Genomic DNA, 69377 nt, shown 5'->3' on the forward strand with positions numbered 1-69377 from the left:
CTCCAAACTGGGTCAAAGCCGCAGAGTTAATGTTGGTTCGCATGGCTGTTCTTGTTTAATGTTGTTGAGAATGTGCGTTGTACACCAGCTTTGTCAAACAACACCCCCCCCCCCCCCCCCCCTTATTAATTTGTCTGAGCATTTCTTTGCCTGCGTATTTGTTCCTGGTAATAAACAACACTTCTCCTCGGCGCAGATCTAAACACGCATGGGGATATTCACTAGATTTCAAATCAACGGAACTTTTTTTTGCTATTATTTTTCCTTTGATGAGAACATGTATATTGTACAAAATATATATATATGACAAATAAATTATACATGGTGTGAGAAGCAGGGATGTGGTGGAGTATAACAACAAAGAGGAATGTTACACTCGCGCTGCAGTTTCTGTTCCATGACATGCTTTTGTGGACAGCTAATAAACGACCAGAGTTTAAACTGTACGAAGGTTTTGCTTTATTTATAAACTTACCAAGAATTAAGCTTGTGGAGCAAAATTAGGGACAATATACAGCAGCACAGAAATAACGGATACAAACAAACAAAGCAGTCTCAGTTTGGAATAATGTTATTCTTTTACAAGGACACTGCAGCATCCCCTGAATAAAAATGTGACACATCTGACCTCAGGCAAGCAGCAGGGGTTTCACCGATGCTTTTACCTCCAGCGAGATAATGACTCAAGGTACTATAAGTCATGAGCGCTTCCTCACAAAGCCAGCGGTCAGACTGATGAAGAAATACAAGGTCATCAAAGGTCTGGACGAGAATTTGGCTGCAATTCCTTTTTTTCTGTCTCCACAGGAATACATTGCTCCAACGAGGCAACTGGCCATGAAATAATTATACCATTGTTCAATAATTATTATTTATTTATGTATATGACTAGATTAGGTTTACAGGTAAGACATTTAAAAGTATCTTTTGATTGTCTTTACACCACAAATGTCTAATTTGGGCCAATTAAATAGGTATTTAAAGAGTGAAATTACTTATTTAATCTTTCTGTTTAACAAATAGGAAGAATTTGCTGTGCTTGCTTCAGAATAAGCTTTTTTTTAAACAAATACATTTAAATAAATGTTTGGGCTCAATTCCGTAAATGGCCTCTAGGTGGCAGTAACCACCAGAGCAGCTGCATGGAAGCCTGACTGTCCCGGCAAAGAAGAAGAAGAACATGTTTCCTTTGCAGGCAAACCCCAAAGTTGGTCATTATCACACTATATCGTCTTCTTGACTAAAGTTAACATGTTAAATGTCTTAGCAGGTCGGATAAGTAAACACCAACCCGTAATAAACGGTGGCTGCTGAATGTAACTAGTAAAACGTCTGTTACTGACTACGCCTGCGCACTCCGCACTGGATATCGAGCCGCCCTTCCTCCCCGCCAACTTGCACCGCAGGGTCGCGCGGACGTCAACTCACAACAACCCCGAGTTCATTTGCTTATCTAATTGAATATTTTCCGACATAACATGGAGAGCCCATATCGAGCCGAAAACGGTAAGCTATTGATTATGTTTACATGTATCACCCATCGCGAGTTATCGGGTTTTCTTTGGGATTGTGTGCGCCCGATTCTGAACATGGCGTACGCCGCTGTGAGATGGCGGTAGCTTTGTGCTACGTTACAGCGCTAGCTAGTTGATGTGTGCGGTAGATATAGGAAGGAGCTTCACGTTAGCTAACCTAGAGTTTAGCTAGCTGGTTAATTAATCCATGCTGGATTTCTATCATGACATAATTGTTTTAAACGTAACCGGTAGTTGCATAAGTGGGGGTTAGTTAGCAACTGGAAACTAGCAGTGTAACGTTAACGGCTGACAGATGCTGCATTCGTGGGCTTAAACTAAAGATGTTTAGCTAACGCTAGCTACTGGCTAAAAACAAAACTAAAAGACAGCTAGTTAACGACTTCTGCAGGGTTATTTTCACTTAAAATGACTTTGTTATTGTGGTCCTGTGTGGTGTGTCGTAATTACGACACATTTGCCAGTTCGTGAAGGCAACTACGGGCAGCTTGGAGGATAAACATTTTATAGATGTTTGAAAATATGATGGAAAATTCCAGTTTTAAGACATAATTTCAGTTGCTATTGAGATTGGGGGTCGACTTCCATACCTACATCTGTCTCTCTTTTGTATTTACTACAAAATAATGAACATACATTCAACCTGGGGTCATTAAGGAGCACAGAACCACTTGTTGGTTTTTGGTGTATAATTAAGCTACCATACAATCAGCTGTGTGTACTGTACTTGAGATGGGTTGAAGCTAACAATTCATATAATTATAGATGAAGGAATATTAATTTGTTTTATGAATCGTTTGCAATATGTATAACAGCCCTAATACCAAAATATGTTATCATAAAAGACTAAGAAAACCATCTTTTATTCACATTTGTTAATCTGCCTGGGGCCCCCCAGTGGGTTAATCTGGTTATGAAAGCTGTAAAATAAGTGATGTGTCTTTTATTGACAGTAATTTCACATATTTTCTTTCTGTCAGATTAAAAAGCTACAAGAAAAGCTGTTTTATTTTGATGGAGGCATGTTTTATGGCACCTATGTTGTGACATGTATGTGTTTTTTGACAGCTAATATTAACCTATCTTATATATACATATACTGCGTTATACCGCTTTAAGATTAGTATATTGTTTAATGTTGTATTCTGCAAACTGGAGGTATTTTCTAAAGAAAGGTTTGATGAATAAACTCTGTGATGTAATGACAATAAATATGCTTATCTAATGTTGTTATTGATAATTTAAAAAATAACTTTATTTATTTGTGTGTGATTCATTCATAAGTTCATGTAAAATACTTTCTGTACAAAGAGCAATTGCAGTAATGAAATATATTAGATTTCTTTAATAAAATGCTGATTATTTTCCAGATTCCCCTCTACTGCTGCCGTCCCTTCGCCTCTTCATACCTCCTCTGCGCCTGGTGTCCGCCGCCATGTGGCAGGTCGTCCAGAGGGGAAGCGTGCAGGACTATGGGATGGTGGAGGAGTTCATCAGCACCATTTCAGACATTGTACCTGATCTTTTAAACCCTGATCAGAAAGCTCAACTCCTCCTGGGACTCAGAGCGCGGGTAAGACGGCAGGATGTTATTGTTGAGTGTTGAGCAGAAAGATGTGATGCTGTAAGGAAACAACAGCAGTTTGGTTTCTCTTTTGCAGATGTTTATCTTTCAAAACAAGTTGTTGTGACGGGAACATCCACAGCATCTAAACCATAAAACACTGCAGCTGATGAAGGGTTTTAATATTTATTTTGACAGAACATATCACCTGCAAGCCGCTGCAGCTCTCGCCTGGAAGAGTTATTAAAGATGTAGATGTTCCAGTGCTGAGTCACATTTCCATGTGGATTTGTTGCAGGTGGTTCTTGAGTTGTGTCGGGCCGAGCAGATAAGAGACACGGAAACCATCGAGATGCACCTGGAGAGGATCAAGTCCCTCGTATCCACCTGGGCAGCGCAGGTCAGCCTCTTTAAATGTGATGTGTTTCCATCATATTGTCTTTTATCTTAAACTGCGTGCGTGTTTCTGTTGCAGCCATGTTTCGCTGAGGTCGAGTTTCCAGAATCCAACTTCGCAGATCAAATTGAATTGCTGTTGAAAGACGGCGAAGAGAAGGAGAAGTTCTTCCAGGTTTGTGGATTGTGTCTTTGGATCTCTAATGGATTCTTCATATTACTGCAGCAGAATATATGATTCATTATTTCTTGTAGGATGTTTATCCTACGGATTTCGGGCCTGATTACGACAGCGCCCTGCAGGTGCTGATGCTGGACTTCCTGTCTCGGCTGGAGAAGCTTCTTCCGGTACCAGACATTCAGCAGGTAACGTCACATAAATCACCTTATGACTCCAGAACTTGCAGAATGTAATGACACAGTATCTCTTCAAGCGGAGGAGCAGTGCAGTAATGCTCAGAATATCCCGTCAACATGGTAACGACTGTCCTGTCCCTTCTCTACAGACTGCGTCCCTGCTCAGTGCGGTCCCAGTCTGCCCTGGAGGAGTGTGTGCACTCAGTTCCTGACCCGCAGCACCTGAAAACTGTGCTGCTGTACCACACGACACTGGGACATTACGATTTGTGTGGTGAGTCCCGGCTGCGCTGCATGTACCGTGTTATAACATCCTTGTTACACGATCAGTTATTAGGATGTCCTATATGTAGAAGCCTCTCTGTGTGTGTGCATGGCAGGGAGATGTAAGATGTGTGTACATGTATTTTTGTTCATAGCTGCTCTTATCCTTCCCACAGATGAAACTCAGACCATACCTTCTTCCTTTGGGAATTGCATCCTCTCTTCTTTGTCCCTCCCTCAGCTGGAGAAGGTTGTGATTGATGCCGACCAAATTACATTTACAGCCTCCGTCGGAGCAGCTGCAGGGCTGTGTGACGGTCCAGGTGGAGGGGGAAACTGTCACCCTGTTGGACTACATACAGATCGAACAGCCGTCGGGTTTGGTCGAGCCTGAAGACGAAGAAGAAGAAGAACATGAAGTGAATGAGGAGGAAACGGATGAGGATGTGAGTGACGCTCTGAAGCCAGCAGCTTTCCGACCACTAAAACAAAGCAAAAGGCTCCAAGTGAAGAGAAAAGCTAAAAAAGACAAAGACTCCACGTCGGCTAAGAGGCAACGAAAGAAGTACCCCAATAATAAGACGTGTCCCGTGTGCAATAAGATCTTCCTGCGGGCCGCAGCCATGAGACGCCACCAGGAGACTCACTCTGCCAACCGGGAATTCAAGTACAAGTGCGCCAACTGTGACAAACGTTTCCGGGACCATTACGACATGAACCGGCACAACATGCGCGTTCACGAAAAGGACGAGCTCGGGCACGCCGCTAAAGAGGAGGACGCGGGAGATCCCAGCACTTCTGAGATGTCGGAAAACAAAAACTGCGCTCTGTGTGGGAAGTACTTTGGCCGTCGAGTAGACATGGAGCGCCACATGAGGTCCCACTCGGAGGACCGCCCGTTTAACTGCTGCTTCTGTGAGAAGAAGTTTAAGAATCCGTACGTGTTGAAGAGGCACCAGCAGGAGATCTGTAAGAGCAGAGAAGTGAAAAGGCCGAAGAAGAGGGAGGTGCAGCGCTCCGTTCCACAGCCCCCGTCGGAGGCGTCGACGGAGGGGAAGGTCTGTCCCATCTGCAGCAGGATCTTACCGTGCACTGCGGACATCGCAAAGCACCTGCGGTCTCACACGGAAGAGCGTCCTTTCATCTGCATCGCCTGTGAGAAGGGCTTCAAGTACAAGGACACGTTGAAGAAGCATCAGATTATTCACGGGCACGAGGGGACCAGAGAGGAGCAGAGCAAGACGGTGGAACAGATTTTGGCCGAAGCCGATATCGGTAACCTTGAGAAGAAAGAGAAACATCTGGACGTGCCTGCAGACGCCTCTGAGGAGTCTGCGTCTGCGCCTGTGCAGAAAGTCAAGAAGAAAGCCCCTAAAGTGTGCCCCGTCTGCTCTCGGGCGTTCGACAGCGTCAAAACTCTGAACCGGCACATACAGTGTCACACCGAGGACCGTCCTTATCATTGCGTCCACTGCAAGAAGCGTTTCAAACACATGCACGGACTCAAAAGGCACCAGATTTATGCCATTTGTCATAAGAAAATCACCAGATTCTCGTGGAAGAAAGAGCAGAGAGCGGGGCCCAGCCAAAGCGACGTCACCAGCGGCGAGCAGCAACAGGGCACGCCTCTGAAAATACCCGTCTGGTGCTCGAACTGCGGCAAACACTTTGAGTACCCGTCGGCTCTGAAGGAGCACCAAGAGAATGTTTGCAAAGTGGAAATGAGTGAAATCATGAAATGTGACGACTGCGGGAAAGAGTTCAAGAGCATGACGATGCTCAAAGTGCACCAGAGGATTCACGACCCGCTCTACTGCAAAGAGTGCGGGAAGATACTCGCCAACGAGCCCGCCTTTGAGAGGCACAAGCTCATGCACCGGCCGATGCAGTGCACCATGTGCGAGAAGACGTTCACTCTGCTGAGGCGCTTGAGGGAACACTACGAGAAGCAGCACGAGTTCACCGGCCCGTATCCTTGTGCCCAATGTGACAAAACCTTCATCCAGCTCTCCTACCTCGCCATCCACCAGAGGATCCACAAAGGGGAGTTCCCGTACATCTGCAGCATGTGCCCGGAGAAGTTCCGGTCCTCCAACTGCCTGACGGTGCACCTGAGGAAACACACCGGGGAGAAACCCTTCCTGTGCTGGCAGTGTGGGAAGTGTTACCGCTCGGCGTCGGAGCTCACCGTGCACATGGGAACCCACTCCGAGGAGAGACCCTGGGTCTGCACGCAGTGCGACATGGCTTACCGCACCAAGCTGCAGCTCACCAACCACGTCGAACAAATCCACATCGGCGTCAGGTATCCCTGCAACAGCTGCGGGAAGCAGTTCATGAAGGAGACGTCCCTGAAGAGACACGAGCTCATCCACACGGGCGAGAGGCCGCACCAGTGCACCGTGTGCGGGAAGACCTTCCTGACCGCCAACGAGCTCAGGCTCCATAACCGCTATCACACCGGGGAGCGCCCGTACAAGTGCGAAGTGTGCGGGAAAGCCTTCATTCAGTCGGGCTATCTGAAGTCGCACATGCGCATCCACACCGGAGAGAAGCCATTTAAATGTGACATATGTGATAAAGGCTTCCGGTTGTCCTACCACATGAAGAAACACAGACGGACTCACGCCGGGAAGCCAAAGAGCTACATATGTGAGGACTGCGGGTTGGCGTTCCTCCATAAAAAGTCCCTCTGGGAACACTCGCTCAGCCACGAGGTGAAGGTGGAACCTTCGTTCGCTGATGAAGTGAGAATAGACTTCCAGTAGAAACGTTGTCAGCTGACACGTTCGGAGCTCGTCACCAAAAACTCTTCGTTCTCAGTTTCATCTTTTGTTGTGTGATTTTTTTTTTGACCAACGTGTAAGTTTGATCTTTTCCTTCGTGCTTGTGTTGATTCACATGTTTTATAAAGCGCTCTGATGATCTGTGAGGATTGCTTTTAGCTTTACAAATACAGTTTATTATTATTATTATTATTATTATTATTATGTAAATATTTAAAGCCAACAAATAGTTTGTGCTTACAGGCTTTTAGAAATAAAGTTTATCTTGATTGTATTCTTGCTCCCTTCGTTTTTATGTCTTGAGTGTTTGAAATCAATATTATATTATTATTATTATTATTAAAACTATACGTGCAAAATAACTCTGATTAAATGATGCTCTACTTTTAATATATTCACGCTGTTTCATATCATATAGAATCTTACAATTAAATATTAAAGATCCTCCAAATATGTTTCATAGAATGCTTTTGAGTAATTCAACACGAGACAAAACGTCTGCTTTTAGCTCATAAGAAGAACTTGCAAATACTTTTAATTTCAAAAGTATGAGCACAAAAGGTCTCCCGCAGTCAAGTGAATTCTGAGTGTGTCGGAGGCTTTGACTTTTCTAAAGCCACTTTACAAAGTTCTGGATCCTGCTCGTACCTAAACGTGTTGCTTCGACTACGGTGCGCAGAGGAAAACGTTCCTCTCTGCAGATAAACGTGCAAACAGCATCGACACCTATAGTGTCAAACTTTAAATGTACCCTTTTTATTGTAAAGTGTTTCCAAAGTAACACAAAGCATGTTTGAGTGGAGAACATGTGCGGCTCGGTGCAGTGCCGCTGTTGAACCAGCAGAGGGCGCTGTCGGAGTGAGAATGAGCAGCAGGCTCACAGCTGTCAGGTCGCCTCCTGCTGCCACAGCTTGTGTTGGAGGCTCTTGACTCTGCAAGCTTCCTTATACATAAATAACACCGTGTTTATCCTTCATCAGCGGCCATATCTCAAGTACAGCAAGCACAAAGACATCTGTTTACACTGGGATCTGCGGGGGAAGCGTGTTTTGTTTATGCAGCGTTTTGCTTTATTCAATATAAATTTCCCAACGATTGTTTATACAGGCTCAGTGACTGCAAATCAATATTTATCCTCTGCTCTTCCTCACAGTCCGTGTCACCTGACTGTTTACTCAGCCTGAGTGACAGTTTAAACCGCAGCAGCAGCAGCAGCAGCGTCTCTGCCCAATTCTACAGAAACTGCTCCCATCTCTCCAAGAAATCAAAGGCCGACTGAGTCAGAGCCTCTCCAGAGTGTTGGGAGCAGATCACTGTTTAACCCGAAGCATATTGATTTATATGGGGCTGTAATTGCTTCAGTGTGTCCTGGATTATTCCCCCGTAATTGAGGCCTGGCAGAGGTCTCTTCCTAGACATAGCCTCCTCGGTGCCAGGTGGTGGGCAAGAGCAGAGAGGAGCACCGCACCCACTCCCCAGCCAGCCGGAGAGAGCCGGGAGCAGTGGCCCTTTCCCCCCCCCCCCACCACCAAAAACCACTCCTCGTCGTGGGATAAGTAACCGCACAAACAGTACACTTCCCTGCATGCTTTGGGGTATCTCGCTCAGGCCCACGTCCAGCTGTAATTGCAGTATGAAGCAGCACAGTGACGGGACAGACTGACACTAAACTGAACGTGTGCATCATTTTAATATATATATCTTTGGCTCTCGTCTGTGGTTTGTGTCTCCAGGATTAGTTGTGTTTACTGAAACCGCATATTAAGGCTATAATTACTGTACATGCTATTGTTCCACTATTGGGTTTGTGTTTTTGTTGGTGACTCAGTGGAACATTCCCTAATTTTGTAATAGACGGAATGTTTGCACGCTCCGACAGGTCTCGAGATAACCGTGGTGTCAAAGTAACAAACGTAAACACCCCACGAAGAAGTCCCCTTGTGTCTCTTCAGCGTGTGCCATACGTTGCAACTGCAGTGTATGTACAAGATGATCAAATATAACTTTCATTTTCACCTCTTCAAGCCTTTAAACTCCTTCAAATGAAACAATCTGAGAAGCAGAACTCCAAAAGCCTTAACTAATAACACGGGGTCGGGACTCGCGAGCAGACGTAATTGTTTTAAGAGCTTCACAAGCTAAAAAGGTTGCTCATAGTGAAGAACCCACAGAGACTTATCGTCCAATTATGCAACCAAAAGCATAATTAGCGTCTTTTAGCTCATTGTTTTGGTTTTATGACTCCTTTACGATAAGGTTCAGTCCGTGGACTCTCATCAACATTGTTTCCAGCTGCAGCAGTTGTTGCAGCAAAGAGCACGCTCAGATAAGCCCTGTGAGCTCTGAAGAACACGGTGGGGCTTGAAAATATTGTTATCACGAGTTGGTGGAGACCAAAACCGAGCTGAAAGAAGTGGCCAGAAGCACGACTCCAAGTTAAGTTAGCTACATGAGTAAAGATATTACTTTATAAAGTTCTTCAGCCACCCAAGTGGCCAAAACATTTCTATTTGTGCAGCTTTAAAAACTCCAAGTGCTGGTTAAACCTGCAGTAACAGATGTCTGCCACTAGGGGGCAGCGGACCAAGCTGAGAACACAACACTGACAATATCTCCTTATAAGTTGTTGAACTTGTCACAGCTTGTCGCAACACTATGAATCATGTATGCGTCCACCAGGTGAATGTGAACTGTCGTGGTCTCCACCCGCTCCATCAGCTACGACCCTTGTTGCATGTTCAAGACGCAATCCCATTGGCTGAATATCCTGGTGACAGACACGCGGTCAATAACAAGCAGTAACGTTGAGCATGTGGCTCTGTTGTTCTCATCAGCAGTCCTGCCACTCTTCCAGCATGTTCAGCGATCACAAACAGTTAAACTGTCCCGGAGATATTTTTTGAAAAAGTAGGTTTTGATCATCAACAGGCACCACGGAATTTCCTGTCCTTTTTGCCAAAATACTGTGACCCCTGCGAGTTACTACGGAAACATAGCGTATCAAAACAAGCGCCCCATTTCTTGCTTTTGCTCCATGACGCACCTTTATTTCTTCCATATGAACAGTGTATGGCACAGAACGGGGCTTTGATAACAACATGAATGCATGGACAACAGTGCCACACCACACCCTGTTTAACCACCGGGCTCGGGGGGGGGAGTTGATTTACTTTCATCGACTGATAAAAGAGGAACTGTAGCACAGAGAACCCTCTGAACTGGAAAAGCCCTCAGACTAATCAAGAGAATGGAGAAGGATTGCTGTTCTAATCAAGAGCGTGTACATGCGCTTGCATGTGTGTCCTCATGTGAACCTGTGTGTGTGCCCAGACATATCCTCAGCCTCACACATTCCCTTCCATCTCGGGTACCAGCCCTGCAGTCCCCACACACAGCCCTCTATCCTCCCTCGACGCCGCCGTGTTCACGCCGGTTTATCTCCTTCCCCCCCCCCCCCCTCTCTAATTCTTCCCCCATCCTCTCACTTTCACTCTGCACCGCTGTCTGTATCTGTGTGTCTCTCTGACTCGGACATTTGTTTGGCAGGAGAGAGCAGGCGTGATGCTGTTAACACTGCAAAAAGTGTCTTTGTGCAAGTATTGCTTTTTGTTAACATATAAACGTCTTCCAAATGTGGGGCAATAACTCTCAATGTGTCAGCATAACTCTTTATCAGGCATGGCCCCCGCCTGCTATCAGCACGATTACCCCAAATCCAAGTAAACTTCCTTTTAAAAAGTGGGAATACATACATACTAAGTGAGTGAAAGTATCCCGGTGGCATCGTTTCTAAACACCTCCCCAGGAGAGAAAGGGATTCTTTAAAACTCACTTCTAATCAAAACGTCTTTAAAGATGCACTTTTTTTTTTGTGCAGTGAACACTTTCTCCTTCCTACACCAGAAGGGAGTGAAAACAAGCCTTTCCCTGGTCAATGAGTTCACTGGGGCGGACGTCTCCTTAGACAAGGCTGCAGGGGGGGGGGGTGAGGAGGAGGAGGGGGGGGTTCAAAAGTCTTGCAACCGAAGAGAAAAGAGAGTCTGAGTGAGGGAGGGAGAGAGAAACCTGGCACCAGGACCGCTCAGAGTACTGGGTATTAGAGACGGCGAACAAGGGAAGGTCAGCCCCCCCTCCCCCTTCTTCTTCTTCTTCTTCTTCTTCTTCTTCTTCTTCTTCTTCCTACTACATTCCTACTAGATGTACAGCACAAGCCCATCATCAATACTGCCAGACCACGGTGATAACAGGAAAGTCTTCACACGCTTCATCGTGTTTGTTTTAATGTCCGTCAGTGAAAGATGAGAACGTCACGTCTAAGATCAGCTACTGACAGAGCGGCTTACGGGCATCATTGACCGACTACGTCCCTGATCTGATGCTAACAAGGTCATCCGCTGGTCTGAAAGCAGCTTTGTCCCTCTAATCAGAGGAGCATCATCATCATATTCCACGTTGTATCAGCAGCTCTTGGCAGTGACGCAATCCATCAGGGGAGGCAAGCAGAGACGCTGCTCGGTGTAGATCTCCAGCGGCGTCCTGAGAGGAAGACGAGGAGCTTTAATGCAGATTTGTTATTTAATGCACCGACCGTCTGCAAGCGTGCACTTTGCATGAATATTAAGATGTAACGCAGGGCTGCAGCGGCTGATTAATCACAACGTTATTCACTCGATTAAACGTTAAGTCTACAATAATAACTGTAAAATGAGAAAATAGCACAACGTCCCAGTCCACAGTCCAGAAACCCAAATACATATATATATATATATATATATATATATATATATATATATATATATATATATATATATATATATATATATATATATATATATATATATATATATATATATATATTACATTTAATGTCAGAGACGATGAAGAAAACAGGTTCGAATCCATTTTTGGTAAAGAAAAGCTTGAGTGATTAATCTGTTTATAGAAATGGCGGCAGGTTAGAGTAAGAATCCATCTTAAAATAAACCGCCGATCAAAACTCTCCAGTGTTTCACACAAAGATTTGGCAAATCGTATTTGAAAATAAAAACTAAACGATCTTCTACCAGAATCGTATAAGATGTGTGAAGATATCACGTTTCACATTCGACGGTTTCATGATCGCACCACAAAAAAGCAAGTTTGACAGAACCTCATGTTGTGACCCCTTAAAGAGCCCCGACCCTCATGTTGGAAACCACTCTTTTGGTTAAGTGTTGATAGAGCAGCCTCAGGACTATGAGTGTAAGTCAGCGTCATGTGGGGACACATTTGATCGCTGGTGTTTTGACCCACTTTACCCCAACAACCCGAACTGTTGCGTGCCTTTAGCCTCGGCCCCCCCTTTGGATCCGACCCTGCTCGCGATGTACTTACACACACTGGCCGAGCATGTCCTGTTTTATGATTGGGTCACAGCACTGATCTCATGTTTAGTGCTTGGATCAGTGTTGATATGCTGTCCCTGCCGAAAACAAGTCTCTTTAAGCCCTGGCTTCGTGTGAAGGGGGGGCGGGGGGGGGGGGGGGCCTTACTTGTGGCTCCCGCACAACGGGGACCATCAGGTGTTTGTCAGCCCGGTAGTAAAGCATCCGGCTCTGTAGTTGGCTGAAATATGAAAACAATGTCTTCTTCGGGATATATTCCCGTGTTTCTTTTGTGTTTTTGTTTTCCCACACCTTCCTCCACGTCGGTCACTCAGTTCAGAAAAGCATCACATCTGATTTGCAGATCAGAAACCAGAGCAATGACTTTATTTCTGAGACAAAGTGCAAAAACAAAAGCAGCAGATCCGGCACAGAAGCACACAAGTGTATCTCTGGTTTAATGAAACAAATATTATTATATTATACAATGAGTTTCACTCCAAAGCCCCATGTGTTGAGCTTCTTTTATTGTTTTTTATTATGTATTCAAGTTAGTAGTAAAAGTGCTTTTCACGACTTATTTTAGCGTTAAACAAATTAGACTTTGGATAAAAAGGCTGCTGAGTTACGCAGTGCCAAATTACGCACAGCAACCAGCAGTCATATGAAAAGCTCCAAGTTGCCTTTAACTTCTCCTTCATGAGCTTTCAGCGCATAGAATAGTGTGTGTGTGAGTGTGAGCTGCTGCTGGTGGGGCAGCACCGCTTTTTCTATCTTGATCTGAACTACTAACCAAGTCTTAGAGAGATCAAAATTCAATCCCGTTCTGAGAAAAAAAAAAAAAAAAAGAGAAATGACGTTATTTGAATATGTGCCCAAAATCCTTAATGAATAACTTAGGACGAGTAGGAGGCAAATGCTGCCCCAGCTGTTTCCTGTTGAAAATGTCTGTGTAATGTAGATAAATGTGAGGGATTTTCTCTAAATCCGTCTCCTGTTCGCTAAATCTCACTTCTCCAAAACGAGCCTGCGCAATGGAACAAAGTCGGAATATTGAGATGTGACATTGCCTGCATCTCATCCTCTTTCTCACCGTTTTTAATGACTTCAAACAAGTTCATTTTCGCCGGGCTTTGTCTTGCGGAGACCCGTGGGGATGTCTAGCGCTCTTTCCTTTCAGTGGCATTTATGTGATGTCTTCAAGGTAACTTACCTGCTTTCCTTTCACACTATATATATATATATATATATATATATATATATATATATATATATATTCACCTTCACTTGCTCACTATTTGCACAGAGCATCCTTAGTTGGATACTTTGATGATTTAACTGCTTTTTAAATGCATGACAAATGTGGATTTATTCTGATTTTCATCATTTGTATTCAGTTAGAGAGAAACTGTCCTGCATGTTTGATGATGTTTTATTCCAACAATGGATTGTCCACCTTGTGCTTTAATTGACTTTTTGCTGTTGGATATTTGACATGAATCGTGCATGACTTTCACTGATCGGATGAATGGGCTTTCATCCTCAGAGCTTCTGTGCGTGCTGCGCTCGTTTTCACCAGAAAGTCCTTCTGCAGCAGCAGCTCTGCAACTTTCAAAGTAATTACTGCTGAGTCTGCATTATTAAGTGCTAAATATCTAACCTTAGGCTGCGGGGTTGAGAGAGAGGAGAGCTTAACATGAAATACTTAAGGGCGTCCGGGTCGTGCAGTTGGGGTTGTGATGCAGATGGATGTATGTCCTATGTTTATTCTTTTTATTATGTATATTTGGCCCACTCAGCTTCCTCGGCTGGGTTTGGCGGGAGAGCCGTTTTCCATCTCACAGTTTGGATCGGAAAGATCCCTGGCGCTTTTTGCATCTCTTATTCTGCTTTTTTAATTTTGAAGCACTTTTAGTTTAGTTCTGTGCGTAATAATGCGCTGACAGCTGTTATTCTTTTGCACAGGGGAACATGCTGCCTCATTACCAAGGGGGGATTAATGATAGATTTGAAAGGTTCCTTGATTAATATGGATTGTTATTAACTTATGGTGACATGTACAGGGGCAGAGTAGCGAGATGATAAGGAGAAACGTGTGTTTTCAATTTGGACGCGCTCTGCTCGGTTGCGCTCCGGAGCATCGGAGCTGCTCAGCCAAGTGGAAGTTTGGATTTAATACATTTTCCTCCTCATCTCCAAACCCCTGTAAAGTTACCATCTGTGGCCATGGCCACTTTTATTTCTTCTTTTTCTAGCCTGGAAGTTAGGGAAACGAGCCTTCAGCTCACTGGGTTCAATCTTACAGTGGGAAAATGTTTAGTGTTGCCACCACTGATGTGTCATTGAGCAAGGAACTGAGCCACCAACTGTCACAGCAGATTTGCTCAGTGGCCAGCGTTGTAATTTGAGAGCAGTGACTTTAAAAGCGTGACTTCCCTTGCTTACATTAAATACAATTCTCTCTGATGATGCTCTGTGTTTAACAGCAGTGGAAATGTTAAAGCTCTCCCTCTCTCCCTGTGCTGCAGAGTGCGATGTGCTGTATCTCCTGTAGCCACACCCTCTCACTACTGCTGTGCGTCCTCACCCTGACGCCGACGCCAACAGGGGCGGGCCCAGAGACCCTGTGCGGGGCGGAGCTGGTCGACACGCTGCAGTTTGTGTGTGGAGAGAGAGGCTTTTATTTCAGTAAGTGCACCTTTTTATTTATTCATAAAGGTTGGCTGTATCTGTCCCAGAGCTCTCCACCTCCAGCGAGCTCATAAATAAAAAAGCAGCCAGTTTGACATCTTGTCTTGACTTTCCTGCATTAATGTTCCATTTCTTCCTCTTCCACTGTTACATCTTCTTTTTAAGTTCACATTCACCCCTGCACATTTGTTGCAATGCTCCACTCTCATTGATGGACAGATTTTGAACAAGATAAACATAAATGAAATATGGAATAATGATTATTAACTATGTAATTAGTGACAAATCACAGTTTTGCAGATGGGCAAAGAGCTTTAAATGGAGTCCGTAAGAAAGAGGAGGGGTAGAAACTAAATGTTGCAACAAAGTTTTTTCTTTTTTCCACCAGAGAAGGGAAAGCGACCCAAAGAAAACCCTCCACCAACAATCCAGGATTTAAATCTCAGATTTTTCCATTAAGGTTACAACCCAGCCCAGAACAGCACAGGATATATAGAGCTATCGAGGTTAGGTGCAATGTTCCACCGGCTGCCAGTCTTTCTCAGGACATGTATCCTGATCCCTCTGTCAGAGACGAGCAGTGTGACTGTACACTAGTGGTATCGCTGGCTCAAACACAACAGGCTGAGGTTTATAACCTCATTATTCACATTTCTTTGGCTGACCTCCACCAATTAAGCCAATTTGCATTAAACATCCTGGAGGAGCATTGTATCTCCGCAAAATTCATTTTTCAAATTTCTACAATAATTGATTGTCATTGTGACTCCCGTGCAGCTTTGACATAACAATCCATTATTAATGGTTTGGTTCGGTCCCAAAGTTAAGAAAGATTTTCCACATGTGGTAGACTTTGTCAGCTGCCAATTTCAAAAAGAAAAGAAGAAGAAGATATACGATTTCTGTGGGAAATCAGCAGCATCTATAGTGTTCTGTTTTCCAGTAATTGATTGCTTTCGCCTAAACCTGAACCTGGAGTGGTTTGAGGATACACCTTCTCAAGAACTTGGTGACTGATGGAAGATTAGGGGCCAGGAGGGGGCCAGTGTTTGAATCCCAGCCTCTGTTCAGAATATGAATAATGTATTAGTGGCCCCATGTAACCTATAATAATGCAACTCACAACAAAAGTATATATCTACATTTTATTGGTAAGATAATAACAAAATAATCTACAGCCATGCTAGCAGCTCTGTGAGACTGCACTGAAGTGGTGCTTTCAGCTATATGCTAACGAGAGCATGCTAACATGCAACGTCATTGGTTTTGCAGGTAATAAGTCATCGACCAAAGTATTGGACAAACTTTGAAATGTGGACCTGATGAGGGCGCTATAGGGAAATTGAAGCGATCTCTAAAGACACATTTTGTGTACATCCATCACACACAACCTCATGGTAGTGCCAGAGAAAAAGTCATGAGGATTCGTTCTCTGGGGACAATGAATGTAAGAACTAAATGTTATCCATCTATAAGTTATTATCCGCTGTATCTATACCCACTCTGGGCTTGATGACGTGGTGTACCGCCCGTTTTGTTGGAAACTCCACGTGCCTGCATGTGGTGTTCTTGGCCATCTTAATGTGACTGAACCGCCTGTTCACTTCACTCCGTGACCACCATTCCTGGTGTTTCTCAAGCTGCCTTCCCATGATAGGAAATGTTCTCTGCGCTCACCACGAGGTAGGGCGCAGAGCCTTGCGGTGAAGGCAGCTAGTTAGTTTCTATGGTTACCTCCCCTGCTTGCCTGTGCCACTTCATACAGCTGTTATCTCATTGGTTGCGCTTTGAAAGGTCAGCAGCAATCAAGGTCAAAGTTAAAATAAGTAGAACTTTGAGCGCAGCGCTCGGTGGCAATTTCGAGCCAATAAAAGCAAAGAATTCTCTCGGTAGGAAAACATCGGCACAGCCAGCGCAGAGCGACCGCGGATCATGTGAAAGCAGCTTAACAGCAAATGTTTGCTGGTGTTTGAAGCAACAAATAGCACCTGCAAAGATGTTGGGGTATTTGAGCTGCCCTACTGTACCCCAACACTTCACTTCTTTGATGCTTCGGAAAATCCCAAATGACGTTTTCTCCTTGGGCTGAAGCTTTTTCTCCCACTTAAACCAAACCAGTGACATGTGGTGCTGAGTAGACTGTTTTGCTGTTGATATCATACTTGCTACAGTCATCAGCACCTGCTCATGGTACCAAGAGTACTTCTATGAACGAGACAACTGAAGATGTGCTCCAACATGGTGGTCTTAAAGCACATGTGATGGCTCTGCTTTGCCTCAGGAGGATGACTGGGCAGGAAAGCCCAGTGAAGCATCCCAGAGCTTTGACCATCCAACTCTATCGGCAGACAAGAACCTTGGACGATTTTACAAAAACCCGGATTAAGTTCAGTGACGTTTCTTCCAATGCCAACGGTTTTAAAGTTCTTGCTATTGCAGTCTGTGACAGTCCACATATTTTGTAGAATGTGCTACACGAGGATCCACCACCCCAACCTCCATGCCTACATAAATAGTCCACTACTTTGTGCATTAGCTCTGCAAATTGGCATTGGATGTACAGTCAATTGTTGCCTAATATAGATGTAATTCCTCGGTATACTGGGCTGGACTAACAGACCTCTCTGGTCCGTTGCTTGCATGCTCCCATCTTGTCCATGCACAGCCCAGTATGGCGAAGAATTAGCTTCATATTGGATGATTTGTGGCACACGATTAATGTCCAAGGTCGACTGTTAGTACTAATGAAAAAAGTAGTGCTTCCTTTTTGTAGCTAGACGGAAAGTAAAGATGTGGGATTGTGAATTTGGCGTGTTAGCGGTTTTTGTGTCAAGTCACACTCAAACCCTAACCCCACCCCTAACCTTTAAAACGGTGGCATAGACCGTTAAACGTAATCCGAAGTTTTTTGCAGAATCATCCAATATCAATGTTCTGTCTGGAGGTCGTGTCACCATGCACCTTGCTGCTGCTCCCCACCACCCCACTGCCACATTCCTCCACCCCTGCATGCAGCTTTTCCAGGACCAGTCAACATCGTTCTCTGCATCGGGCCCTTTGTACGATGTTTGCCAGAGAGTTTGTTGGAGAGCCACCAAGCTGCTGCAAAGCTGCGAGTCTTGTTCGTCCAGATGCTGCTGGCAACACCCACATGCTGTGAAGTGGTCATGACAGCCCGCTCGATTGCCAGTTTTCTGCCAGTTAAGACTTTTTGGTCTTTGGATTCCCTCTGCTGCAGCACTTCACTTGCATGTATGACCATGTTCTCTTCATTTAAACTGAGGGACAGTGGAAGATCATGGACTATGTGATCAAAGAGAGCTTTTCAGTAAATCATGCATCATAATTAGCATCTATGTGATGCAAAAATGTAAATCTTTAACACCAACAACACTTAGCATTCTCTTCTTGGTGATTGCAATTACATTTTGGTCAATCTTTTTCTTGCTCACTGGTAAATCCCATGTTAATTATTCATGTCTCAGTTTGAAGGTTTGTAAAATGGTCCCAAGAAGTGTCTGCAGCTGTAGCTTAAAGCTGATGAAAGGTTCAAAACTTTGACAAGGTATGAGAGTGTCCAGAGATTGGATGATGTGAGAATGTGACAACGTGTTGGCTACTGATAGCAGAGTTTCATTACAGCTTTGTAAATGTTTCTCACAGGCTATAGAAGTAGAGCACTACTGTCCATATTCATCTCATGAGAAAGTTTTGAACGGAGGCCAATGTAACTCATGAATCCTCATGCAGGATAGACTTCTTAAACAGGAACAGACCTTTTTGTGGTACTGGGAATGTATTTGTCTTTCCCGCATTACCTTACACTGTGCAGTCACTGAACTGCAAAACGTCCATCTATCAATGCCACATTTTCCTGTGTTGAAAAAGAGGTGTATTTCACGAACACTCCATCCTTTTTCTGAAAAGACGATGAGGTTTGAGCAGCAGGGTGCTGTGCCTTGGAAAATATGCTGCTCCCTGTCTTCCTCTGTTTCTCTCGCTCTCTCATATTCTCTCTGTCATTCCTCTCTTTCATTCGCCACATGTACCAGTGGCTGTTTGCGTAAAAATATCTGGACAATCCATTTGGGTTCTGTCGTCTATGGGACCAGCAGCGTAACAGCTATGCCAAAGGAGGCGTACTCCTTTCCCTGAACTCTTCCCCTCCGGTCTGGCCATGTTGAACTTGGCAGCCGTCTGATTGATAATGTGTCCAGAGACAGTGTTGCAACGACAGTGGGCTTTCTGTGCTGAGAGGGATTTTGCCAATCCACTTTACGCATGTTACCAGTAAAGTAGCACACTTGCATTTTAAGACTACAGGTTTCCTACCCTGACAGAAATGCTAAATACTAGTTGGTGGAAATTCTTTTTCTTTTTTTTTCGGTAATGAAACAAACTGCGGTCTATGAAACCACAACCGTAGTCAGTTTTTCCAATTATTAGCCTGACCTAGAAATCCTCAGTTGTCTTTGTAATGCTTTAGCAGGCAGGACCTTGGGGTGATTTCACTGCGATGTTCATTCCATGAATCAGATCTGTTATGGGAGTTTTTTGGCTAAAGTGTGAGTGCTAAGTGGCTCCCAGTCCTAACTCACTTCATATTTTATCAGTTCATGCTAAAATATTCACATTTATTCTAGAGTGAACATGAGATATATAGTCTTACTGTTGATTTCTGTGAAATGAATGATGCGCAAACTCTCTTGAATTACGACAAAATGGAATGATCCATCATTTTGGGCCAAGAGCTAATTATTGGGACAGCCAAATATAAAACGTGGTAAAACAATTTTAGGTGTTTTGGCTTGTACGAATGGCATGTGAGTTGAAGGTGGAAAAGAGAGGGGAAATTGCTTTTAGCAGACATTGATGAGACTTCCTCTTCAGTGTTTGTCCCTGTCCATTTTACTCAAAGCCACTGGAGCTGGAGAGAGGTAGAATGTGCAAACAGCACGTCACATGCATGCACGCACACATGCACACACTCAAACACACACATTGCTAGGCCTTGTGCCTCAGCAGCAGGGGATTATGTGGATTACAGGATGATCAGGACACCCCCTCCCTCCTTCCCTAGTTTTACACTGGACCTGAACACACAGCGGAAGGCTGTGAGATCTGAAGAAAGACCGCCTGTGTCCTCTTTATCACTTAGAAAAGGTGTCGTTTTCCCATTAAGACCTGAACTAAAACTCTCCGACCCTTCTGTGAATTACTGTTTGGCGGAACAAAGAGGCATCTCATGAAAAGCACAGGCAGGCGTCCTCCAGATTTAGATCTGTACATTAGCTGAAGTTGAGACACGAGGGATTTGAGGACAATCTGGGACCGTACTTTACCTTACCTTTGAAACTCTTCATCAAGCCAAACACATAATGTAGGACCTCTACTAAGAAAAACGAAGATATATCTAGTTGCATCAGAGCAGAGATCACCTAGGTTCTGACATTCTTTCTTCTCTACTTTAGGTAATCTCATAAATTGTCTTTTCTTTCATATTCCCGTTGTAAACCAACCAAATCCTTCACACTATTGATCCAACAGCCTTATACCTAAACCACAGAATGGGTCGTCTACTGATGACTCTCAAAACGTCAGATATGACCGATCCATTTAACGTTGTGAAGCGGTCGCACGGTGGCAGTTTTAATTAAACATGTGATCGTTCTATTAAACTATTGTATTAGGTAACAAAACTACATCGGTTAGGTTAAGGAAAAGATCATGGTTCACATACGACGCTTTTTATAATCCGACACCCAGGCGGCAACCTCCGGGTCTGAAAGGTGAAGCTAATGCGACCAACGACCAAAATGCCAAACTCAATGCTTCAAAACCGTAGTGCACAAACCAATGAGTTACATCATGACGACTACGTCCACTTCTTATATACGTCCACTTCTCTATGACCACACCTGACTCCGCCTTTGCACCCTTCTTAATTACTATAGCTACTAGAGGTTATCGTCTAACAACACAAGTCGTAATATGCTGCTTGCACAGACGACCTATAAATGGGGGCAACCCTGTCTAACTACCCTTGATTCTAACATTTAATAAGTTAAAGAAGAAATGTGTTAACCCTGTCCAATATCTTAATTAAAGAAATTAGCCCTGGGATCTTTTCTTTTTTATGTAATTCAATCATTTCTAAATGAAAATAAATTGATTTTCATCTCTATTGATAATGCCGTGAATGACATTTAATTCCAGTGCCTTTTGGATTAGATTCTGGTGATGCAGTAATGTGAGGAACACTCATTCCATAAACTCTTTGTGGTACCAGTGATAAAGAGGTAGTTTCCAGTACTTTAGCAGCTCTTATAGTCCCTGCCCAGCCGTAAACTGCTTGGAACTTTGCAGGAAGAGCAGTGCACAGGCTCCAAGAATCCACTGGTTTTTATTGACCATGACCAAGCTGTAAAACTCAGATGCTTCCTGTGCCACTCTGGAATGGGGGAATCCAGCCATCTCTCCAGTGCCGCTCCTTAGAGGAATGAACACTATGTGTGCTGAGGCTGTCAAACACAAAACCAAAAGACGTTAGATGGAGCAGTGCAGTGGCATCAGATGAAACACTTAGTCAACACTAAATTTGACAGTTGGTGCTACTGCATAGTTCTCTGTTAAGAAGGATACTGGCACTCCACTTCAAAGGAATACTCGTAACAGTATAAAGCACTTGAAAGGTGGTTCTGAATCATTTGTAGCCTGCTTATTTGTGGAGGACGACGGCTGTAGTCAGCTTGGATTAACAGGAAAATATATCCCAAACTGTTACTCTTTTTTATTTGTTAGTGTTATGTCATTATGACCTGCCAGCTACGCAACTGAAACAAACATAATGAAAACTATGCCAGAACACATAAAAATACCCATTAAAACTTCTAAAACCACTTCAGGAGCATCAGGACATGTTCAGAAAGCACCCTAATTCTTTTATTTGAGAGTTCCAGCTGCAAAAATGCAACATCGTCCAGCAATTTTGAAAAACCTGGCTCAACTTTTGCCACAATACAATATGACATCATCCGCAAAGGTGCGGAATTGATCAGTCAAATATAGGCATGCATGTCGAGAATTATTGTCACTATGATAACTCTCAGTAGTAAAATCCCTTGTCATTGTTCCTTGGGTGTATTTCATCCTCTCACCAATATTCAAAGCAACTTAGCATTGCATTTCTATAACAACGTTGGAATCTTTATTCCACGTATGTTATTTCTGGTGGAGCTTCATAACTTAGAAGATATACCGAAGTAGTTAATCTAACCATGTTGCAGAGAAACTATAGCCTAAGTGTACAAATATATTGCACAGATACAGAGGGGAGAAGTGGATTATGCTGCAGGAGATCTTTGAGGGGTTTCTATGGATGTCTTGACTTGTTGATAGCTTTTCGATGGCGTATTCCTTTTTAAATGAATTTCCTCTATTTGGGCCACTATAGCCATTGATTCTTTACATATTGCTGTTAATGTGCAGAACGTGCACAGCATGTTTGCCATGTTCCCCCTTGGAACATAATAAGGACAGAAACTAACTGCACTCGGCCTCGTCATGATGGCTTAAACGCTGACACACGCTTTCTAATTTGACCTGAAACCCTCCCTCATCAGCGTGCGTGATTGCTCATCCAGAGACCATTTCAAACAGCATGGGGCTGCGAAGGCGGGAAGCACTGGCAGAAAATGTTTCTTACCCCTATGTGTTTAACAACAGTCACAAAGAACAACCCTTTGTTTATGAGGGATTACAGCCGCTATCCATGGAATTGAAGCATTTAAAACCTTCCAAAGCTTTTAGACCTCATTATTATATGCGTGATTTTCCCAAACCTGCCCCAGCTGATTATCCTACATGTTACAACCGGTGCCAGCTGACTTTTCTCTCCCTTCCAGCTGCTTGTGCAGCAGGGTTGCAAGCTATTTCCAGAATAATAGCGGATGTTAATTTGTAAGGCTTTATTGGAAGGGAATGAAAAACATGCCAGGCAACAAGGCACGGTCCCTCTTTTGGCTTTCAGCAGCCATTATATAATCACCAGCTAGGGCTCAATGTCATATTCTCTCTTTCTTGACATCAGGTGTTAATATAGTAGCCGAGGCTGGTCCTACTGAAACACACTACAGGGAAAGCAAAAAAGAAAAGAAAGGTTTACAAAAAATAGTGGAATACCTGGCTATAAAAGGTGTAACTGAAATTAATAAAAGTGCATAAAGTTAAATTAAGATCTAAATATTTCATTTAATATATCCCTTTTGGCAGTTAGAGATCCCCGTGAATCTGTTTCTTCTGTTCCCTAAATAATGCAGGTGCACAGTGTATTTTTAGCATCATTCTACCTGCAACATGAAAGCCTCCCTATTGCCCACCCTCCTCCCTTTTCTACCTCTCATTCACACCTTCATTATCTTCCAGTCTGCTTTGTGTCTGGGGGTCCGAGGCGAGAGATGCTTCTGTTTCTGAATGAAAGCTGCTCTCTGTCCAGAACAACATTGTCAGGACAAGGCAGACAGAGAGCAGGAGTTAATGCACTTTGTCAGCACTGGCAGGCTTCTGAGCCAAGAGCTATTAACTCTGAGAGGGAAAGGCATTTCCTCCTTGTAAATGCCATATTAAATTATTATTATTTTATTTGGTAACAGAGAAAAGCCCATCAGGGCTATACTGCTCAAGGTGAGCAGGGAATTGTTAATGGAGAGTCTGCGTTTTTCTAAAGGCCACCAACAGAGGGTGGGTTTTGGGAGGTTAAGGGAGTTGAAAAAGGAAGTGAGTATTGACGTCATGGTAACTTGATGTGGTCACTGAGTCAACAAGAGTATCACACCTTTAAATAATGTTTTACCCATTTTTTCAGCGGTAATATAGACAATACAATTTCCACCCCACGGCTAACTGGCCTTGTAGACTCGGACGTTCAGCACCCATGCTCTACCAGAAAGACTCCAGGGTGCTCAGGCTTCTGCCAAATGAAACTGTGAATGAACAGTGGGGCATAGCCAATAGGGGTGCGGCCTCAAAGCCCGCCTGGCTGTTTCTGCAGGTTGATCAGGCCCAGAGGGCTTGTGGTTTGGCCTCACTGGACGGGCCTCTGTGTAAAAGATACCGGGGCCAAAATGGCTGAGCGTGATTTTCTCAACGTTTGGGTGACTGCGGCCCCCTTTTTACAGGGAAGCAGCTGCCAAAAAGCGTCCATAGTGTGCAATGTGATACACTGTAAACTACACGCGGAAGAAATCCATGTCATTAAGGCTGTTCATGTATCAGAGGAATCAGACCATGACCTGGACATTATCACTGCTTTATTACAAGCATAGAGTCTGGCCACTAGCCACAATTAGTTTGATTACATTTGCTAACACATATAAAGCATTGTTGAAGGAAAGAAAAACTGATTTATGTAGGTTTAATTGACCCATTCCCTCTTTAGTTACTGTTGCTATGTCTGTCAAACTTTCTGTTGTCACACTGTACATATGCAGCTTGCAATCATTAGATTTACCACTCCAAATTCTGAGTACCTTTTCCAAACAATGAGTTCTTGACTTCAGAAAGAGGAAGACTTTATTTCTAGCTGTCGGCTGAAATGACAACTGCCAGGAAATAGATTTGATCAGCTGTAGCTTAGCTCGCTAATGCTGTCTCCAGCTGACTTACTTTACATGCATAATATCATGCTAGAAAAAGCAGCGGCGTTCTTAGGAGAAGATCCGTCTATTTCATTCTAACAAAAACCTGTTTAGCTGCTTAGCTTAGCACGTTGTGCTTGTATTTATGGGTTAGGGGTCAGCAGTAATGACCGGTACCATGCCATTGTCCCAATGGCCCATCTTACCCTAACCCTAGCCAATCTCTCTCCTCATGCCTAAACCAAACGAACCCAACCAACAAAGGCAACGAGCAGTGCGTTGGTTGCCTTGGCCATTAGGAAATACAATATGAATTGTCATTTTTGCATAATAATTATAGCAATGTTCATTTCAGGGATGTATTTTTGGAGTAATGGACTGTTGGACAAATGGGCTATCGTTTGAAACGGGACATTTGAACAATGGGTAGTCCCTTGTAAAGACCAGCTATGTTGTTGCGAAAACGAACTTGTAACAAACGACTGTAACTCCTCCTGCTGTTCCTCTCAAACAGGTAAACCAACAGGCTATGGGCCCAATGCACGGCGGTCACGTGGCATCGTGGACGAGTGCTGCTTCCAAAGCTGTGAGCTGCGGCGCCTGGAGATGTACTGTGCACCTGCCAAGACTAGCAAGGCTGCTCGCTCTGTGCGTGCACAGCGCCACACAGACTTGCCAAGAGCACCTAAGGTTAGTACTGCAGGGCACAAAGTGGACAAGGGCACAGAGCGTAGGACAGCACAGCAGCCAGACAAGACAAAAAACAAGAAGGTGAGCACAGCACCAAACAGATACACTCTAAAGAGTTAGATGAGGAGATTGATGCCACTCTCATGTTGAATTAATTTTTTTCGACAATATACAAAAACGTAATCTAGCCGATGACATAAAAAATAATATATATATACACAGCCTAACCAGGTATGAATTTACAGACATGGGAATCAGTTCGCCTAGCTCTACCCACAGGTGCCAAGAAATTGTCTTGCACAAGTTGCACAATCCTCCATTAACAACTGACTTTGTTGCCTTTGAACAGAGCCAGGCTAGCCAAAGCTTACAAATTAATAGTAAGTAAAAAACGGCAGCCACTTTCTGATATAGCCTACCAAGGCCAGCTGTTTCTCCCCGTTCCCAGTCTTTATGCTAAGCTAAGTAGCTAGCTGACGGCTGTAGTTACATATTCAGCATACAGACATGGGAGTGGTCTCAAACTTCTCATCTAAGTAAGTTACTTACTTACTTTTAAGACGTCAATAAGTTCAAGTTTGCTCACAACTTACTGTATAGCAAGACAAATGAATTAATCCAACCTAAGTGGCTTCCTTTTCCTCCCACAGAGACCTTTACCTGGACATAGTCATTCATCCTTCAAGGTACGCATGCCAGTGGACACATTGTTTCATGTTATTGTTATTTTTCATTCATTTAGTCATTTAAACCTCTACAAACCATACAACCAGCACTGATATTCCCAAGAATGTCCAAAGCAGAGCAACCTTTACTTTGAAATGAAGTGATTACTTTAAACAATCTCTGTTTTGAAATCTTTATCTCTTGGCCAAAGTAAGAAAGCGTGAGGTCTAAATGCAGACTTTGTTTCATCCTTGAGTTGCCAACCTACAGGAGAGTGTGATCCTTTTAAGATTCGACCGTGTGCTTTTTACCCTTCTCTCAAAAAAGAAAACCATTAGCAAGAGAAGAAACTAAGTGGTTTTTGTGGTAGACCCAGTGGCACTCCCGCTCCCCAGGCAGAATCTCCACTCTGCTACTGTACATTATGTGCTGAAATTCTGGCGTCTCACCATAAACAGACTGACACATGCAAGGTCTGGAGATGAAGCATATCACGCTCAGTGTATCTCTGTGTGCAGTGCATCTGTTCATTCATTTGTTGATTGTGGTGCTCTGCAAGCTTGAAGTCCCCTCACTGTTTGTTAGTTTGTTTCCATCTTTCAAAAGAAGATACAAAAACAAATGCTCATTGCTCCCGACTTTAGAAGAGTAACTACTTCTGTGACCAAGTTTTATTTCCACTTTATCCTGTATCTGCGGTGTCTCTGTCTCTAAAATGTGTTTCTCTTTCGTTCTAGGAGGTGCATCAGAAAAACTCAAGTCGAGGCAACACGGGGGGCAGAAATTACAGAATGTAGGGAAGGAGCGAATGGACAAATGCCCAGCGACTTGGGAAGAGAGAAGGGAGTGGCCTTACCTGGTACCCCTGTGGAATGGTTCACTGTAAAACAAAACAAAGAGGATGCTATCAAAGGTCCGAAAAGCTCTTCAAAATGATTGAAACCTGAGAGCTAAGTGGTGTTTAAGGGTTTGATGAGGAATCTTGTGATTATTTTATACACTGCACCATTCCATATCGGGAGGAATTCTTTGTTAATGCAATGTAACAGACTAGTTTAGCTGCTGAGACCCGAACAAGAGCTTATTATACCTCCATGTGTGGGCTGCAGCATCCCCTGGCTCCAGAAAAGGTTTGAACGGATCCAGGCTTCAGCCCATCAGAGAGCGGCGGTCTGTGTTTGAGAATAAGTTGCCCGTCCGGTCATAACGGTTACTATCCCAGTTCAAATCTGATTCATTTTGTTTTTATTCACCATGCATTACTGAGGATATTTGTTATGAGTTAAAAAAAAAAGAGGTTTGCTTTAAAGGACAAAGACCAGATAGTTCATCAGAATTTAAATATTGTTGTAGTTATTTTACCTTGAGCCCAAGTCAAATCCCCACTTCTCATCGACTGGCAGCTTCTTCTGTCTAAGTGGAGTCCCTTGAAGATTTGAATCCAATCCAAATCCCTCGAAAGCCTTAGGAAGTTCTGAATATCTGAGGATTGAGTTTACAATACAAACACTTCTGTACCAACAAATCAAGCACCATTAGAGGGGATCTTTGGGGAAAGTGGGAAGTACAAAAACAAGATTGTGCCTGTTTTAAAAGTCTTTGGCCAGTCAGTGCATGGTGCTCGTTTGGTTTCAGAAATCGGTTATTCACTGGATTCAGAGTGCGTTTGGCACAAGTCAGTGGAATGAGTCAAATTGGGTCAATCAGGCAGGAAATGTTTTTCGTGGCCGAATCAAATTTTTTGTCAACAATCCAGTCACCGAGTGGAGGCCTGTGTTCGAGGTTAAGCGCAAGTCATGAAAGTTTAGTCACGGTAAGTCAACAAGCGCTCTAAGAAAAGTAAGATCTTTTTCCTGTTCTCTTAAAGAACTAACACTATGTTCCCAAATCTGTCAACACCCAAGTTTAAAGCAAAAAGAAGGAGAGGCTCAAACAATAGCCACATAGATGTGAAGTTTAACGATCAATCGATCTCAGTTATATTTTGTTAGTTGTTTAGGGAGGCGGAGAACTTTGCTACTTCAGTTGTCGCTTGGACTGCATTACGTGCCATCATGGCGAGAGAACAACAAAACTCCACAGCATCTGTTGCAAAGTCCACCGGAGAAACAAGCAGATTAAACGATTTGGTAAATATTGCAAATCAAAATGTCTTCCTGGAGATATAAGATACGGCACACATATAACAAACCCACATACAAAAAGCACCCACAGTGTAAATGAGAGTTGTGTAACTGTGAGCAAGGGTCAAGCACACACACACACACACACACACACACACACACACAAACACACACGTACACACACGTTTCATGAATAGCCAGTTCTGAGAAGTCCTTGCATGAGGACTGACAGTCACAGCTGTTTGTTCAAGCCTCCATGCAGGTTTACAGTCATTTTATTGCACAAACCGCCCAAAACATCTCATCTCTGCCTCTGCCTCCTCTGCCTGTGTATAATCAAACAGTACTCCCATTTATGTTATACCTATGCATTACTATCATTCATTGTACATGATGGTTTCATATAACAAAACTGTATTAAGAATCCTATCCACTGTATAATGGTGCTATTTTGTAGTTTGTTACTTGCAAGAGATGGCTAAGACAGACAGATGGCAGGGCTTACATTGGAGGTCTTCCCTTTTGCACAGCCTTGTGGCCACCATTTTAATAGTGTTTTTATTTGTAAGCTGTTTCAATAAGGTAGTAGTGTAAGCGAGTAAATGTATCTGTGTGAAATCTGTGAATGCATGGAGATTAAAAAAAATAGAAAATACCATGTTGTGGTCCCTAGAAGGCAAAATGCTATTTTTTCTACTGTTTTTGAATTATTTTCTCAACATAGATCCCTTATGCCAAATAACTTGACAAAAGTACTGTGAACTGTCATTCTTCCAATTGTATTGAGATTGTTAAAAGTCATGGTGTGCTTGTGTCTGTCCTGAGATGTATGTGTACATGCACCTCATTGGAAGCCAAGGTATTGATTATTAAAAACACTTAACGCGACTTCTGCTGAATAGCAGCCACTCTGGCTACAAGTGGTAATTACAGGATAACGGTATGTTAAATTTGCCTCCATTTCCCAAGATTCTCGTGAGTCAGACACCATTATGTTTATCTGTGACACGCAAACCAGTATAGTAACAAGAGCACAAGTAGAGAAGAGTCATAAGATCGGCAAATGTATTCATTAATATCGCGCAGCGTCTCGCTTAAAGGAATGGTTTGAAATTTTGTGAAACTTTATGTCGGGAGTTAAATGAAAAAACAATACCATTATCGTATCCTTTCCGTTAAATACAAGGACTTTGACCAGCAGCCGATTAGCTAAGCACACACACACACAGTGGAAACAGGAGGCGTCACCTAGCTTGGCTTTGTCAAGGTTAAGACGATAGACCCTATAAAACCACGATTTTTTACACCTTAGTTTTTCTTCTTCTACCAATTAAACAAACATGATGTTTATGTTGACGTTTTGGAGGTTCTGGTTGGAAAGCTAGCCAAGTAAGCCTCCCTGTTTCCAGTCTTTATGCTAAGCTACGCGTGGCTAAGCGGCTCTGGCTGTAGATAGAGTGCTGCAGGAATGAGTCCTAAAACCCCGAAATGAGTTAGCATTTGTTGCACTTCCGGTTCCCTCGCCTCGAAGTCAAAGGGTGTTTTAAATGGGTTTTTAGTCTTTTTAGAGATTTTCACGTTTTGTTGTACAACATAAAATGCGTCAGTAAATACCCCACGTGTGGATTTTGAAGCTTTAATGTGTCTTAAAGAAACAGAAGGCTAAAAGAGACTACAGATGTCGTCAGGGACATTCAACCTCCTCACATCTAACTCCGGTTCGCCTTTAGCTTTAGTGCTGCTGGAGTCATGCAACTGTGCTGGAGCTCCTTACGTTAGAGACATGTGTGACGATTATCTTGTTGAACGAAACGTGTTAGCATCATAAACATTTGTTTTCCACAGAGCTTATTTTCTGCAATAATACAAAATCCAATGGAAATATCCCATTTGGCTTTTTGTTGAAGGAACCAGCGTGATGCTAACTTCTAGGTTGGCCTACAAAAACACGTCATCCCTTCGGCACTCTATTTAGCCGACGGATATGAGAGCGTCATCCATATTCTCATCTAACTCTGAACAACAATGCAAATAAGTGTATTTCTCAAAGTTTTGAACTTTTGCTTTACGTTAGCTAACGTTAGCCGCCTGCGCAAGCTAATGGTCACACCAGACCAAATAAGGCTGTAGTGACAAACCCCCTGAGTGTTGAGCATTTTGACGCTTATGAATTCAACTTTTCATCTGTTTCATAGTCTCACTTTAAGAATAAGCCAGGAGTTTAATTTATTTCTATCAAAACATTTGTGTGTGAAAGAAATGTGTTGTTATCTGTAACGATCAACATAAGAATTTACACACGTACTTTGGTGTCTATTCCTTACAAATTGTATTCTCAGTCCATCTGGTGGCTGAAATTAAAAAGAGGAATTTAGAGCAATTCTGGTCCCTCCCAGATTTTCAGATATACAGTACAAACCAAAGACTTTTTTTAATGAGAACAAAGCCTCACTCTGCATTATTATGCCATGAACCAGATCATTAAATATCAATTGACCCCATCCTTGTCTGAAGTGCACTACAGGTACGATACACTCTTCACACACTGTCTCTGGTACCTGAAATACAGCTTATAATGTAATAGATCCTCCTGTGTATCTGCTATATTAAAACTACCAACGTCAAATGATGTGACCATGACTCAAACATTTTTTGTGTGAAATAATAATCAATAAAGCCTAAAATGTGGGAATGAGAGATTCCCCACTCTGTGAGGTGTTTCATGAGAAAATGTAATTTCCTGAAGCTCACTGTCCAAGAAACTGTTTGATTACAGCGCTGTTATTTATGGTGCTCAATTGCCTTCTGTAGAAAAGAAATACTGACAAATTGTTCACCATTCCTGCTGAATAAACCACTTGTCAACATCACAGAAAGGCCTGGAGAGTTTTCTTTCATGACGCATACAATACAATTACATTTATTAAGAAGAAATAATCACATTGACATGCCTCGTCAAGAGAGGTGACCGAGACATCAGCGGTCACTCTGGTGGAGATGGGAGACAACCATCCCTGCAGCACTCCACTGATCTGGGCTTCATGGCAGACTGGCCTGTCCTCAGTGAAAGACAACATGGAGTTTGCAAAGTGCCTAGCTTGTTGCGTCATACCCAAGAAACTCGAGGCTGTAGTCCCTGCCAAAGGTGCTTCTAATACTAGATACTAATAGCACTAATGTCAATGTGACATTTCAGTGTTTCCTTTTTATTAAATGTGCAAAATCTAATCCTGTCTTTGGTTGCCATTATGGGGTGTAGAGTTTAGTAGCGGTTGAATACTTCCTGAATGCACTGTACACTCTTAAAACCTCATCCTGTACAGCAGTGATGCCCAACCTACGGCCTGCGGGCCAGGTTTAGCTCACGATAGCAGCCAGGTGGCCTGCCGATCATTTTTCTAATGCACAATGAAAGTAAATAGATTCACAACAGGAATTATTTCTGTACTTTGAGTGTAGATATCATACCAGAGTGGCTAGAAAAGTATTAACATAAACTAATAGAGCTTTTTTAAAGTGCGAGGGGAGGTTTTGAATGTTAACTGGCCCCTGACCTCTAATTTTGCAAAGGTTGCACGCAGAAGCACGTTGAATATCCACGCTATAAAGACATATGATGCACCATCACACTGGTCTGTGCAGCCTTCAGGAGGAACCCAAAGCAGAGGTTTGTCTCTCTTAAGCATGTGCAAATCTTTTAAGGCATTTTGGCCATATGAAGCTGTAACTCAAGCTGAAGCTTTGTGTATCGTGCACTATGGAACCGAGTGTGTGCTGAATGACAAAGTGATACTTCCTAAGAGGTGGCGGGGTCTGCCAAAGCAAACACAGCGGGGCGTGGTGCTCCCTGAGGCCAGAGCTGCATGTTCAGCTCTTTGGAGGATGCTCGCAGTGACAGCGCCGAGCTCTAACTCACTCTCTGTCAGCGTTTCTTTTTAAAACGGATATACAGTATGTGGGACAACAATCAAACCCTGATAAATTGTCTCTCTGGCCGATGCACAGCAGACGGCGGAGATAAAAAATGTGGAGCAGCAGCAGGGAGGTCGGCGAGGTCCCGGTCATCCTGGATGTTATTTCATCCGTCTCTATGTCTAATACAGAATCAATTATCTCACCCTAATGGTCCAATTGCAGGCTGCAAGCTTGCAAGATTTAGAGTTCAAATAAATCTGAGAGAAATTGTGTGCAGAGAGGCCTGGGCAGTGGCGAGTAACCAAGCCATCGCAAATGAGCCAAAAGTCAGTACGGATGTACAGTATCATCCAGTGGTAATTATAATAAAGTAGAAATGCCAGGACGTCTTAAAAATGCTCTGTTTATCTTCTTATATGTACTAATTTTGGATTACACGGTGACTCAAGGAGTGCAACGCAATTCTTTTTTAATAACCTCAAGAACCAGGATGGAAAAAACAATCCGTTTCCCATTGATCTGCGTGTACTCAGGATCCAGTGCATCTAAGGACACAGATTTTGGATGGAGCCCTGAAACACTATCTCTCCACACTCTTCAACTCCTCATCTTAAGCACACAATTGTCTTTTGAATGACCTTGTGGTCTGTTTTACTACACTGACCAATTTTACTACTTATTCTACTGGTTGTTTTACAGGAAAAGTGGTCGGAAGGCTTCATCAGTCTTCAACCATTCATTCTTTCCCCCAAAAGAACACACAGGATTTCACTTTGCTGCGTTTAACTGTTGCTCCGTCTGCTGTCAACTCAGCATTCTTTGTCTCTTGTCCCAAATATTCTCCAATTCAGAGGCGAGCATTCATTGTTGGCTCGTGATGAGTTGATCACGACAAATTTACAAGTAGCCTTGTGTCACATTTTATTGTTACCGCGAACCAAGGTCAGATGTAAAAGGAAACAGAGACACAGGAGGCCAACAAGTGCACCGTGAGCCTCGCGCTACAACAGGAATGTTAAGAGCTAGATTAATGCTTGTGTAAAAAAAAAAGAAAGAAAAAAGGGTCTAAAACATTGGAGGAGATTCTCCCTCTTTCTCAATTTCAGTCGACAGTGGAAATTCACTGAGGCTTGATTATAGCAGGAGAGAGTGTTGGCTCAGCTGTGTGCTTTAAGAACCCATGATGTCAGAGCCTTATTTTCCTTGGAGAGTCTCTCATCAGCTGCATTGTTCCAGGAAACCATGGTCTGTTCTCTGGGCAACAAAAAAAAAAACCTACCCAAAATGTGGTCCGTCCGTCCCCCCCCCCCCTCCCTCGTTTGCACCCCCATCTCTGCTGAATGCAGCACGCCGGCCTCTGGCACAACTCTTCAGCACAAACACACAGATATCAAACATCACGCATGGAGCATCCGATTCCCCCGAACTGTTTGTTTTTTCTCTCCTTTATATTTTCTATTAGAAGACGAGTGTCTGTGATGAAAGGCAGCGTGTTAATACAGGACGAGAAAATGTTATGTCGGCCCCCGGAGGATTATAAAACAATGCTGCTACTGATGTCATAGGGCTCAGACTTCTCAGGCCTCTTTATGCAAAACAAAAGCTGTAGGTGGTGTGAGGGAAATACAGCAAGTGACAGGTGATGCAAGCAGCTGACAGGGACTCCAGTTCAAAGTTTGCACGATAGCAATTACAACCGCATACAAACAAGACCAAATATGAACCAGCGACAGCACAGTCAGTAGTTGAATAAACTTTACTGGCATCGGTTGAAGGTTTGAAGAGCTGTGTTGTGGAAACATAAAGACTTAGTAAATAATGTTCATGGATACCCACCGAATCACATCTGGTCCTCATATGACGATTTGACTCTTGGCTTTTTTTGCTAATGTTCTTTGTTAGAGAATTATGGTAATGATTTCTTAGAAATGCAGACCAGGGAAAAATCCCAGTTACCAGATAAAGACCTTCACTACGCCTCAGAGTTCATCGAATCTTCTCAGTAAGGGCCAAGGAAGAAGATGGAGCCCAGAAGCTTCGGATCAGGAGGCGTTTGATGCGTCTCCTGTCCATATCGGTACGTTAATGCAGCTTACATCAGGAGAAATATGGGAAAAGGGAAGGGGAGATTATCAGGGAGAGAGAGAAAGGTTACAACAACAGAGCATGAAGCTCACAAGTTCAGTTGTGCTTCTGCTGGAACGGCCGTGCCCCTGTGGACAAGTTCAGTCCTTCAGTAGAAGTCCTCGCCCTCCAACAATAATACTTACAAAATAAAGGCTGACCGCTCCAAGTAAAATCACTTCAGCTGAGTTCAATAGCTATTATTCATGCCCCGGCTCTCCATCCCCTGCGCTACGGCTCCTGTGATGTTAATAAGGTAAGCCTTTTGAGCCGAGAAGAGCTATGTCAACATGAAGGCCCTTTGGTTTTTGCTTGCCTCCGCCTTTTTATCGTCAGCTGATGACGGTGTGGGAGCTTGTCGATCAAACGCTCCCATGGCTTGATTACAGAGCTGAAGCATATCAAGTTCTTCTTTAAATGAATAGTTAGACATTTGGGGAAATACGTTTATTTGCTTTTTTGTCGAGAGTTAGATGAGAAGATTGATACGACTCTCATATGTTAACTAAATATGAGGCTACATCCATCTGCCTGTTACTTTAGCATCTCAAAGCTCAACTATTAACACAATATATCTTGTTTGTTTAAGAATCTACAGCATGTTAATGCCTCTGTGAGGCTACACGCATACCACATTTCCACTGCATGGTACAGCACGGCTCTACTTAACTTCACTCTTTTTTTGTTTTTCCATTTGCACAAGTTGTACCTGGTTCTTTTTTTTGGAATCACTTGCTTCGAGTTAAACACTGCAGATAAATGATCGATCGGAGAGTATCGTCACGATTGCGTCACTTGACTTCCTGCACAAACTTGTGATTTTTAATTAACTCGACCCAGATTTTAAAAAGAATCCCACAAAACTAAGCCAGACACACAATGAACAAAGTGCGTACGTTCCTCTGTTTTGTTGCCGTTGCAAGGAATTAGAGAGTGTCCTGTTGAAGATGTCTTGGCAGTTGAACACAGAGAGCCCCGCCCACACTGAGGGGGCTACTGTCCCCAGTGGGAAACAAACTAGAGAAAAAGGACCTGGTACCAAAAGTCGAGTAGAGCCGAACCATGTGTGGAAATACAGCATTAGGCATTGCTTTGAGCTAAATGCTAACATCAGAATGCTAACATAGCCACATTGACAAAGCTAGCAGGTGTAATGTTAGCATGTTAGCATGCTAACTCTAAGTGCATCAATCATTTTCTGGATAAGTCTGTCGTCGTTAGTCCCACTAACAGCTACAGTTTGGAGGTTTTCGTACATGTAACGGAGCTTTGTGAAGGTTCATCATCGGATCCTTCTCAGCCGTGTGCGTCCACTGATGCCATTCAGAGGAAATGACTCACTTTAACCACTCAAAGAGTGAGTGAGGGTCTTTCATGCGGCGCAGTCTCTGTCCTCTCACCTGCTGGGTACATTTCGGCATGTGGATTTTAAAGAAGAAGATTGATAATTAGCTCCTGGTCTTTGACCTCCCGTGAGCCTTCTTGATGCCGCTCTGTGATGTTTTGTAAATGACAACCTCTTCATGTTTCACCTCTTTATCCATTTGAATTCAACACATCTCTAAACAGACAAAATAGAGCCATTCACCTTGTTCTTTATGAAGGAACACCTATCATTGGATTTATATGACCTTTAAACTTCCTGTGACCTTCAGCTCTTACGATAGATGACCCTTTCTTACGTTGAACAGTGAATGTGCGCTCCCTGAATATATAAGACGTGCGAGAGCCCAGCAACGACACTCGTCAGGTGAACTAAACCTTGTAGATACCATGATCTCCGTCTACTCTGTGCTCTATACTCTGGTGCTCTTCTCAGAGCTGAGCAGCCACTTGGTCACTGTAGCCATGCCTGCGACTAAAGTAGAAGACGGCGTAATGGAGCAAGATGGCCTGTTCCTGGGGGACGAGCTCATGACTGAGCCCGCCGTGGTTCCCCCCGCGTACAGACGACACCTCGTGCTGAACACCAACGTGAGGGATGAAGATGGGAGTCCTAAGATCATCATCGTCTCAGTAAGTGTCACATCACATTTTTTGCTGATGCTTAAAGGGAAACTATTCATGTTTCTTCCCCTTTAATATCTCCAAACCAATCGTGACGTTAGGTTCTGTTCCTTCGTCTCCATGTGTCAGCATGTTCTCTGTCATTATTTTGCAGCCTGAAATCTACCTTTTCAACTTAATCCTTTCTCCCGCTTCACTCGTCAATTCTTTCTGAGGTGGATGAAGAAGTTTCTTCAACTGCTGTGAGCAATTGTCAGTGGAATTTAGCCGATACAAACTAAACTAAAGGGTTGTGAGGAGTAAATCTATTATACTGAAATAAAGAAGTGACCTCTTTATTCTTGCAAGAATGGAACAACAAGCGATATAAAAGATTATACAGACTCCCTAGTGGGTGTCTATGTTTACAGACAATCGGCCGTGTAACTACGCACGTCCAGCTGATACAAGAGATACAAGAAGGTCAAGGTGACACGACCACAGTGTACTCTGGTCTCCATCTCTGCAATTAGGACAAATCCTAGATGAGCATATATAAAATGAGACAGTATGAGACGAGATTAGAATTACAGTATCTTTTGTTATTTAGGTAAACCAACCCTCTCAACATCAAACTATTTGGACTACTCCTTTAATGTATCCCAAATAAAAGTACTGTGTCTGGCTCGTCTCAGTTTGCACCATAACTATTTATCGTATTTCTTTCCATAAACAACCGCAGCAGTTCAACAACAACAAAGAGCACATTATATCCTGCGACTGAACATTTGACCCCTTTTCGATTGGTCACCGTCCTCGCGTCTACTGTTAAGTCAATATTTCATGCACATCTATAAAAAACTTTTACGGCAGTGCTGGAAAACTAGGGAAAGCTGAGAAGGGTCAAATGATCACAATCCTATAAAGATTCATTGGAATCACAGTGGGAAGAATGATGATATATCTGCGCTCCCTCAAATGTTTGGCTGCGATGTGTAAAGAGTTTATCTGGCGGTTGCGTCTCCTGTGTGTCGTGAACATGGTGGTTATCTCTGCGGTAATGGGGAACAGGCAGCCATGTTGGAGAGAACAAAGCCATCTGGGTGATATAACAGGCCACTGTGAGATAATAAAAAACAGGGAAACACATTTCTTCCATTTGGGGTTCCTGTGGCTTGGATCAGCTGGTGAAGGCAGATCCAACACCTGTGCTGACTGTAAGTGAAACGATAATCTGTAAAAGCTGTTGCAAACTGGCAGCGACTGTAACGACCCAGAGTTCAGATCCTCGCCGTACGGAAACGTGTGTGGTCCGATGGTGTCACATGTACTTACAGATCAATACTGTGTTTCAGGACATGGGGCTGAAAGGACACAGCAGTCGTGGGATGAACCCAGCCGTCGCCCGGAGCCTTCCTCTGCTCACAGACCAGAGCTTGAGCCACGCTGCCGCTGAGCACAGTTTGACAATTGACCGCAGAAACACTGACCTCGACAGTATGTACAAGGAAACCCATGATTCTGTATTAATGTTAAAGATCTGTAACCCAACCAGAGTAAGGATTTATAAGTTATACTCCCTAACATCGGCTATGTCCACCTGCCTCGAATTAAGGAATTTACCAGAGATGCATGCACATTTTGGTGATTGAGCAGTTCTAATGCAAGTTTTCTTCATGCTTCCCCTCCAGTGCTGCGGTGTATGATAGGACGAGTGTACCGACCCTGCTGGGAAGTATAAATGTTTCCCTGGAGCTGCCGTCCTGCACTCAATGTGCTGTAAAGAATTTCTTCCTTATATATGTGCGTGTGTTACTCAGAAATGCATTTCCTTGTAGAAAATAAGAGCTCAAACATGTAAAACAAAATAAAAAGTTTATTAAAAGTGAAAAGTCTGCATCTTATTTACAGATTTGAGTTCTCTGTGGAACTTTACACGTTACATAAACTGTACAACTGGTAATTAAATACATTTCAAGTAGGACTTGTCTTGATAAAAGAAAGTGAACTGCTATCAAACTGATCTATTCGCAGAGCAGACGCACGCATTCTCCACACGGTGTGGAAACAATGAATCACTTAATAAAGCAACAGAAAATGTATCTGCCATCATTTTTCAAACAAAAAAAAGCCAAAGAATTTTGACTAAACAATTCAAATTAAATTAAAAAAAGATGTCACCTCTCACAATTGATACCACTCTCGTGTGTACGCCACACATGACGCTACAGCCATCAGCCAAGTCGCTGACTTTAAGACTGAAACCAGGGGAAACAGTTATCCAGGAAACAAAAACACCCACACCAGAATGTCTAACGCTAACCCACACATTATATCTTGTTGATTAGATACCAAAATATGTATGCTAAATGCTACGTTTAAACTATGCTAGTTTAGCGTAGACACTGGAATTGAAACAGTTTTCCTGGCTTTGTCCAAATTAGGTTTTAAGAACCAGCCGACTCGCTCCTCTAAACTTTGACTGATTAACTTGTTGTATCTTTTATCCAAGGACTCTGCTTTAAACAGATTAACAGAGACTGAAATCATTATTAGTTGCAACATTCACACGATTTGTCAGTGAAAGAACAGACTGCATCATGAAACAGATGATCGTTAGACTCTGAAGAAGCTGGTTAGCTTCCCCTGTCCAGCGATCAGCTTCTTCTTGCTCGAGGCCTTGCTGACATTCTTGCCGGGCATTTTGACACTAGTGAACGGTTTCTTCTCTGGAGGCTCGTTCTCTGAACCTCCACGTTGGTCAGAATCCACCTGCTTCCTCTTGTTGCCCTTTCCCCGCGCCTGAGTGCCAGTCTTCTTTCTATCGCCCGGGCCTGCAACTCTGTTTTGGCCATTTCCACTTCTTGGCCCGAGAGCAGCCCCCTGCTGCACACCGCTCTGCTCCTTATTCGGGCATTCAGATGTAGACTTGGCTGGAAAGATTGAAACAAAGCAAAAGCAAGTGTGACAACCTAGTAGAGGAAAAAAAAAAAAAAAAAAAAGGGAGAAATGTTGTGACGAAACTGCTGACGTTCGCTGCTATTGGAGGCAAGCTGTGTGTTTATTCTATGAAGCTGAAATTGAACATTTGTCATGTAACCTAATGGAGCCGAGCCTGAATTCCCACAGAACAAAAGACAGAAGGGGAAATGGGCAAAAGGTCTGTGTGAGTGTGCTTTTTGCTTTTTACTACAGTTGTGGGTGTGAGCAGGTTTTATAGAATGGGGATTCGTTTAATGGCTAATGGTAAGTACCAGTCCCAGGGCTGGGGCTGTGGAGGGTTCAGGGCTGGAGCTGAGAAGGTGTGCCTGGGCCTCAGTCCAGCTCTGTGCGTCAGAGGAAACAGAAATCTATCCCAGCAGAAAGAGAACGCTGCACCGCTTGTGTTGACATTTTAAGCTTTTCTCAGCATGCAAGTAGAGCACAAAATGTAACCGAAAGGAATTTAAAATTTGAATTTATACCTTTGGTGAGCACCACGTCAGAGCTGCACTCCTCATCCACAGTGGGGAGGGTTTGGGGTTTGGGAGCTGGGTGCACACAGGTAGGGACCTGGCTGCTGCTGGGGAACTCCAGCACGCGGTTGAGAGGCAGCTCTTCATTGTATGTGCACGCAAACTGGGATCGGATGACTCCGTCTTTGGGCTGGAATAAACAGAATAAAACCAGTTTTTCCATCTGATATGAAATGGTGACATGGTTGATGGTCAAAGACTCAAAGCAGCTGGCCTTGGTTTCCTTAATTTCCGGCTTTAACTGAGGTGTTAAAACAGCCTTATTCACACTGAAATTTCAAGTATAATCGACCAAATTTCATGGAAAGATATTTTATATTCTCGACGAAAAGTCAGGGGATCACCAAAGTCCTCCGGCGTCATCCACAAGGAACCGTGCACATCTGTACCAAAGCTCAGAGAAACCAGTCTCAGTACAAACTAAAAGGATTGTTGATCAGCAGTAGTGACCAAGACTCCTGCCCTTCTCAAGAAAAGATGGAGGAAATGTCACCAGACTTTTGACTTCCTTGCAAAACGAGCGAGGCTTTATAAATGGTCTCTTTTGCTGTGATGAGCCGACCTATATAAAGTCTTTATTCTGTTTACAGGCTTACATAAAACTGCCCTTAGAGCTGCAACGATTATCGGCAATTATTCTGTTAATCAATTCAACATTAAAGTCATTTTAATGCAGAAATGGCTGTTTTTAGCCTCAACTATGGAGATTTCCTGCTTTTCTGTTTTGCATCATATTAAACTGAATGTCTTTGGGTTTTGGACTCACAAAGCCAGACATCACCATGGACTTCGAGGAACTGGGATGGAAATCTTTCACCATTTTATAGACTACACGATTAATTGATTGATCTAGAACATATTGTGCAGATTTAAATCGGTAATGAAAATAATTGTTAGTTGCCTTAGAACAGATAAAAGGTTGATGATTCATACATTACCCTGACCTTACACCACTTTATAACAGGAACAACTGTTTCTACAACCTGAGCACAGCACCTCATTAAAAAGCCTTTTGGGACAGACTAGTTAGTTATAAGAAAGTGAATGATACTGAAGACTACAATCCTGGCCCCGGGGCACACAGATCCACAGCTTTTCAACCACTGTTTGATCTACGCCTGCTTGGGATTATCACAATCCAAGGATTTCACCCTTCAGGCCGGTGGGCCACAGTAGAGAGGGAAAATGTGAGGGAAAATACAGCGAGCAAAGCTGGGTGGGTCTGTAAAGCACAAAGGGATCAAAGCCTTTGTGCTTTTCAAAAGAACTTCTTAAAAGAGCACCTAAAAACAACAGCAACCCTGAGAACAAGGCACACTTCAATAACTGGAGCTAAAAATGCATGTTGCTCTGGTTGCATGCTAATAAAACAGATCTGAAACACCCCAGAAACAATAGGAGGGGATGGAAGAGTGAACACGGCCAAACTATGACTGACGGATAACGTCTAATCCAATTACAACAGGTGGGAGCGCGACGTGGCACCGTGTGGTCAGACTGCCCTCATTCCTTGGAAGATGGATGTCCTGAAATAACCGCCGCACACCGCCTGACCCGAGCTGCAGACACCTGACCAACACATTCCTGATCGTACTTCCAAAAGCAGGTGCAAGCAATTTCTGCAGCTTTGTGTCTTGACACGTAGGTAATAGAAGTGAGAACAGGTGCACCATTAATATTATCCCCATCAGAGACCGATACGATCGCTCTGAAACCAAACGCAGATACTTTACACATACATCATTACTGACGTCACAGAGGAGCAATAATAAATAGTTTAAAACTTATATCTGTGTTCGGATCCTCTGTGGCACAGAAACAACGATTTGGAAACGTCCCAAAAGCAGAAACTAAATCTGTCCATCTCCGTGTGTGCCAGTTGACGTCAGTGCATGATGAAACTGCTGGAGAAGTCTGGGATAAAGTCATTCAGCAGACAACAGGAAACAATAACCTTTCAAGTTTCCCTTGCTAGTCGAATTACGCGACTGATATGGCATCTTCAAAGTGAAATTGATGCAGAAAGCTTCCGCTCACCGAGTTCAGGAAGCGGTGAGCTGCCCAGGGACCATTACAGCGCACTCAAACAGGAAGGCAGCCAGATTGTGGGGAGCTAAAATGACATCTGCTAGCGCAATCAAATAAAGGAGCCATTTCACAAAATGTGTTTAGCATACATGTTCAAAAAGAGTTCACACAGTGGAGCGGCTTCATGTCAAAAGACCAGTCCTTAAAATCTCAAGCTGGTCTTGTCAGTGTTTCTTTGGGTGACTCAGCAATTGTGGAGTGTAAACAGTGGTGGGATAAGAAAGGTTGCAATACTTACAAGTCCTGCGTTCAAGGTTTTACTCAAGTAAAAGCATCATCAGCAAAATGCATGAAGGTGATTGGCTGTTCAAACATATATTGATATAAATCCCTGAAGAGCACTCGACTGATTTAGCATCGTTCCTTTACAACATTGTGGGACTCGCAAGAGAACGAAAGAAATGATGCATCATTCTTCCTGGTCAAAACCCGGTGCCTACATTACCCACAAAGCAATGCAACCGCTGACACTTTCATGCTCGGACATTCAGGTGTTTTCTGCTAGCATTGGCTGACGCATCCTGGAGCTGCTCGCCTGCACCGGGCTGCAGAGCTCTCACTTCTCTCTAACTCAAAACATCTTCAGCTCCAACCTACGCAGACTCAAGTGACATCACTTGCAGCTCCTTCTATGCAACTTTTTCCACATAGGCAGAACTGTAAACAGACTTTGATGTGTAAAATTAGTTCCCCTTTAAAATAATAGTGACCAAGATAAATACTGACTCGTCAATGCTCTCTGGTAGAAGAAATATGCAATTATCTCAACCCACTGTATGCATAACATGGAAATACTCGAGTAGTAGTACCTTAACACGCTACTTCGGTAAATGTACCAAGTTACTTTCCAGCGCTCAGTGTATGTTATGATAACTGATGAAATAAATTGCTTTACAGACATTAAATTGCAACAAAAGCGCTCAGACAGTGAAGTCAGTACACTCAGATTCTCTCACACTGACCCCAGAACATCAAGGCACACAGACAGAACAGCTGAGCTCACAGGAAGGAAGAAGGAGATATTGATATCAGACATACAATGTGTTATATGGAGCGCTGTAAGCAAATGGAGCTGAGCCTGAATGGGATAACTTATCATCATCATCAGGACTGGTTAATGGTTTGAATCCCCCACGAATAAGTCGTTTTATGGCACAAATTTAAACAGCACCCTCAAACCAACACCAAGAGCTGAAACACAGCTGTGCAAACGGGAACGGTGGAAGTCAGTTAAGATGTGAGCTTCAGCTAAGCAAATAAATAATATAATACCAGGGAGAAATTACAGGATGTAAAGACATTATTTTCAATGTTTGTACATCTGATTCAATTTGTAGTAACTGATGGTTTGGATTTGGGGCTGTTGGATGAAGGGGCCCACGTTACCTTGGGTTTGAGCAGGTCTAGCCGGCTCTGGACGCGGTTCTTTAGAGGTTCTGGAGAGCATCCAGTGGACACTTCAGGGGATCTGAGGGGCCATGATGAGAGGCAAAGACGAGAGGTTCGTGAATTAGAGAAGCAACAACTCTGTTAGTGCAGCGTTAATCATATCAGCAATCTAATGTCACGCACCTCCGACATAACGTAGGTTCCCCCCGACCGCAGCCAGTGGCTGTTCGTATTATTATTTTTACTTCAGATGTTTGAGCAGAGAAATTGTTCCAGTGTGGTGTGGGAGGGTTTTCCTTTGTACAGTCTCATGTTGGTCTAATTGCTGTTTCAGGGGCTTTCCCACTCACTAACTCCTGCCGTAGTAAAAACAGTCAAATCCAATTCACAGCTCCGACTTAAAGTCAAATAATAACTTTTACTTTATCAGTATTGCACTTTACTGCGGAGAACCCATCACAATCTATGGTGCGTTGTGTACAGATATACAGAAATACAATAACACGTGCAGGACGGGGCTCTCAGTGCAGAGCAGATCTTTGCCAGATGCGTCTCCCTCCCAAACAAAGAAGTGTTTTTGTCCCTCCGGGCTCCCTTACAGTCAAGATGGCAGATAAAATAAGATCTCATATCATGTCCAACTTTAAGGGATCACAACATATCAGGTGTGAGCCCACACTTTTCTTTGGATGTGAGTTTGAGCCAGTGGAACGGACAGAATACGGCCTGCAGCAGACCAGGTACGGCGTGCTACTGAAGCCAATAAAACACGCTGAATCACCGCAACCACGAGAGGTCCTTGAGCGTACAGTGATCAGGCTGATGGGTCCGGAAATAACTAGATCCCTTAGAACACATGCTCCCATTCATAAATACAAAGTGCAATCACAGTTTATACAGCGTGTTTGTGCCGACCTGAACAAGTTGAGGATGCAGGTCCCCTCTGCTCCACTGAGGACGGGCTGGTCCTCAGACAGCAGGTCTGCCTTGTTCCTACACGGGGGAGTTAGAGCTTCTTCGTCCAGCAGAGCCATCAGCACCTTCACAGTGTCCCGACCTCCGTACGCAGTGCAGTGATTGACTACGTACGCCTTTGGCTGGAGACGAAGAACAACACAACTACAATCAGTGCACATGTTGGAGATGATGAAGAGGGTTTCTGTGTGAACGTATGGACTTCGCAAAAGCCAAAAGTGTAGCTGGAGAGCAGAGGTTATACATTACCCTGGCGGGGCTTATCCCTGTCCCACTCCCATTAGCAATCAGTTTCTGGATCTGGTGGAGCTGGCAGATCCTCTCCTTCAGCTCCTTCGTGGTCTCGTCAGCTGCTGCATACATCGCATCTCCGCTGCTGCGTCCCTTAACCAGCACTGCCCTGACGGCAGCCACCAGCCTGGCTCCACAGACACTGAGGATCAGACACAACGACAGTCACAGCGATATCTGCTGGGAGAGCGGCATCGTGCTGCAGGTAGAGGAAGAGCAAACCTGCCTTTGCTTTGGAAAGCAATGGACTCTTTCTTTAGCAGAACACACATACAGCTTTTCATCTGGATAGAATTAATAGTGTTCAAGAGTTCAGCCAATATTTGCCAACACGAATAGCTTTCTCCTAAAACTGAAACCCCAGAAAGGCCAGGCCTCAGTCTGAATGTCTTCAAAAGATAAACTGCAGCCTCACTTCCAATTAATTGGAGGCTGACTTTAAGGGCTCGGAGTAATTGTTTCGGTCGAGCTGTTTTTCACTGTGCCTCAGCTTTGCCAATGTTAACAGTTATGAAGCAGAACATTTTCTCCAAATCCCTGTTAAAGTCACCCTGGGCACGGTAACTGGGCTCTGCGATGGAGTTTCGCCCATGCTCGCACACAGCCTGCGCTGCGTGTCCAAAAATCATAGCAACATATCACTCCTGTGCGTTTCTTACAGGCCAGTGCTCTAAAGCATGCTCGAAGAGATCGCAGTAAGGTGTAGAGGCGGTGGTCCGACCCTGACCCAGTGAGCGAGCGGGGCTCAGTAACAGAATCATTTGGGAAAACAGATGTTCGGTGAACAAGGGGCCCTGAACTCTCCATAGAAGGTGTTTGTGTGAGGAAATACAGTACTCCACTGAGAGCGTAGAGGCACTGCCTGTTGAAAGACACATGTTGGCCGAGTTCATCAGTGCCTCATCAGCCTTCATGAACTGAAAACCCTCAGAAGAGCAGCGAGAGTCGAATCCACTACTACACAAACACAATGTGTTGTTCTGGCGCGGCCGAGTGGAGCCAACGTCGCTACTGGGACCGCTACAAAGGGTGCGTTCAACAGCTCGACCCCTCACATGATTGAGCGGCTAAATCATTTCAGATAACCTCTTTTGTTGTGGTGCCAAATGCTTTGACATCCAAAATAATCTCAAATGATATGGAGAATGATGTGTGAAGCTCGAGGCTTGATGATAACTCCTCAAAGAAAGATCTCCAAACAGGGAACAAGTTCTTGAACAAAGACGGGCTTTGATGTGGCAAAAAATGAACATGCTTTAGCAATCCAAGGGTTATCATGAGAAGCTTAGTCGGGAGTCATTAGAGGGATTTGAAGGAAATAACAAGGAGCTGGACAGGTGGATTTTATGATCACAGGTGGGATTCCACTGCACAAGCGTCTGCCAGCCTGTACATATTCCTCCCAGCAGTAGCAGCTGGGACCCCCATTCATGAGAATTGGCCACACCAGAGAGGAAACTTAACCTGAATTTGAGTCGCAGGAAGAAGTGAAGCAATTCAAAGAAAATTCCACTCCGACATAAATCACGAGTTTTAGTGTATTTGACCTCCGTCGCTGCCAGATACCAAAGCATGCTCAACTTTTCTTGGAATCTCTGTATTCCCCTAATCAGCTCAGGATGACTTCTCTGGCAATGGAATGTGTATATTAGAGTATTAGGCTATTAAATACAGCAATTTGTAACAATGCATTCATTAAAATATTAATATTTCAATCTGAATTTCTTAATAATTAGATTTTGATTTGATAAAAACTACAGTGCCCAGCTGTTTGAGGAGGATTCTCTTTTTCTTTTATTTTTTTAAATTACATTCAAAGAGGAAACCATTTCAGATTATGAACCCCAACATTGCCCTTTGCTTGGCTACTTGTTCAGTGTCTCTGGACCTCAGACAGGAAGATTGCAACGATGGATCTCAGAACAAAGATCAGTTCTGCAGAACAAACCTGATGACTTCCTAGAATTTGACATGCCCTGTGGCGATCCAAAGTCAGGATTTCAGACAAAAGTCCTTCAAAAACACTGTAGGGCCAGGAGCACAGATAAACAGAACAGTAATGAGCAGCCCTGTATGGAGCACAGCTCTGCCTTCCAATAGTTACTGAGCGAGGGGAAGCCTGGATGAAGCTGCATTGTGTACCTTGGGTCAGGAATCTCTCCCAGTATTTCTTCCAGGTCGTCTAGAAAGTGAACAAAGTCAGACAGGCCTTTGACATGCTTCCTCAGTGGGTCAGACTCCGCTGGAGCGTAGCCCTTCCCTCCGAGCTGGATAACCCTCACGAAAGATGTCACAGCCTGCAAAAGCATGAAAGAGACGCAAACGTCGTGCCAGAGAGGATTACTCCAACTTTAGAGTCATGGCTTTTGGTTTGCTCGTGATGTAAAGTGTGAATGCATCATTGCTTAAGCCTGAACACATGCTGCCGAGTGTGGGGGGGTTTCTTACCAAGAAGAGAGAAGTGCTGTTGTTATGTGCGGCGTGCTTTACGTCGGTGAATGCCTGACGTCCAAGAGTGCGGCTGGGGACGTCGAGGGTTAGCGCCAAGGCCATGTCGTTCTTGGCGTTCACAAGCAAATTCAGATAGGAGCAGAAGACTCTTCTCACTGACATTTTCACCTGTCGATAAGGAACAGATTAAGTACATCATCATTCAGGGAAACAACTTTGTTTGCATTCTGTGTGGGAGTTAGGGGAAAACATTTAGTCCAGCCTCATGTCCGTCTGCTAAGTATGAATACGATTAGCTTAGCGCAAAGACTGGAAGCCGCTAACCTGACAAAAGGAAACAAAAACCCCTTCAAAGACCTCTCAAATCAACACTGTTCTGTTTTATTAACAAACAAATGTGTGCAAAACCAACAAATCAAGGTTTTTACGAAGCGCTTCTTGCCATCAGCCGTCCAACTCTTCCAACTCTTCCAACTCGTCCAACTCTTCCAACTCTTCCAACTCGTCCAACTCTTCTAACTCATCCAACTCATCCAACTCATCCAACTCATCCAACTCATCCAACTCGTCCAACTCGTCCAACTCTTCCAACTCTTCCAACTCGTCCAACTCGTCCAACTCGTCCAACTCTTCCAACTCGTCCAACTCGTCCAACTCGTCCAACTCGTCCAACTCGTCCAACTCGTCCAACTCGTCCAACTCTTCCAACTCTTCCAACTCGTCCAACTCGTCCAACTCGTCCAACTCGTCCAACTCGTCCAACTCTTCCAACTCGTCCAACTCTTCCAACTCTTCCAACTCGTCCAACTCGTCCAACTCGTCCAACTCGTCCAACTCTTCCAACTCTTCCAACTCGTCCAACTCGTCCAACTCGTCCAACTCTTCCAACTCGTCCAACTCTTCCAACTCTTCCAACTCTTCCAACTCTTCCAACTCTTCCAACTCGTCCAACTCGTCCAACTCGTCCAACTCGTCCAACTCTTCCAACTCTTCCAACTCTTCCAACTCTTCCAACTCGTCCAACTCGTCCAACTCGTCCAACTCGTCCAACTCTTCCAACTCGTCCAACTCGTCCAACTCGTCCAACTCGTCCAACTCTTCCTCAAGTACAAACCTTTGGATTGAGGCCAGCCCATTTTGCGTTCATAAACTACCAAAAGTGGACAGTAGCTTTACTGCCAGAGTAAAATCACTCAACACAGCAGCTGACAGCCCGTATTAAACCTCAGAAGTGACATCACTCTGGCTGGTAGTACAGCAGCAAGCCTCCACTAAAAACAACTTGACAGAGAAGAAATGCAGGAAGGACACTTTGTTATAGAAGCTCTCGTCCAGCCTGACATCGTGTTGCGTTAAAACATCTGCCTGGTAAATGAATTCATATTGCATTCTTAAATCCAAGTGATATGATATAGAGTTCCTGTCAATAAGAGCAGGATGGATTCCAGACAGAAATAAAGTACACTGAAGACTGGGAAAGTGAATGCTTGGATTGTTGCCAGCAACAGAAAAGAATTTCATTGTCCTGAAGAAATAACTGTATCTGGAGGGTAGAGAGCAAAGTGGAAAGAGGAGTTACTATGGAATCAGTTGCACCTTTGTGTGAGGAAGCAGGACTGGGCCTACCTGTGAGCTGCAGGGCCGGCCTTTACTAGAAGGTGTAGACGGGACTGAAGAGTCCGGCAACCCTGAGACCTCCATGTTGCCCGATAAGAACTCAAACAACTGGATCTTTGCAAAAGAATACAAAAAGTAATTAGAACTCTTACTCAGTAATCTGATCATCTACAATCAACACCATCAGAGTGATTTCTGCTCACCGGGCTCACGGGCTCCTCTGGGTCCGAGTCCACTAATCTCAGCTGTTTGTACATGGAGAGGATATCGACCAGGTCCACGGTGTTGGAGCGCTTCAGGAAGGATTCGTATGCCTCCACGATGAGATCATAGTTCTCCAAGCGTGCAAAGTTGGGGGGTGGCAGGTGAAGTTTGTCTAGCAGTAAGTGTTTCCAGGCCATCAGGACATCACTCAGAGCCACTTTGAACTCTTGGCCGTGCTGTCACAGGAAGAGAGAAAACAGTAGAAGCAGCAGCCATAATTACTGACGGCCTGGAACCAATCAGTTCAAAAGCAGAAAGACCTTCTCCCGCCGTCCAAAAATGGGCCATGAGCGGTCTCAGCCGGAAACCTGTGGTAACGTCATCAGTTTTAAACGTGATGACAGTCCGCCTGATGGTTCAACTGAATTATGCCATGATGATGTGAACTGGGCTCGTACAGCTTTGTTTTTGGGCCGCCAGATAACTTGTAGTAAGAACACAGAGAATACAGACAATGTTTTATTGCTCTTCTATTGAAAGCATTTGAACTTGGTGTTAGCCTCATCTTAAAAACACACACAGCTGTTGAATAAGTCCATATAAGATAATCAGTAGCCACAGTACAAGAAATGGCCGGTTTACTTTGTGTTTAGCTAAATGCACTTTCCCTTTTTGACAAAATGGGCTGTTGGATATGTCCGACATGTGTATTTCCACTCTTTCCTTATATGATTATATTTGCTTTTGAATTGTTTGTTAGCATTTGTGTTTCGCACAACCAAATCCAATTGAAGAGACGCCGATTGAATGAAAGCAATGATGTCTGTTACCTGCTTGTTGACTTCAGCCATGGCGAGCTGCAGTAACATCAGCATGCCATCAGCTCCATGAATGGTGGTCCTCTCAGAGTGTAAAACCCTGTGGCACTCTCTCCTGAAGACTTTAACGATCACCTTTAGACGGTCTCCAAAAGCCTCCATTTTATCCTAAAACAGCAATAAATTAAAATATTCTATCAAAACCTGTGAAAAAGTAGCTTAATAGACTTACAACAAACGTGAAATTACTTTACATGATGTTGAATAAACTAGGTTTTAATGCATGTAACCAAAACATTTTTGCATTTTAAAGAGCAAAATAAAGACTTTCAGTTAAACACAAAAGTTATCTCTGAACAGGTTGTTAAAAATGTCTTTCCTTTTTAATTGAAAGCAAAACCTGCAGATTCGTTGGCCTCTGTGGCACAATGGTACCGAGGTAACTTAACTTACTATGTACTTCAAAACATGTATTACAATGTGTATTTATCACATGCATGTATTGCCAGCTCCCAATACATCACAGGCAAGTTTAATTACTGGTGCAAACCTCTTATATTGTAGTAGCCTCCGAGAACAGACGTCCGCAACAAAAAGCAGTTGTTTTGAATTTTTAAACGGCCGATGACGTTTCCTGCCTCCTGACCAATCAGCCTTTAGTAGATAACAATGGGAGCGGTTGACGAAAAAAGTGTTTCTTTACTGCAATATTCCGTCATAGTTTCGTGACAGAAGACTATAAAGTGTTTTTGAACATGAATTATAATGTATAGCTCATAATGCTAGCCAATATATCGCAACATAGTTTAGATGTTTTCATTTTCGCGGCGCGAACTCCCCCTTAACATTTGTACTCAATGGTACAGTCCATGTCGTACCCGGAAACAGCTTTAAAACATCTCAAACGCGCGCACCATTTGATTTAAAGAAATTATTCAAAATAGAGTGGAAAAGTATATCAGACTGTACTCTATTCTGAACCGGAATAGACTCGCATAACCAAGAGGTAATTCTTAAGCTCTCAGTCGTAGAAATGGGCAATATAAACCATTTTGGGCTAATTGCTAGCTCGCTGTGCACTCGTTAGATAGCTGTCACGTTTTTAGCTCTTTGCCCGGTGAGACACGTTACTGTTATGTGTAACGGAGCTGTTGCGTTAATATAACGTTAGCTCACATAAGATAACGTAGACAATATAGTTGGCTTGTATTGTACCAAATTACCCTATTTCCTTTTAGGTACCTTCCAGGTTCATCGTGGAAGTTATCGGTCTAAACTCTGACTTGTCTTACTAGAGTAATATCTACATTTGAGTTAAACATGGAAAATAAAGCACTGCTTTGCGTGTTTGATGTAAGCCGAATTGAAGGCTGGCTGATATACCTCAGGAACAATCCCCACATGCCCTACTAGCGAACTTATGAATGCCTCTGTGTCTATACAGAATATATGAAATGCAAATATTTGGATGAGGTTTGGTCTGACTTTATGAGGGTGTCTGATTTAACTGTCTAACTGCTCCTCAGATGTTTAGGAACTATTTGATCTTTGACAGCTGAAGTTATAGAATTTATTTTTTAAACCTGGACAGTCAGCATGTGGCCGTTTTTTTGGCTAATCCAGCTAATTAATAAACTGACAAATAAAGGCACTTAATCACATTAATAGAAAAATCTATGACCTAATCCAGCCAGAGATATTAAAGGAAGGCTACCTTGGTAAAATAGTATGGCCAAGTTTATGACAGTTGTCAAATAATTTCATTATATAGTTATATAGTTATATCAGCCATGCTCAAATTATTGCCCAATTGTATTAACTAAGGTGATTTATTTAGCAGATGTTGCTCTTTTCACAGTGTTAAATGTAATTATTTTGCTGATCATTAATAGAACAATTCTCTGTCCTCTTTTGTTCTGATGTATTACAGTTGAAGCTCTGATCTGAAGCCAGCTTTACCAGGATACCCAGCATGCAGGAGGACTCTAGCCGCAGTCCCAGTTACACTGTGACATGCGAGGACTATGTTCATGTGGTTGAATTCAGTCCGTTTAGCTCTGGTACCCCTGCTTCTCTCCTGGCCTATGGTGGAAACCAGTATGTGGTCGTGGGCACCTGCCTATTCCAGGTTAGAGATGCAGTTTCACACAGCCTGGTTTACCTACAGTAATGTCAAGTATATTATATTCTGAATACACACTTGTTCCCACAGGAGGAGGATATGGAGATTGAGGGAGTTGAATTTAATGTTCTTCGAGCTTTTCATCATGAATTGCGTGTCGACGCTCTCGCCTGGAGCCCGGAGTCCCGGCTGGACAGGATACCCACTATCAGGTACTGTTGCTTTGTTTACAACACCTTTTGGAGTGGAGATAATACGTCCTCACCGAGTTGCATGGTGCAGGACAGTATGGTTGTTTTGTCTGTCCTGAGGAGATTTCGGAGCTCCTTGCTGCGTAAGTTGTTTCAGCATTATAATTGCAATGCATGCACATGAAATGGTTGCATTGTAAAATATGCAAATGAGTGCCAATATGTTACAATATAAACATGTCACTGCTGGACAGAAAATGAATACTACCAAAGGTCGCTGAGGACTAATGTTAAACACAGTTTAATCCATGTTGACTTCTGAAAAGCAACCTATTTATGCAGGGCGCTACTAAAATAACAATATCTATTTCGCAAGATTATTGTCTGCCTTCCAGATTCCAATATTCAACATTATGGCCCCTGAATGCCAGGCTTTTTAGCGAATTACTCACAAATCTCAGTTGTTCCCACGAGGACAAGAGGAGCCGAGGATGAAATCACCAACCCTACATTTAATGGACATGCTCCTCTACCAGCTAAGCCGTCCATAAATAATATGAAGTGGTGCCGACACATTTGCTGAGTCATTAATAGGTTAAAGTAATGACCATATTAGCACAACTGGCTGTTTTAAACAGAAGATGGTGTTCATGGCGGGACATCTGCAGCTCGAGTGCCTCTTGTTATGTAGGAGGTCATCAGACCCTTGTATTAGGATTAGGAGCTGTCAAGTCATACTTCACTCCCACATCAGAAACCAGACATCTTTAAACAGAACAGGATAATTATTCACAAACACTCGTCTATTGACCAGAACAAGAGGCAGTTGTGGAGAAAGAACAGCAGCCACGCTGTGTGAAAGTAGTCATCACCGCCTCTCACTGTCACGCTGCAGCTGCCAGGATGTGAGCCAAGTTATTTCAGGTGGCCGGCTTCGACAGGAGGGAAGTAGCCTAACTGTAGATTGTTAGAAAGCAAGAGTTTCCTCTTAATTGGAGCGGTGTATGGGAAGGTTCCACGATCCCCCCGGAGGTGTTTAGGCTTTCTGTAATTGAAAAGGAAAGGCAGCGATAATTCCTGGCCTTCTGTGGTTTACTCCATAGGGCCGTCCAGCCAGCTCTGTGACGTGCGCACATGTTATTGCGCTGATGACTGCCCACTCAGGTTCCATCCCTCCCTTCGATCTGCACGTAGCCGTGCCTTCCAGGAAAAGTACAACGTTCTCACGGGCTAGCCTCATGCAGGGGCCCAGAGAGTGAGAGAGATGGAGGGAGGAGAGGGGGCTCGGGCTGCCACCATCCACCACAGCAGCATGTAATGGGAAGAATAATGAATCTTACAAAGACCAGACACACCACACATAACAACTAACTTCCACCAAATATAGTTTAAGGCTTTACAATCCGAGAGAAGCGCGTATGCAAAGAGAAAAAACATGTCATTTCAGCATCTACAGGCGTGCAATGTCACATGTCATTCGATGCAATCTGATGAGACAAATAATGCCCACCATTGTGCACTAAATATCCCTATTTACTGCTTGTTAGAGAATAACAAACTTGCTTGGGCATGTCTGATTGCAAAGACAAACCGTCTCCCCCACAAGCAACAGCCTTATTATATTTCATGTTGCTCTCTGCTACTGCACACATGTTGTGTCTGCACAGCAACTGACCAATCACACTCCTCCCCAGAGCAGATTTGTTCAGCATACAATGGAAAATCAAGCTAACAACAAGTGAAGAAGAGCTGCTGTGGAAAAGAAAACATGTTCTTTCTTTAAAAAGGGGGTGTGGATTTTTCTTTCTGTCAGAATGGAGGGAAATAATATATTTTTTTAATGTATCTTTAAACTTAACTGCGAGGGCATAACACACACGGGTTCAGGCTTTACCCCGCTGTCCCAGCTCCAGCATCGTGACAGATCAGTGGGGGGGTCACTAGTGTAGTGAAAAGGATTCCCACCCATTCACTCAGCCATCACACAACCAAGTTAGGTGTTGGGCGAGAACTTTGCCCCGACTTTTGTTTGCAGAGCAAGGCTAGCTGTTTCCAGTCTTAAGGCTAAGCTAAGCTAAGCTAAGCTAAGCTAACTGCTAGCTGTTTCCAGTCTTAAGGCTAAGCTAAGCTAACTGCTAGCTGTAGCTCCAGACATGAGAATGGCAGCAATACCCTCGTCTACCTCTTGGCAGAAGAGAAGAAGATTTGTATTGGGGAAATGAAGAAGTTCCACACAGAGTTCCTCTCTTCCACATTTTGTATGAACGTTGTGTTCTCAGGTGTCTCGGTTGAGCTTCACGTCGTGGAGAGGATGAACTCTCAGTTCTGCTCCAGTAACAAACTCACATCTGTAATTCGCTGGTGTTTCCCTGTTAATGGTGACGTTTATTGTATAACACGAGATTGTTGGGAGATGAATATAGAAAATAGTTTTGACATTAAAGTAAAACAAAAAAAGCAGACGGAGCCAGAACTTGTTCCATGCTTTCCCCCAAAGTGCAACACTCATTTGTAGGGTTAGAAGGCCTTTCCTAATCTAATCTAATCTACTGTAGCAGTAATGCCCTGAAGCACGTTAAGGGTGTTTGTAGTGACATAATGCCAAATCCATCTGTGCCTGCGACTGAAAATGTGTGAACCGCTGTCTGTTTATTCTGCTGATATGTGTGTGTTTTTCTTGTCATAAGTGAGTTAGTGTAATTGTGTGAATAATTGCAGGCGCTGGTGTATACCACGACTGATTAGAGGGAAAGTCCTCAGCCTGGCTCCGCACAGGTCTTTCAGCAGAGACCTGCGTAAATGGCGTGAGGAATCTTGTTTTTCCCCGTGTTTATCTTAGCTTGCAATTAGAATCTCCCTGGCAGCGTCTCTACTGATCGCCGTCCAAGTTTCTACCACACACGCCGACGCTCATCCAGAGGTGTCAGTTTAGGGCGGTTGCGGGCATGCATGGAGAAGAGATGTCGTCTGTCATTGGGTCTATACAGTCTGACTCTGTTTTGATGTTCTCTCTTTGTTTGTGTTCATACTCTCCCTTTCTGTTCCTCTTCCTCCCTCTCTGCAGATTCTGCACCGCTGCAGCTGACAGAAAGCTACGCCTGCTGACTTCTGATCTCCAGGATAGGCATGAAGTCAAGGTAGTGCAACATCTGGAGCACATTGGTCAGCATTGTGCTTGTCAGTTGGCATCAGACTCTCTCTACTTAGAACTGACATGTTGTACTTAGTGATACAGGAAATGTAGGCGTAAACAAAGAAAGCGGAGCTGTAGCCAGTGTAGTAATCCCAAGCGTTCGTAGCTTTAACAGTTTATTGATCATGTGTTTGCTGTTTTTGTTTACATATTGTTTTTCTATACTGTTTCCTAGGTGATGGAGGGCCACACCAGCTACATTAACCATTTGGTGTTCGAGCCCACAGAGGGGAAACAGATTGCTTCCGTCAGCGATGACCACACGTGCAGGTCCGTGTGCGTGTGTGAGTGTGTGTGTGTGTGTGTGTGTGTGTGTGTGCAGCTTCTGATTTTCAGTTCTGTTCTCTGTTAATGGTGCAGAAAGTCCTGACTGTTTCCACAGTGAAACATGACGCTAAGCACAACATGCTCCGGTGTGACTCTGCGTAAGCACAGAGCTGCTTTGTAGCTTTCTGCAGCTAATTGGTTAAATATGGAAATCCAATTAGCTGCAGAAAGATTTTCCCCTCTAAGGGGGGGAGCTATAACAAGGTCCCCAAATTGTCCTTTTCAATTAATGCTAGAGGAGGGAAAAAGTGTGTCAGTAGCCAGGGTCACCATAGGGACACCCCCCCCCCCCCTGTACTTCAGCTGCTTCTCCTGCAACATGCAAAGCTGTGCTGCAGTGCTGGGCCCTGTTTTCATTCTGCTAATGTACACTAAGTGTTTGATTTCTTTAAACTCATTTAGAGTAAAACCAATCTTTGCAGGTAGGTGAAGAGCAGAGCTGCAACTCTTTCATTTTTAATGGTTGTTAGAGAATAGTGGAAACTGTGCATCAGAGTTCAAGAGGAGTTCCTCCGTCTGACCAGCTGCCCGAGCCCCAGAGTGTTCAGTCTATGATACAAACTAGGGCTGCAACTAACAAGCTTTTCATAATCGATTAATGGTTTAGTCATCTCAAAGTGCACGGTGGTGCATATAGTTTAATTCAACTGAAGCCCATGCCGCCTGATCGTAACCGACGGTAGCATCCACAACCACATGTCCTGCTCGGAGCCTCGTCCGGCCACATTAGGCCTTCTGACTCTCCTCCATTCCCGTCCTCTCCTCTTCCCCTGCCTCCGCTGACCGGCCAGAGAAAACAGGACTGCGCTCCATCTGCTAAAAGATTTAAATTCTGTCATGTTGAGAAAATATGGGACGCGGGAGGAAGACAGAGGGATAGATCAAGTTAACAGGAGAGGACCTTCCAGTCGGCCCACACTCACTGAGCCTCGATGCGAGGGGAGAAAACTATCCCTGTGTTTGCCTGCATGTATAGGCTCATGACCTCTCCATCACTCTGTTAGGTTTGGCAGCAGTGCCTCTACTATAAGTTTGCTTAGCTTTGTCATCACTGTCCCCTGCAGTTGTGGGAACTCGGCTGTTGCCAACATGCAACCTGACGCTGCAGCATCTAGGTGGGGAACCAGACTCCACTCCATCAGGGGAGTTTACTCTCGGTTCATGTAGTCTCAACAGCTCATGGTATCGGTGCAGAGGGCTGAGTCTGTGGGGAAATGTGCCACCTAGAGAGCACAAGGGCACACTGCAGGATCCTGAGGGGATTTGGGGTTGACTGAGTTTGCAGATGAACTGAGCACACACCTGCTGCTGCATCATGTATATGGTTTAAAGCATTGTGTCCTGTTCTCGGCGATAATCTGTTGCTTTGTCTTGATCCCTTATGTTGTGTAAGGGGTTGGACTCGCATACCCCCACAGCCGGATGACATGAGCTCTAGTACCCTGTCATCAGTTCAAGTATTCAGATCCTTTACTTAAATGTACTAATGGAAACACTGCAGTACAATTTAGAGTCCTGCATTGGAAGCCGTACTTCAGCTAAATGTACTTAAAGTAAGTAATAAGTATGTTCCCTGGATTATTATTGCAGCTACTTCAACGTGTGTGTTGCATTGTGCTGCAGGAGTAGTGTACAAGCACCTCGGACGTGTACTTAAGTACAGTACTGAGCTACATTTCACCACCCTCCATGTTTAATAGATTATACACTGGGTCTTATTTGACACTATTGGTTATATAAAAGTAGACATTGTTACAAAACCTTTTCATACATTTAAAGTGTCACCACATCTGCATCTGCTCGCTGTTCTACGCTGCATACATTGATCTTTATTCGGCGTTAGAAGATGAACTCTCCAGGTTTACGGATAATAACGATCAAACGTTGAGCAGGTCCTGTTCAATAGATGCTGACGCCAACACTGCGCACCTTGGCCCTGTGATGTTTGCCTCTTCCAGCTCTCTCTCTCTCTCCAGAGAGTCTCCTCCGATTATTTACTCTGCTCTCTACGATAAATCCGATCACGCAGCGCTAACGGTGTTTCCCGTTTCCTCCACTTATGGGAAACATTGAGGAACCGTAACGCCGCCCTGTTTTCTCACTTAGATAACACAATACAGGACTTCAGATGTCCTTCTCAACTCTGTTGTACATGGACGCTGAGTGTTATTACTTGATGTAGTGTTACGCAATTACAGTGTTTTATCAGAGGCGGTCACGCGTGTTTTCGCGTCTCACGTCTTTCACCTCGTTTGGCGAAGGTTCTGTTTTTTTGGGGGGGCCGGTGCTCTCCGTTTGAAGGGCAGAGTGCTCCGCCACAGTTTGGCAGTTGGTGGTGTAGCGTGCAGTTGAGCTCTGCTTGGCCTCTTGGTCTGAGAAATGGGGTTTAGTCGTTGTTTTGCTGGTGTGGTCTCGGGGTTTTCTTTTTTTTTCCCCTCTTCTCACTCATGCTCCCCGGTGGAGCCTCAGGCTGAGTCTGCACATGGGCAGAGGAAAGACGGCCAGAGTTTGGACAGGGCTGTGTCCTGCTGCAGGGGAGATGAGGCAGGAACAGTTGAGTGTTTACTGAGGTCTTCATCTGAGACGGGGCATATCCTCCTCTTCGCCGCACCACTGAGGACATCCATCTCTCCAACAACACACTTGACATTTAGATGCTCTTTGGAAGGTATTTCTTGGGCTTCATAAGATGATGTCTTCTGCATGACCTCATCAGTCAGCACCTTCCCATGCTTCTCAAGCTTTCGTTTTTATATTCCCAGAAACACTTGTGCCCCCAGCCCCACCTTTCCGTCTCATTCAGATGTGGTTAACCATAGATCCAGGTCTCGGGACCCGCAGTTCTCCGCAGCCAAGTGATTCATTACATCTGTGGTCTCTTCCAGCTGCTTTAGCTATCACAGATCTTCTTTAACTTTAGTATCGGCTATTATTTAAATGAAGATTGGTCTTAATCCTCTCACAAGCTTCGATTCTTAGTTGTGGCGCTTTGCTCGAAAGGCCCCCCTTTTTATTTGCACAAAGTAGGATTCAACTTCTCTTCGCTGCTCTTCTTCAACTGACGTACATCCACAGAAAATGAATGGCAGCGGGCCGCCCACAGCGAAACATTCGCTGTAATGTGAGTGGAGCGTAACGCCGACTCAGGCGAGGGTGATGTCCCCCCCCCCCCCCCTTCCCTCCTGCCCCTGCTGTCATCGCTCAATGTAATGTGAAGCTGGCGTTTCTCCTGAAAGAGGAGTCCAGCATTAGTCTGTCTGTCTTCACACATCTTAGAAAAGAGCCCTTTTTCCCTGAAAAGCATGAATAACCCGGCACATGACTTGTGCACAACAAGCAGAAGTTAGAACAATTATGAGCAAACATGAAGTCGGATGAAAACATGTCGTCTATCATTGTCCTCCTCGTGCTGATCACTACTACTACTACACACTACCAGGTAGCTCGTGACCTTACACGTGTTTGCATCAGGCGGTGTGTGCCGTGTGCACAAGGACTCTTTGTGTCGGATGGAAAGCTTGGGAAGGTGAAGTCTTTCCAGGTAATTGTGTGAGATTCTCAGGGTGGCTCAAAAGCAGATGCTATTTTTGGAAGTGCTCTAAAACCCCGTCTTTGTTGTTAATTAAGAGTTAGTGGGTTTTGTTTTAGATCTTTAGGCCAAGAGCGGTTCACACATCAAGTCGAATCAATCTGTAGCGTTGCTAATGAGAAGTGATTAAAAGTCCAGTTTGTCCTGAGAACTAAATGTGTAACAACAATAGTTACACTTATAAAACTTGATGGTACCAGTGCACTGAACGCATCCTGGTTTAATGCTTCTCTTAATTGATCTGTACAGGGTGTGGGACCTGGATGGGAACGAAAGCACGACTCTCAGACTCCGCTCTCCTGGCATCAGCGTGTGCTGGCACCCGGAGGAAGCCTTTAAGGTAGGAGGGTTTAGTGTCAGATCTCCGCTCGTAGTCTGACCTCAAACTCTTGAATTGGTTTTCTATATCGTTATCGAATGACTCGCCGTATTCCAATCAGTCAGGTGTGAAGTCGGGTGCACCTTGTTTAATTGCACTCCCGTGTGCCTGACCTCATTCATGCACACACGCAATCGTTTTAGTCCAAAGAATGAAGTAATATCTGTTTTCTCACTTCATTTAGCAACATTTAGCATATCTTGCTTTGTCTGAAGGCAGAAACCTGCTGCCTTTAGAGAAGGACAAGCCCCGCCTCCTGATTCAACTCTGAAAGCTGCACAAATTGTCGCCAGTTTTGACGTTCAGAGGGTTAGTGTGTAGAGGGAGGGGTTATCGGATGCTGGAGGTGCACCCGTAGCCGTAGCAGCATGAACTATAAATATTGTTTTAAATGACGCGTCTCGTTCTCTCCAGTTAATGGTGGCAGAGAAGAAGGGAACGATTCGCTTCTATGACCTGGTGACCCAGCAGGCCATTCTGTCTCTGGACTGTGGTCAGTCGCCAGTCATGTCAGCTGACTGGTGCCTCACAAACACAATCAAAGTCGGTGCTGTGGCCGGCAACGACTGGCTCATCTGGGACATAACTCGCTCCAGGTAACTGAGGGAACGTGGGGGGGGGGGGGGGAGATACACTATTGATGCTGCATGATTGAGCTTTAACACTTTTCTTTCCTTCGCAGTTACCCGCAGGAAAAAAGACCCGCACACATAGATAAAGCTCGATTATTCAAGTAAGAGATATAATTCTTCTTTTTTATTCAACAGTTGTCAGTCTTCATGTTTCAGCAGGACGTGATGTCCCCCATCGTCCAATACTTATCAATTCAGGAGCTTAAAGTCCCCATGAAATGTTTGATCACGTGTGCTGGTAATCTCCTGTACGCCTGTATCTTTCCCCACACAGTCGTTCACTTAATGGTATTTTAGAGAACCATTAGGAATAAGAAGTATCATTTCCTGTAAGTTTACAAGAAACATGTTTTCAGATGGCTTTGTATTGATTGGCAGCCATTTTTAATGTACAAAAAATGGCAGTAAAATTCAAAGATTTTCCATTTTTGAATCAGTTTTGCGTGATGACATTTAAAGAGATGTTGCCACCCCCCCCCCCTCAGGTGGTCTCGAGCCAATGAAAACCTCTTTGCCACCACTGGTTGTCAAGGAAAGATCAGCAGTCAGTTACTCATCCACCATCTTGGCCACCCACAGGTGAGCAGGATGCTTTTCACAGATCGTTCTGTTATTGCTGTTCTCCGCAGTCTCACATCACATGCTGATGTCGTTACAGCCCGTGATGATCGGATCGGCCACAGTTGGATCGGGCCTCAGCTGGCACCGGACGCTCCCGCTCTGCGTGATTGGCGGCGACAGGAAACTTTGCTTTTGGATGACTGAAATGTAGACATCTGTACACTTAAGTGTTTCTATTCTAGTAAATGTCCAATAAAATAAATATTTTTCTGAGTAGTTGCAGACTCTTGTTGGAATTTGATGGAATTGGCTGCGTGCTGGAGCTTTGTTCTTTCTCCTCTCTGACTGCCCCGTCAGGTCAGCTACAGATAAACAGCGGGCTGGTCGGGTCTTTTTCTTTTCTCTTAAGAGTAAGTTACATCAGCTGTCTGTTATGTCCTGCCAGGAACTGCACTTGAAAGGAATGCATCGAGGCGTCCGTGCCAACTCTCCGCTTCGCCAGTCAACAAGATCCTCGTACTACAGGTGTTCTCTCTCTCTCTCACTATCAATGACAAGACTTTGAATCATATCAATAATATATCTTTTGTATGGGCTCTTCCACCTGCTGTGGAGCGCAGGAAATCCACAGGAAGGTTCAAATGAAAAACTAGGAGGTCTGGCCGTGCTCCAGCTGTTGACCGAGTGTAATCATAGGAAGAGCTTAGGGAAGCATGGGAGCCATTTCAGGTCATCTCCAACGACAGGGTATGCAAAGTGAGCGGTTCACGAGGATGCAGGGAGAGGAAGGGATGCGCATCACCTTACACTGGCGAATAATTATCAATGCTCCACAGACCAAACATGGAAGACAAGGGATTATCTGGCAGGAGCCTGCAATGCCCTCCGGTTAAACAAGGACTCATTGTATTGTCACAGGAATGCCATGTGTGAGAAAACACCATCTCCGTTTACAAGGCAGTCGTACGCCCGCTACACTGTCGAGGGCACTCATTTAATTAACTTGAGCGTGAATCATTCCAGGTGACAGCTGATCACTCGTTTCCATCTTCCAGGATGAATGTGCATCCATGCTCTACTCCAACAGAGCCGTTTATTGTACTTTATTAATGTACATGTCAGCTGAAACGCTGGGTTGTATTGTACAGCAACACCTCCACAGAACAGAGCAAGTGGAGACCGTGGAGACCTCCGCTCTTTCAAACCAGTTCATCAACCTCCTATGTTTCTTGGACGGGACACGTTAACCCCCATCCACAAAGCATAACATGCTACTGCTCTCCTGCTCCGCACTTGTGTTTGAACAAGCCCAATGTGGTTCCACTCTCTACGTTTGCTGTGCTTCAGGTGCAAGAGGTGCCGGAGCAGCTGCGTATAACACGGGAGACGTGAGATGCAAGAAGCTGCCATTTTCGTCTGTGCACACTCTGAACATTTTCCAAAGAGTATGAAAGCTCCCTCAGTGGGGGCACTGGAACCGCTTACTGAGCATCTTTCCTCAGAAACATGAGTCATGACTCTCAGCCGCTTCACAAACCCCAGTGACTCACGGACACCATCTGATGGCTGATGAGCAGAATAGCATCAAGATTGAATTCTTGTGTATGAGCAGATTTCTACAGCCTCCATGTTACCTTTGATGAAACCTGAATGAAGCTTTTGTGCCTCACACACAGTTTTGATCTCTTGTGGACTAATAACAAACTGAGAAATGGATGAAAGAGAGATCAGACCGCCTTAAAGATCCTCACCAACTTTCTCCTAATCTCCCCCTCCGATAATAACGGCCAACTTTAAGCCCAGGCTCAACAAAAAGAGAGCAAATAAAAATAATGAGGAGCATGATATGAAGGGAAACAAAGAGAGAGATTAGAGCTCTTTGAGGCTGGTGTTTGATTTAATCTCACGGCCGGTTTGTTGTGCAATGCCTTTCCCAGAATGAAGACATTATGTTGATCGGCCGAAAAGTGCTCCATCACTACTTTTGACTAGTTTGTTGATCATTAAGCGGCAGCTGCCACAAAGTGTGTGACGGCTGCTGGTATCACTTCCTAATCGGGCAAACGTTGGTACCAATGGCTTTGTTATTGGTGAAGGACAAATGTTCTGATACAACACTTTTAGTTTTATTAAAACTAATATAGATTTAGACTTACTAACTCTTGACATGTTAGAAAGTGAGAAACGTATGACCTGTTATTAACACTTATAACGGCAGACATGACGGTTATAATACAACCTAAATACTAGCTCACAAGAGAATGCAACTACCAACCAGATGATTAAACCAGATGTTTTCTAGACCTGGCAACCCAAACGTTGTTCTTTCTAAAGGAGTGAATCAATGTTTTGGGGTATACGCTTTCCAAAAAGTTGAAGAGACTAATCTTATTTATGTCTGTGTACACATGTACACATCAGGATGTTTAGCATAGCTTAGCATAAAGACTGTCTCTCAGCTTTACCCTAAATAAATCCTGCATAGACCCTCTTTAGTCTGTATATGTTTATTGGAGATTCAATGTACTATTTTCGACTTCACAAAAACTAAATATGTAGACAGATAGCCTTTGTCTCGTTTGAATAATTAATATACCCTTGTAGTGAAAGTGAAATCTTAGTTATTCCTATTCCTCCGTCATTCCTTATCCTTGGCGAGATGTTGAGCCTTGCCCCCCTACAGGAGCTAGCTGGCTAGCTGGTCGGTCCCAGTGCAGCGCCAGGTCACTTTGGTCTTCCAGGTTTTCTTTTACATCTCAGTCTCAGTTCAGCCTCTGGGAGTCCCCCTTGTTTGTCATTATGTTCTGTTATTCCAGAGTTGTGATGCCACGTAAATCTCTCAGGCATCTGGTAGAATGCCTCAATCCTTTTCATATCTTCTTGGTTTCTCTCCAGCATTCAGAGCCAAACAAAAGGATAGTCTTTTGGTGTGTAGAGGAAGCGTTGTTGTAGGCTGCAGCGCTTGTTGCCCTGATCATTTTACCTTCATGTCCACCTTGAATCCTCATCGTTTAACCAGAAATATTGCCAACTCCTACTAATGCCAGAAATAGTTGTTTTTACATTTGTCTTTCTTTATGAATTTAACAAGAGGTATGACGTTTTTATCATAACACAAGTACTTTTGTTGTACGATATATTGTCCCAACAAATAATTGCGATAAACCATATTATTGTCATTTTAGGAACCTTTTATGATGTAGCAAAATAATGCAAGCACACCCTTTCAAACAGCAATACAATTTAAATTGTTACGAGTACATTGACATTATCGTGACATGTTGGAGACATTCTTATGTAGACAAACATGCAGGTAAACACAATGGGCAATATCTACGTCAGCAGAATGTATCGAGGTCATGTCCAGATATCGTGCGATAATTCTATAACGTAAGAATGATCGAGGTCATGTCCAGATATCGTGCGATAATTCTATAACGTAAGAATGATCGAGGTCATGTCCAGATATCGTGCGATAATTCTATAACGTAAGAATGATCGAGGTCATGTCCAGATATCGTGCGATAATTCTATAACGTAAGAATGATCGAGGTCATGTCCAGATATCGTACGATAATTCTATAACGTAAGAATGATCGATGTCATGTCCAGATATCGTACGATAATTCTATAACGTAAGAATGATCGAGGTCATGTCCAGATATCGTACGATAATTCTATAACGTAAGAATGATCGAGTTCATGTCCAGATATCGTGCGATAATTCTATAACGTAAGAATGATCGAGGTCATGTCCAGATATCGTGCGATAATTCTATAACGTAAGAATGATCGAGGTCATGTCCAGATATCGTACGATAATTCTATAACGTAAGAATGATCGATGTCATGTCCAGATATCGTACGATAATTCTATAACGTAAGAATGATCGAGTTCATGTCCAGATATCGTACGATAATTCTATAACGTAAGAATGATCGAGTTCATGTCCAGATATCGTACGATAATTCTATAACGTAAGAATGATCGAGGTCATGTCCAGATATCGTACGATAATTCTATAACGTAAGAATGATTGAGGTCATGTCTATATATATCGTATTATAAGTTGATATTGTTAAAAGGATCAAGGTCAATGTTCATACATCGTAGAATTAATAACGTAAAAAGAATCAAAGTCGTGTCCTGTATTACGTACAATAAGTCGATAACGTAACACCTACTTTCTCAGTCTGCTTTAGAGGTAAATATTTTCCCCGTGGACATCTGACATCTGTTCCTCTAGCTTCGTACTTTCCCAAAATATTAAACGGTCTGTCCCTTTAAGGGCTCATAACTGATCTTTAAGGCATTGGTAAACAAATAGTTAACTATTAACAAAGCTATTAGTCTTTATCGGGCCTTAAATAACCGGATTCATTCGCATCTCATGGAGTATCTGTCTGTAAGAGTTCTCAGGCTTGAGGACAAAGTGAACCTCATGACCTCCTTCTAGCCCGGAGGAGGCGACCACGCCAGCGCGGGGATGGGATGGCCCTGACATCAATAAAGGAAACACTTATGGTTTGAGTCGGGATGATACAGCGTTTGGGATCCTTGGCAACCTGCATTTTGGTTGGCGTTCGGCAGATTCTGATCCTGGCGGTGGTATCGTGGGGATTTGTGGATTTGAGAGTGCTGGCTGTGGAATGAGATTCAGTAAAAGTGTTTTAATTTGTGCGCCCGTGTGTGTGCGTCCAGCAATAGATCTCTCTTTCCCTCCACTTGCTTTACCACGACCCCCCTCTCTATTCACACACCATTTTTTCTACTCTCCAAACGAGGTTTTCTCGGGGGGCCGGAGCAGGGCTTCATTTACTGTACAGTGGAATTATGGGTAAGGGAAGGCTTCCCAACACAAGGTGGCCGACGGGAGGCGTTGCCAGCCACCGTGCTGATGGTGGTAATGCATTACGAGTCCTGCAGATGGAGATGATTTGTCGTTTTTTTTCAAAGGGGGGAAAAGCTTTGACGTGCGCAGCTCTGATATGCATTGTCGCCTGTGTGGAGATCAAAACACTGGACGTCCATCAAAATACCCCGAAGGCCAAATTCAGCAGTTGAACAGAGCAAGAGAAATAAAGAGAGAAGAGCGTCTGTCAGCAGTGCAGCCTTGCGGACCGTGCTGCGGTCGACTGTGAGGTCCCGGTGACCTGGCCCTACTGATGTGCTGGGCCTCAGCGCTGGCTCCGGCCTTGACCAGCACAGGGAACATGATACTTAAATCATTCATAATTAGCTCCTTCCCTTTTGCTTAATAACACATGAAGATAAAATGGGTTCCAAGAATTTTCCAAATGGAAATAGTTGGTTTGGAATTAAAAGCTATAAAATGGGCTACGAGCTCTGTATTGTCGTGGTTCCCTCTCTCGCTGATTCCTTTCTCTTTTCTCTTTAGCACCTTTTTCTATCTTCAGTGGTGGAAGTACATTCACTCAAGGGCTCTAGTACAACTTCAAGGTACCTGAGTGCTTCCAGTTCATGGTCCTTTATACTTGTACTCCAGACAGGAGTTAGCTAACCCAATACTGACGGGACCAGTAAGCACTTTTACCTGCTAACATACCTTTCCTTAAGCTTGTGGAGTATTCAAAGAGACGTCTTCATGAAAATAAACATTTATTTATTTTTACACAATGCACAAAAACAAGCCTCACACACCTGACTACTTTATGATTTTGTTCATGATCTTGTATAAAATATTTACAAAGGCCAAATGTCCTTTTCACTCTCTGCATGACCTTCTTCTTCTTCTGTTCACCGCTCTTAGGATGAGCTGAAGTTCTCCAACGCGCTGTGCAGGTTCTTCAGGTCTTCTCTGATCTGGCTCAGGGCGTTCTGGATCTTGCTGGGCTGATCCAGAACCTCCATGCTGCAGGTGAAGGGGTCGTAGCGAACTGCGAAGGGACGCTTGATGGTTGCAGAGTATCTCCTGGGGAGCAGAGATACAGATGTGAGACTGTGGAGATGTTCACCAGCACGAGTAGGTAGGACCGTGCTCTTCACACCTTTCATATAAATATAAACAGACTAGATATTTAAATTAAAACGACAATAGATACAATTTTGAAAGACTGAAAATTGCAAAATAAATATTTTTTTGAAAATGAATAAAATAAAATAAACGCACGGGATAATTATATTAAAAAACAGATTTTTTTATGTATTAAATTCTGTGAAGTAAAACTTTTTACTTTAGAATAAAGTAATTAACAAAGGTTGTCCTTCTTCTTTGATTTAGACTCAGATGTTCGTTCCAAGATTTTATGTCCAAGCAACATCCAATAAAAAGAATATTTGACTGTATTGTAAGAGTGTAACATAAAGATTAATGTAATGAAGACGGTAACAAGTGAATACCTGAGCTTAGCCTTCGCGTCCTCGAAGCTCTCCGACACAAAGTAAACGGGCTGGTAGGTTTGGTCCTGGTACGGCTGCACTGCGGTCTCCTCCGGGTCGAACGGCTTGTACTCCGGCTCATTGGACAGAGCGTACTGCGGGGACAGGTCAGAGGTCAAAGACTGAAAACTGAATATAGAGTCAAGTATTTGTGTGTGAAGAAAAGACACTCACAACAAGCTCTCCGTACGACGACAGGAGGCCGGCGCCGTAAGCCTTCACTGATCCGTTCTGCTTGCAGAGGCCAAACTCCACAGTGAACCAATATAACTAAAGCAAGAGGGAAGAAAACACCCAGAGCATGATCCACACACAATGTGCAGGCATTTATTCACACCACTAGGTGGCAGTGAAGATCTGTCACAGGCACAAAGTGAAGAGATCTTCTCTTGACATGACATTGAATCAAAAAAGATGATCAAGTTACCCTAACAGAAACCTACCGTTGACAGTTTCTCAATGTCTTCATCTGAAGCTCCAAGCGAGGCAAGTCCAATCTCCTGAAATAGTTCCAATGAATTAGTATTAAAGGTAATACAACTAGATTAGAGTCGTTATGTTAAATCAAAGCTCAGCTACCTGTGAAAACTGGGCGAACTCTTTATCTGCCAGCATGGGAATATGGCCGAGCAGCTCATGGCAGCAGTCTCTGTCGGAGCGAGTGAATGTCAGAACAAGCAGCTGAACACATTAATAGATACAATCGGTCCCAGAACACCGACTCACGGCTCAGGGGAGTGCATGGGCGCTGAGGGGTGGCGGATGTACTGTGTGCACTGAAACACCCTGAAGGCCAAACTGGTGAGGAAGTCTCTGGCTGACAGCAGGCCGGCCACTGGACGCAGCTGGAAACCAGTTCTCTCTGAAAACAAGAGGAACCACGTCAGACGCACGTCAGTAGAGCCGATGCATCCGTGCACTTTGTAAAGGAGCATGATTCACACTGAAGCTCATTGATATTGACACATGTGTACCTTTTAAACCACACATTAAGACTTATTTCACAACCTTAAATTGCACCTTTTCAAACCCCAAAAGATGTCCTGATTGTAAACGTGCGAGTGTTCGTCACCTTTCAGGAAGGCAGAGACCTCTCTGAGCTGAGGGATGCAGTCATCTCCGTAGCCGCACTCTTTCTCCAGCTGCTGCAGCCCGTCCATGAACTGCCTGCAGGCCAGACTCGGGTAAATACTCCGCAGCTGCAGGTACACCTCCTTCCTGTTTAACACAACAACACATCCCAGGACTTTAACATCCTCCAGCGTGCGTCTGCATGTAGACGGTGCACTGTATTCTCACCATGTGGATACTTCTTCTGGTGTGTACTCCACAGTGGGCAGCTGGTCCCCCCTGGGACAAGGAAAATGAATTTATGAGAGGACATTGGAGGGATACTCAGTGTTTAATGAGGAGGGATAAATATCTCACTGTTTGTATCTGAAGGCAAGCTCAGAGATGAACGCCCGTCTCTTCCTGTATTCTGGATCGCTGTATCCCTGCAGAAGAAAAGATGTTAAAGTCATAGAAATAAGGATTTCAAAGTGTGACATTGTGCAGCAGATGCATAAACACTCACTGGATGATCCTGGTCCATGTCCGGATCGAATTTGGTTATTAACATGTTGCATCTGTCGAGGTCTTTTATCTGTCGGGGGAACCAGGGAACTGGTGGCGACGGGAGGGAGAACAACGAGTTAGTGCGTCTGTATTTGTCCCTTATTATCACATAACATAAGGCCTGTAACATCGCATGTCATGCCCTAATGAGGGAGCTAACCAGATGTTTTAATAGGTCAAATGAAGAAGCAGGAAGTGTCCAGTAATCATTATAATCACCTTTTTCCTCTGGTATGGAGCGAACGTCGTCAACCACTCTCTTCAGCGAGTTGATGAAGACGTCCAGGTCAGAGCTGTGAACTTCACACTTCATGAAGAACTCCAGGTCCGTCGTGCTGTTCTTCGACTTCCTCCCCGGCCGGCTTTCGATGTGGAGAAGTTTTGCTTCAAACGTCTGTGATGGATAAAAAAACGATGTTAAAAATGACACAAAATGATTCTAATCAAAGAAGCTTCCGCGTCCCATCCTGGCCCTGTCGTGTAGTTCTTGTCATTATGCTGAAGAAATGTACAGATTTTGTATTAATTTCTTAAACTCGAAGCCAATTTGCTTTTATTTAATAATAGTTTTATCTCCTTAACTGATCACTAATCCGACAGAAGTTTAATTAAAGCCTCAGGTGCAAGAGAACATCAGAATATACACAATACTGGAACCTTGTTTGTTATTGTTTACATCAATGATCTATTGTTATTATTTATTATCAGTCCTGAATGTGAATAAAACTCACATTTATTTGGTCAATCAATTTGGTTATTAATGTTACAAATATGAATCATATACAATAGGCCTGTGTGCATTGCTGAAAAGTAACTAAGTACATTTACTCTATACAGTACTCAAGCACAATATTAAGGTACTTGGAGGCCAACCCTACTTAAGTACTCTATTTTTATTGACAGTTTTAGTTAACACTTGTATT

The 69377-nt window shown here is 43.8% G+C and overlaps 6 protein-coding genes across 10 annotated transcripts in view; 4 read left to right on the forward strand and 2 right to left on the reverse strand.

Moving 5' to 3' along the window:
* The first annotated feature begins 4001 nt into the window (after nt 1–4001).
* Nucleotides 4002–7176, forward strand: LOC115028512 (zinc finger protein 345-like). The gene is made up of 2 exons (XM_029462341.1): nt 4002–4126; nt 4293–7176. The coding sequence occupies exon 2, from the start codon at nt 4377–4379 to the stop codon at nt 6882–6884; it is 2508 nt and encodes an 835-aa protein (XP_029318201.1). The 5' UTR covers nt 4002–4126; nt 4293–4376; the 3' UTR covers nt 6885–7176.
* Nucleotides 7177–13118: 5942 nt separating this feature from the next.
* Nucleotides 13119–30940, forward strand: igf1 (insulin-like growth factor 1). The gene is made up of 5 exons (XM_029461894.1): nt 13119–13469; nt 14794–14953; nt 25106–25362; nt 25932–25967; nt 26685–30940. Exons 1-5 carry the CDS (start codon nt 13422–13424, stop codon nt 26742–26744), a joined length of 561 nt encoding a protein of 186 aa, XP_029317754.1. The 5' UTR covers nt 13119–13421; the 3' UTR covers nt 26745–30940.
* Nucleotides 30941–35835: 4895 nt separating this feature from the next.
* pmch (pro-melanin-concentrating hormone) lies at nt 35836–37987 on the forward strand. The gene is made up of 3 exons (XM_029462207.1): nt 35836–36125; nt 37451–37592; nt 37787–37987. The coding sequence occupies exons 1-3, from the start codon at nt 35883–35885 to the stop codon at nt 37834–37836; spliced, it is 435 nt and encodes a 144-aa protein (XP_029318067.1). The 5' UTR covers nt 35836–35882; the 3' UTR covers nt 37837–37987.
* parpbp (PARP1 binding protein) lies at nt 37954–50504 on the reverse strand. Of its 5 annotated transcripts, none has more exons than XM_029462200.1 (11): nt 49994–50495; nt 49456–49611; nt 48625–48861; nt 48431–48535; nt 46802–46972; nt 46496–46650; nt 44312–44495; nt 44003–44184; nt 43085–43166; nt 39560–39740; nt 37954–39028 (listed from the first exon to the last, which is right to left on the reverse strand). In XM_029462200.1, exons 2-11 carry the CDS (start codon nt 49603–49605, stop codon nt 38712–38714), a joined length of 1764 nt encoding a protein of 587 aa, XP_029318060.1. In that variant the 5' UTR covers nt 49606–49611; nt 49994–50495; the 3' UTR covers nt 37954–38711. The 5 variants fall into 5 exon arrangements, with proteins under 5 accessions (XP_029318060.1, XP_029318062.1, XP_029318061.1 ...); XM_029462202.1 differs by lacking the exon at nt 49994–50495 and adding an exon at nt 49897–49942; XM_029462201.1 differs by lacking the exon at nt 49994–50495 and adding an exon at nt 49823–49920.
* Nucleotides 50292–60713, forward strand: nup37 (nucleoporin 37). Its single transcript, XM_029462206.1, has 10 exons — nt 50292–50449; nt 51374–51571; nt 51656–51777; nt 54821–54893; nt 55125–55219; nt 59115–59205; nt 59659–59840; nt 59927–59977; nt 60362–60455; nt 60535–60713. Exons 2-10 carry the CDS (start codon nt 51416–51418, stop codon nt 60646–60648), a joined length of 978 nt encoding a protein of 325 aa, XP_029318066.1. The 5' UTR covers nt 50292–50449; nt 51374–51415; the 3' UTR covers nt 60649–60713.
* A 5327-nt stretch (nt 60714–66040) lies between these two features.
* Nucleotides 66041–69377, reverse strand: part of th2 (tyrosine hydroxylase 2) — a 3807-nt gene continuing 470 nt past the window's right edge. Inside the window, exons 2-12 of the mRNA XM_029461962.1 lie at nt 68674–68848; nt 68414–68502; nt 68266–68333; nt 68137–68187; nt 67910–68055; nt 67564–67699; nt 67417–67486; nt 67281–67337; nt 67012–67107; nt 66799–66932; nt 66041–66370 (exon numbers count right to left, since the gene is read on the reverse strand). Coding sequence (XP_029317822.1) covers nt 66205–66370; nt 66799–66932; nt 67012–67107; nt 67281–67337; nt 67417–67486; nt 67564–67699; nt 67910–68055; nt 68137–68187; nt 68266–68333; nt 68414–68502; nt 68674–68848 — 1188 coding nt within the window. The 3' untranslated portion in view covers nt 66041–66204. The remainder of the gene's footprint in view (nt 66371–66798; nt 66933–67011; nt 67108–67280; nt 67338–67416; nt 67487–67563; nt 67700–67909; nt 68056–68136; nt 68188–68265; nt 68334–68413; nt 68503–68673; nt 68849–69377) is intronic.

Source organism: Cottoperca gobio, chromosome 23 (assembly GCF_900634415.1).
Source record: "Cottoperca gobio chromosome 23, fCotGob3.1, whole genome shotgun sequence".
NCBI lineage: Eukaryota > Metazoa > Chordata > Actinopteri > Perciformes > Bovichtidae > Cottoperca > Cottoperca gobio.

What these genes read in the sequence shown, in the direction of transcription:
- LOC115028512 (XM_029462341.1), top strand. Translation starts at nt 4,377, where the DNA reads ATGCCGACCAAATTACATTTACAGCCTCCGTCGGAGCAGCTGCAGGGC.
- igf1 (XM_029461894.1), top strand. Translation starts at nt 13,422, where the DNA reads ATGTCTAGCGCTCTTTCCTTTCAGTGGCATTTATGTGATGTCTTCAAG. An exon ending in ACAAGACAAAAAACAAGAAG is followed by an intron (nt 25,363 to 25,931) that starts GTGAGCACAGCA and finishes TTCCTCCCACAG; the next exon opens with AGACCTTTACCTGGACATAG. An exon ending in ATAGTCATTCATCCTTCAAG is followed by an intron (nt 25,968 to 26,684) that starts GTACGCATGCCA and finishes CTTTCGTTCTAG; the next exon opens with GAGGTGCATCAGAAAAACTC.
- pmch (XM_029462207.1), top strand. Translation starts at nt 35,883, where the DNA reads ATGATCTCCGTCTACTCTGTGCTCTATACTCTGGTGCTCTTCTCAGAG. An exon ending in CTAAGATCATCATCGTCTCA is followed by an intron (nt 36,126 to 37,450) that starts GTAAGTGTCACA and finishes ACTGTGTTTCAG; the next exon opens with GACATGGGGCTGAAAGGACA. An exon ending in CAGAAACACTGACCTCGACA is followed by an intron (nt 37,593 to 37,786) that starts GTATGTACAAGG and finishes CTTCCCCTCCAG; the next exon opens with TGCTGCGGTGTATGATAGGA.
- parpbp (XM_029462200.1), bottom strand. Translation starts at nt 49,605, where the DNA reads ATGGAGGCTTTTGGAGACCGTCTAAAGGTGATCGTTAAAGTCTTCAGG. An exon ending in GGAGAGATTCCTGACCCAAG is followed by an intron (nt 44,496 to 46,495) that starts GTACACAATGCA and finishes TCTGATCCTCAG; the next exon opens with TGTCTGTGGAGCCAGGCTGG. An exon ending in TGACGTGGTGCTCACCAAAG is followed by an intron (nt 39,029 to 39,559) that starts GTATAAATTCAA and finishes CAATCTTTCCAG; the next exon opens with CCAAGTCTACATCTGAATGC.
- nup37 (XM_029462206.1), top strand. Translation starts at nt 51,416, where the DNA reads ATGCAGGAGGACTCTAGCCGCAGTCCCAGTTACACTGTGACATGCGAG. An exon ending in AGGATAGGCATGAAGTCAAG is followed by an intron (nt 54,894 to 55,124) that starts GTAGTGCAACAT and finishes ACTGTTTCCTAG; the next exon opens with GTGATGGAGGGCCACACCAG. An exon ending in ACCCGGAGGAAGCCTTTAAG is followed by an intron (nt 59,206 to 59,658) that starts GTAGGAGGGTTT and finishes CGTTCTCTCCAG; the next exon opens with TTAATGGTGGCAGAGAAGAA.